Genomic DNA, 70,878 nt, shown 5'->3' with positions numbered 1-70,878 from the left:
ACCTCTGTTCAGGAGAAGACTGTAACTAGTGTCGCGACCACCACACGCAAGTATAAATAGTTACGGCGCTCCCGTGACGTCACATTGTCGCGCTACAGGTTGGGAAACGGCGAGTGTATAAGAGCCTTAACAGTGAGGAGGTGTGGTTGTTGATCCTGCTGGATGCGGGAGATGATCCTCCAAACTGTAGCATGACTACGGCTGAGATAAGGAAACAAAGAGAGAGATCATTATTGAAGTGATTACTTAAACATTTCAAGTAATTCTAAACATTATAATAACATATTTTCTGTAGATGTTTTATTGTGCATACTGCAGTTCACAGCACCAATTGTTTCAGTAAGTTGGACTTAATTGCACTTACCGTGTAGAGCTGCACGAGTGGAGGGAAATGGTGCCAACTTGTCTCCAACCAAAAAAGTGAAATGCGTTTCTTCCGTAATTACATCTAAGCGGAGTTGGGCTAACACCAGAGAGCGTTTTCCAACACTGATGTTATCAACTCTGTGAAATAACTCCAACACTGAACAACATTTACAAGAAAGAAAGTGTTAAAATTACACTTTGGGAGTGAAAATCAACTCAGAAAACTGTCTATGGACACTACTCTGCAGTACAGTGGGTACCGGGGATGCAACTCTTATGGTCCTAACTGGAAGCATATACGCCTACAAATGGTCTAGTCTGTCATTAAATGCCACAGGAAGAAGAACATGTTGAAAACAGCGACAGGTACAGGTGATGTACTCACAAAGCTTTCGTGCACAGTGCTCCGTCATCAACTCTCTCCGCTTGGCTGCCTGTAAGTGAGCTTGCGGTCGGGGCAGAGCTCCTGCTCAATCCATTGCTTTCTTTATGAAGTCTTCATGTACTTACTTGTAGAGGCTTTCTACCACAATCCGAAGAAATGCAGGTCAGTGTGAATACGGCTGTCTGACCAGCCTCTAATGAAAAACCCTGTCAGGTAGAAGCAGTTTGGACGCCTGTATAGCTCACCTGGTAGAGCTGGCCCCCATGTACTCAAACTCAGAGTCCTCGCTGCAGCAGCAGGCCCCACCCCAACTAGCATTAGCCTTTTGCAAGATTTCTTGGTATTACACTGATAATACTGTGGCAAAAAATATATATGTATGGATATTTCCTTACTTTTATCAATGCAAAAATATCTACAATTGTATTTTAAATCTTGAATCATTCCATTAGATTCAATATTTCTGTTTGCCATTATAATACACTGTTTTCTGTATAATTTTATTGTACAATAACCCTAGTACTCTTAATGAAACCGTCCATTACTTATTTTCCATTGCTGAATAGTCAGTTTCTATACTGTCATATCCACCCATGTACAAGATACCTTTAAGTGAAATATTTATTTCAGCATCCTTTGCACTCTGCACCATTGCACTACTGTCTACTGTATACAAATGTTTGTTTATAGATATGTATAACTGTACAAATGAGTCTATGTCTTTTTTGTTGAACTTCTGTTTATTTACACTGTGAGTCTGGGATTGTACATTGAGAGCAACATCCCTTGTATGTGCACACATACCTGGCCAATAAAAGTGATTCTGACTCTGATTCTCACTTTAGTTTAGCGTGGGAAATATGATTTTAATACAATAATAATAATATTATGATGATGGCCCCTTGGCTCTGGCCGCCCCTGTGGCAGGCTCTGCATTTTGTGACTTTAACTTCAAACACTTGGACAGCTAAAATGCTGTGCTACCACTTTAACATTTTCCATTCATCTGTAATGCTCTTTCCTGTGCACAGTTTAAAGTCTAGTCACACAGTGTTAGATGTAAAAGTGAAGGTTAACTCACAGTCCGACTCACCGAAGAGCAGAGCTCACGTCCCGGCCACGTGTGCTCAAATAACCTAACCACACTTAAAAACCCGCGGATAGAAATGAGCAGTTTCTTTTTGAAAGAGCCGGTTCTGCTACGTCGTCGTCACTGGACGTAATCCCGGGTTTCTGCGTCAACACCGCGGCCCCATCAGCTGCACTGTTTTTGGCTCCACCCTCGAGACCTGCGTCAAGTTAGCTAAACGTAGCACGTCATGTACCGGAAGCAAGGTTGTTTTTACTTGTGAAATAAAATGATGACCCATATTCAAAAGAGAGCTGAGGTTAGCGTTTGGGCTAATTACTCAAAAACTATAATTTATTACTCATTACACTTTTCAAAAGTAATATTGTAGTTATTAGTTACTCTACTATTTATATTACTTTTCTGCTACTCCCCACAAATTGTACCCCGTCTCCAGTTTTGCTTGTTAAAATCAAAGTAATGGGAATATTTCCAGCTTCTGAATATAAGTCTTTCCATCTTCCAAGTACCCAATCATGCGTATTATCTAGTTATCATTAATAATTTATAACTTTTGTTATACGACAATATTTAAAAACTCACTGCATTTATGTCGGTCACATACATAGCATATATTTTATTACTATAGGGTACATAGGCTCTTATTATATTTCCATTTTTATTCTTTACTTATATGTATATACCTATATATACATTTCTATTCTCTATATATATATATTGTGTTAGATATTTTAAGTATTATTTCTATTCTTTAACAGCGTGTGAGCCCCTTGATCAATAAAATATTTCTGATTCTGATTCTTATTACAAAAATGTATCCAAGGATGAAATTGGATGGTTGGATTTCAAATTAGTAGGAACCAACTAAAGAAATTACTGAACTAATTGTTTTTTGGGAGGGTAACTGTAATATTATTGCTGAAATTCATTAGTAATTAGTCCCACTACTAGTTACTGGGAAAAGTAATCTTATTACTGTAAGACTATCACTAGTAATGAGTTACTGCCCAACACAGTTACTGATGCTGATGCAGCTCAGGTAAAACAACATGGATTTTGTTAGTTTGTTTCAAATTTTATGTACAATGGTGACGTAATTACAATGCAGGGATTAATAGACACTTATTTAGACTGTTGTCCATTGCAACATGGAGCAAAAAAATAGCAAACTTTTCTCTAAGAGCTCCCTGCACATGCTTTTGTGTGAGTTTTATTAATGTTTACTTTGAAACATGCTATCTGGTACAATCAAGAACTTTAGTACATGCTGTGAAAATGGTGTATTGTTGTTTTTTTTCCTCATCATTTGTTGTATTCAGGGTCACCACTGAGGTCATGTCTCTCTTGTTTTATGATTTGAACCGGGGGATTTTGCACTTACACTTGGTATAAATTAGATTGACTTATTCCAGTATTTTCAGATACAACAATAATATCAAATATATATATCAATTATTGTGTATTTCCCCATCAGATATGTATTCTTGCAGCTTTTAAACAACATTTTGCCTTAATGTTGCGGAATAAAATATACGTACACAATATAACTAAACATAAAATGAATGCAATTAAACAATACTATATGAATTTTTTTGGGGGGGAGTGGGAGGGCGGGTAACTCATGACCCCAGGATTTCCAGCCCATGTCATCATATATGCTAAAACCCCTTATTCTATTCAGCACTAAGTACTGGGCTTTCGAATACAGTTGGTTTCAATCGACTTTTATTTTGAAAACTGTAGCCGGAAACGTTGTTTGCGTTCCGGTTCAGCTTGACGCAACCAGTCTGGAAACAAAACCCGGGGTTTTTTCGCCGCTTCTGCTTTTTCTGTGCAGAGCTACTCGATCAGCTGTTGCAGTCGACCTCGGAGACATTGCCGGTTAGAGTTCAGCGTTTCTCTTCTCTTCCGATTAACCAAAAAATACCACCAACATGGATAACCGAAAACGACCGTTAGAGGCGGTTGAGTCCGATAATGACCGCTTCAAAACACCGGAAAAAAGAGTGTCGGTGGTCCGGCTGCAGGACTCGGACTACATGCGATGGGAAGTGGAGGAAACGTGTCGGTACCTGCGAAGAGAAGGTCTAGGAGAATGGGAAGACACATTTAGAGGTTGGTTTTCAGGTTAAATGTCAAAAGTAGACCCGTTTTCATCTCATTGTTGGTCTAAATACAGTCAGCTGAGAGTTATTATTATTATTATTAGGCTACCGCTAACTTGCTGCCCCCCCACCATGTGTGCGTTGTGACATACAACCCCAGTGGGGTAGTTTTGCCTGAAGAAGAGGTCCAGCAAACATCCTATTCTTGCATATTTAGCCTGAAGTGTTTGCACATTGTCTCTTAACTTCTGCTGCTCTAATCCAGGCAGCAAGGGTCATTATGTAATTCACATTAACCACAGAAGAGGAGCAGATTCATGCAGTCTGTACTGGCTCACAGACAGGTGAAGCAGCTACATGAAATTGTGCATTTTGAGTGAAGTATCTGTTAGTCCTTACTCCATCCACTCATGGAAACTCATGTCATGCCTTCGCCATCCTAGGAAACAGGAAGCTGTCTGTACCCTGCACTACACCACCTATAACCCTGAATCTAATGTTTCCTCTGTTATCCAGCACAGAAAATCACAGGCGTCGGGCTGCGATATCTCAAGGATGCCGATCTGGAGAAGATTGGTGTAAAGTAAGTGTCTCCTCGAAAATGGCCTAGGACACTGTGGGGTAGGAGGAAATGTGACCGAAGCCACTAACGGTAGTGTTAAAGAAGGCAAAGCCCTCATAACCCTGTGCTACTCTAATGTTTCACTTCATTTTTTCCATTTTTATCCTAACCAGGTGCCTTGGTGACCGTCTGCAGATCCTACACAGCCTCAGGAAGCTGTGGCAGATGGAAACAGAGCAAAATAAGGTATCAGTAGTATCACAGTGCTACACTCTCAAGGCTCTATAGAGATATTAAAGACATAATAGAATAAAGCAGAGGAACTTGTTGGATAAACAGGAAGGACGTGGGAAAAGATATGAGGGTGCATGTAACGATTGTTGTCCTTAAGCTTTGTTCTCAGCACTCAGCTGACAAAGCTTACAAGCTTGAAAACCAGTTGTTAAAGGGGAAGACTGCGTGGTATGAACTGAAGAAAGACTAGTTCTTAGAGCCCATGAACTGAAGAAAGACTAGTTCTTAGAGCCCATGAACTGAGTCTGTTTGTGTTTGTTTCCTGTCTTCTGCCAAGGTGTTTAATGACCCCATCCACGGGCATGTGGAGCTACACCCTCTTCTCATCAAAATCATTGACACGCCTCAGTTCCAGAGACTACGAAACCTCAAGCAGCTCGGAGGGACATACTTGGTTTTTCCTGGAGCATCCCACAACCGCTTCGAACACTCCATAGGGTATGTTAGTCTGTATTTAGTATCATGAGGCATCATTGCTTTGCTATTAAACGCACATATATAGCAGTAAAACCATAGTGATGGCACAATAAAACTCAAGTTGTAATATTTTTGCGCTCATAGACCAACATTAATTGGTGAGGCCAGACTCTGAGTCTCCAAAGTTACAACAACCGTTGTACAATAAAAGTTGGCTCACTAACACAATCTCAGTCATCATTTAATTAGATGCTGTATTTTATCATGCTGAAGTGGCAATCTGTTGATAAGAAAGTGATGATAATTGACGTGCACTTTGATCGCAATCCTCCCGTTCCAAAAGATTGATTGATATGATCACACTGTTATTTCCACATACAAAAAAATCTATATTTTGTGGTGTTTTCATTGTATAACTTGTGATGAATTAGTTGTGTTGTTGTGTGCTGGTACAGGGTGGGTTACTTGGCAGGACGACTGGTACAAGCTCTGAACGAGAGGCAGCCAGAACTCCTCATCTCTCGAAGAGACATCCTTTGTGTGCAGATTGCTGGACTGTGCCACGACCTAGGTGAGTGGTACGCGGGTCCTCACACTTGAGGTTTGAACTTCTTATACCGGTTTCCACCAACGCAAAACTAATGCTAGTTCTCTAGCTTGTTCAACTTGGGAACTTTCTAAGAACAGGTTTTGCTTTTCTGCGAACTAGAGAGCCAACTTAAAGCCATGATGTCACTACACGTTACCAAGGTTACGTTAGTTAGGTAGCTGTTGGTCAATTACGTTAGCCAAGCAATCAGCAATCAGTCTGACCCGAAACTTAACATTATAGTTATAAACAAACAAAACACTGATTCTAGACCTGCAGTGTTGGTGCCTCACTGGAACCAGTTTTCCTGGCCAAGAGCAGGTTTTTAGGCTGTCGAAACTGGTTTGAGATTAGGCACAGGCTCCAAACCAGACCTCAAACTGTCTTGGTGGAAAATAGATATTAGGCACTGGGTGTGAGCATGAATGTAGAAGAGAAACTATTTACGATTATTATCCTCTATTTTCCAGATAAGAATAAAGGGTAAAATTCTGACATTATTTATCCATCCCCCCCTCTTTCCAGGACATGGGCCATTCTCCCATATGTTTGATGGGATGTTCATCCCCAAAGCGCGTCCAGGAATTGCCTGGAAGGTAAGAAACTATGTGATTTATATTTATATCTCTTGTCCTTGTACACGGAGAGCCAATGAGTCCAAATAAAACATTAGATGCAGTCTCCTCCAGTCTTCTGACTGACTTCCTCCAGCTAACAGTCTGTGTGTCGCTGGCGAGTTCTGTTGTGCAGATTTTCCAAACGGTTGTTATGATTCATCAAAAAACTATTTGGCCATCGAGGAGATTCAAACAACTACAACACACTAGCCCAGACGTGCACATCAACTGCACTGAGCTACCACAAAGAACAACTGTTTCAAGGGCATCTCAGCTTTGCTCGTATGAACACAACTCTCAAAACTGACTATTTGGTTTGGAAAGAGCGTGACTCCCCCATTCCAGTGCTCTTAAAATAAGTTAGTGGCTGCTTTAACAAACAATTCCCAAAAGAGGAGGCAGAAAAAATGGGAACAACCCGGAAAAGTCAGACTGACCCAAAATAACTACTATCTGAAAAAGTAGTCTTGCGGGAGGGCTGGCTTTTTTTTTTTTTTTTTTTTTTGAGAAGTAACTGAAAAAGGCCTTGAGCTATCACTTACTTACTCACAAACTCCCAGACTGTGCAGACTGTTACATGATCTACTAATAATGAAGTTAACGTAGAGTCCAATAGATTTTAACCTGCAAGTATGCTGGAAAGATCTACCTATCAGACACAAATCCTCTCCTCACATCACTGTAATTCCTTAATAGGTGATGTAGTCTTCAAATACCTACCCACTAAACGCAATGCTTGGCACCAACTATACGGACATTGATTGCCCATCTTTCGTCCTTTCTTTAAATTAGTTTATTTATAGTTATAAAGCTTTGATGACGTGAAGTTACAGCAATAAACAGATTTTTTTTAAGGCAGTTGTAATTACTGATATTCAGGGCTGCTGTATAAAGCCGTTATCGTCACCTGACCTGACTGAGGGATTGCGGCGTTCAGAATGAATCAGTGATAAGAGCTACTAGGCCGACGGTCCTTATGTAAGTTATGACCACAAACCGGCCGTCGGACAAACATGGGAGAGATAAGACGAGTCTTCATGTTTGTGTCCCGTCATGTTGTAACTGAGATAAGCGCTTTCTATTTGAGTAATGCGTCTCTGTGCTTTCATTTTCAGATTGTGGCCATTCGTGTTTTAATATTAATAGAGTGGGTCCGTTTCTTTTGCAGCATGAGACCGCCTCTCTGGCCATGTTTGACTACCTGGTGAAAGACAACGGCCTGAAGCCGGTGATGGAGCAGCACGGCCTGGTGCTGCCCGATGACCTGGACTTCATCAAGGAACAGATTGCTGGACCACTGGTCACTGATGCAGCTGGCCCGAAGGTATCTAGTTCTGACTAAAATTCTCACTATGTCCATCCATTGAAGTGTCCTTGAGCAAGACACTGAATCCAAAGTTGCTCCCTGAGGCGCCCACGGCTCCTAGTGTATAGGATGGGTCAAATTTTGTTTCAATGTATCTAAATGCAGAAAAATAACAACGGCTGAAAGCCTGGAGTCCTAATTCTTCTTCTGTTGTCAGTCATCTCCACAGTGGCCATATAAAGGCCGTCCAGAAGACAAGTCCTTCCTCTATGAAATCGTTGCCAACAAAAGAAATGGCATTGATGTGGACAAGTGGGACTACTTTGCCAGGTAGGACTTGTTGATCTGTTGCATCATAATAATTTTCCAAATCATATATTAAATATTGATATTTTATATTTTATATATAGTTTTTGTTTAATTTCCTATCCTTCCACATATTTCTTCTTCTCTACTCAGGGACTGCTACCACCTGGGCATCCAGAACAACTTTGACTACCGCCGCTTCCTAAAGTTTGCCAGGGTGTGTGAGGTGGACGGGCAGAAGCACATCTGCACTAGAGACAAGGTGCTGACTTTGTTATTTGTGCTTTTTTTTAATCAGCTTTTAAAACCGTAATCCGTTTAGATGATTAGATCTAACTAAAATACTGGTCATTCTTTTAACAGGAGGTGGGCAATTTGTATGACATGTTCCACACAAGGAACTGTCTCCACAGAAGAGCCTACCAGCACAAAGTGGGCAGCATCATAGAGACTATGTGAGTAGCTTATCACTTTAATGTAGCATGTTGTCTTTGCTTCATGATTCAATCTCTAGTCTGGTCTGCAGCAAAATGTATTCAAAAGTGATAGTAATGTTGGGTATGATTATCCAGGATCACAGAGGCCTTTCTAAAAGCAGACAAGCACATCAAGATTGAAGGCACAGGAGGGAAGATGTTCACTCTCTCCACAGCCATCGATGACATGGAGGCCTACACCAAGCTGACAGGTCTGTAGATACCACTGTGTGCTGTGAGGATATAGGCAAGATAGGCAGAATTGCACCATCTGTTAGATCTAATAAAAACAGGCTTTTTTTTTTTTGAACTTGCACTGCCATCGCTTTAGCCCACTTATACTGTCATACAGTTTCTGGGTTTTTTTTTTTTTTCTTCATCCATCAAAATGAAAATGTGGCGCACAACTCTTCTCCAGTACACAATGTTTTATTCACCAAATATTTTCAGCCCTTCTTAAGGGTGTGTTTAGTGGGTATACCAATACAAAACAATAGCTCAGTCATAAATTGTACTTTAATAAAGATTATCATGTTCATTTCACTTGATTGACTGTCAGATAGGTATTAATTAAATTATGTTTATTTGATTTTAGAGGAGAAAAATTACTTTTATGGTGGCCGAATGTTTTGAGAATGAAAAAAGATTTTGCCCCGATATGTCTTTGCGAAGGTACTAAGAAGACTGCTTTCTTAAACAAATGACTTTATTAAAGAATATTTAAGTTAAATAATTTAACATATAGTATTGTCAACCAATTCTAGAAATTAACACTGAGAATATAAACACCAGTACTATAAAAACTACAAGGATTTCTGCATTATAATAATAATAATAATAATAATAATAATAATAATAAATTTTATTTATCTAAATACTCAAAGACACTTTACATAAAAACATAAAAGCAGCAAAACAACATTATATAGCTTACCGGAAAAAACGGTTTCCATATCACTGCATATCAGATAACAGATACGCTGATACCAATATGTCTATGATAGGACAATAATAGGTGATAATATTGGCCCGGCTCTAATGTTTAGTATTGAGGTTGTCTGGTAATTATATTGAGATGTGTTTCTGATGTTTTACCCAGACAAATACTAGAAACACATGTCAGTATATCGTACAACACTACTACTAACTACGGCCTGAATAATAAGTAAACAACCAGAAACGCACTGACAAAGGAGAAATAAGAAGCAACAGCTACAGAGCTATACTAATAAGATAGCCAACGACCTGCTGTCTGTGTGGAAGCCTGAAGGACATCACAAACGACAGGAAACCATCCCCCCATACTGTGGAGAACTGGCTGACAATCTGAATGTGTTATACTGTAGGTTTGATAAGCCCACATTAGCACCGGTCACCCACTCCGACATCAAACAGTCACTTACACACACCCCCACCCCCACCTCAACCTACACTCAGGATCTGTGGAGAGGATCTGTGTCAGCTCTCAGCAGATCAGGAAACACCAGGTCACGACAGCATGTCACCCACTGTTTTTTACCATACTCTCTTTTTATGACATTTCTTTGTATTGAGGTGATTTAAAGTTCTGTTTTATGAGTATCTAGTAATTATTTACACAGTAAATGGTGTTTAAAAAACCAGCAAAGGTTCGCTTTAATTGACCTGTCCCCTACTTATTTTCTATTTGTCCTGCAGATTATGTGTTTGAACAAATACTGAACTCCTCCTCCCCCGAGCTGACTGAGGCAAGGCAGATCCTGCGTAACATCGTCTGTCGACGCCTCTATAAGTGTTTGGGCCAAACCCAGGCAGATCAAACCATCAACGTCACCCAGGTGTGTGTGTTTGGGTCTTTGTATGGTTATATTGTAAGGCTCTCGGCTTGTCACAATATCCATATTCGTATTAGTTGATGAGTTGCTAATAGTTTTTGTTGGGGTTTTTTTATGTATTCAAAGATGCTTTTGAGTTGTCATGTAGTGTAATATTTTATCTTTAATATTTTTTTTAGCAATCAATTAATTGTCAAGTATAAAGACTGTCAGAATATGGGGGAAAAGGCCCTTTTGGTGATGTCTTCAAATTGCTTGTTTTGTCTGATTAACTCAATCATGTTCAGTTCACTTTTATATAAAAAGCATTATATCCTGACTTTTGCAAAGCCGGAACCACCAAATGTTTGGCGGTTTTGCTTGGTAATTTATTTAAACGACAAATGTATTATATCAATAGTCATTATAGATCATTATACAAAAATCCAGGATATTTTGGTAAATAGAAAGATTAGATGCCTGCATGCACATTGTGCCCAGAATTCAATGTAATTATATATATTTGTATTATATGAGGATATGATACCACTCACATCTAATGTCCCTGCTACGATGAAATAAGTTGACTCTTCCACTTCTTGCTCTCTCTCCTCTATAAGGAGAAGATTCGCTCCTGGGAAGAAGATTTGGCCCAAACCATCCCTCAGAGTGGCACCCAGGATGTCAGTCTGCAGCCAGAGGACTTTATAGTTAATGTGAGTTTTTAATCTAATTACTTAAAATGTAATACCTTTGGCTCGTAGCAACAAAATCTTATTTTTGTATTTTTATTACTCCATTTTAAGCGAATGCCTTTCCCTTCTGTGTTTTTTTTTTTACACTGGATCTAAAAATCCTCTCTCTCCTTTTTTAGGTAATTTCTATGGACTATGGGATGAAGGAGAAGAACCCCATCAACAATGTGCGTTTCTATTGCAAGAACAACCCAAACACAGCCATCCAGATTCGCAAGAACCAGGTCAGAACTGAAGACTTTTTAGATTTAAGTAATTTCCCCTGGGATTATTAAAGTATTTCTGAGTCTGATTCTAATGACCACAGAATTTCTTTATCGGTCTTTGCATGAGCTTCTCACAAATTGCTGTTTTTGCCTCACGTGCATTTTCTTCTTAACTTGTAGAAGCTGTTTGTCACTGCCTCAAAATTTACTCTGTGCTGCTGTCATTCTTGTCAGGTGTCTAAACTTCTTCCAGAGCAGTTTGCTGAGCAGCTGATCAGGGTCTACTGCAAGAAGACAGATGAGAGGAGTCTGGACGCAGCAAAGAAGCACTTCGTCCAGTGGTGCATGGACAAGAACTTTTCAAAGCCTCAGGTAATATTTAACTGCTACACTGTAAAGAATTGTACAATCCATCGCAGTAACAGTGTTGACCGTTAAACATGGGGTAGGCACTTTGTCTTCATCCAAAACTGGAGGGACTTTTTAGAACGGAAAAGAAATGGAATAGTAAACGTAGAGCACTGTGTAGCTATGTAAGGCAGTAACAAAATCATAACCTGATTTTAGCATTTCGTTGTTATTCCTCCTCCAGTCCACAAAACATTGTTGGGCCGCAAAGGAAGAATTATGCTACAGAGCCCCAGGATCACTCGCTGAGTTAGGATTGGGAGTTACTGCAATGTTGTGCGTCAGTAATGATACACTCTGATTTCTTTTCACCCAGGATGGAGACATAATAGCACCTGAGTTGACGCCTCTGAAAGCAAGCTGGTCGAACAACAATGAAGGCGAGGATGGTGAAGGTGGCTGCTCCAGAGAAGCAAACTATGCTTGTGTAAACGGACAAAAGAAAGCCAAAATACGGCTTTTTTAAATGAGAGGAAGAGAGCAGACGACCCCTCTGTTACACATTTGGTAGATGAGACAGTGTTGAGTGAAATTTATATTTTTGTATGAGGTGAGTTTGTTGATGAGCACAGCAAAGTTTAAAATCAATATTTGAAATCCAAATTTTTTACACAAAAAGGAAATAATTTAATTGTTTCAATAAGGAGGATTCATGAATGCATATTCAGGGCCTGCACGCAGGGTTTTTACAGACATGGTTCCTCTTCAGTACACATATTTTTGTTTTAGTGTGATCATTTTTAATCTGGTTTTATTTTAGACTCCCCTTTCCATTTGGAGCTGCAAGTGTCACATTTTTAAGTTGATTTATTGTTTAATACCATGTCTATGCAGTAGCTTACTATCATGTATTCACATTATAAACAATAAATCATGGTCAGTCAAAATGTTGTACCCTAAACATGTGCTCACTATATTTCAGGGTGGTTTTTTTTTTACGGCTGATGTGTTTCTTTTATCTGGCTTTTAAAATAAGTATATCATATCTGCAGTCCGTTTGTGACATTTAACATTTGTTTTTAGTTGTGGGATTGTTTAGAAATTTGTTGTGAACTTACTTTGAATGTATTTATTTTTCAGAGGTGTTTGGGGTGACTTTATTTATTGTTCTTACAGTGAGTACCTCAGATTTATCCCTGTTTGTTATAGATATAGATCTGTAACAATTTAAAGGCTATTTTGGATACTATTTAAAGTGTTTTGTGAAACACTACTCTTACCAAAATGTGATGCAGCCTCATCCAGCTTGCCTCATAGCTGTTTTCACTTGATCTGTATAAAAAATATTTTTGAAAGAATGTAAAGTGGGTACTAAAGGGTTTGAGAAGATTGTGTAAATGTTACTCCTCTTGTTAAGGGTTGAAAACTGTCGAAATAAAACACTCTTTCTCAGTAGTGTCCTCCTGTAATTCAACTTGTTGAACACCAGAGGGAAGCATGCAGTCTGTTTAGACCAGAGATGTTTCGGGAAAATATTTTGTCTAGGGGGGAAGTTAGCACTTTTGTGTTGTGACATTCAAGTTTTCAGTTACTGCTCTGTTTGTGGCACATACAAGTTTACAGAGGCATTCAAGTACATACATAATTCCACTAGACACAAAAGATTTGTCCTAATTGAGAATACTTGGATTTCCTTGTGTGGCTTGTTATTGTAATATGAAAATACAAATTGGATCTTAACATGTGGAAATCTTCAAAAACATAACTTAAATAATTTTAGCATGAAGTAGTTGTTGTGTTACAAAAAGTGAATTTTGTACTAAAAAGACAATAACTTTGGAAGATATTCACATGATTTGTCTACTAAATCCTAATGTTAACTTCTGATCAACTCTGGAGTTTATTTTTGCACAAAATGAGGACTGGATTTTGTTCCCTGTCACTTAATGCATCTTAGTGGGGGATATTTTCATCACTAGTATGAACAGGAGAAATGATTACAGCGGGTAAAACCTCCAGGGTGTAACACTGAGGAGGATCTATTGGCAGAAACTGAGTATCATATTATTTGCATCTTCATTAGGGTTAAACTCCAGTTGGCTTGTTGCAGGATGAAGGGAGGGAGCTTCACCACTAGATGCCACTAAATCCTACACACTGGTCCTTTTAATCCTGAAGGGCTTCATCATGCAGCGCCTGATAGTGCCATAATGTTTATATTCAATTCTACATATAATTGCCAGCCTGGCGTTTAGGCAAGTGAATAATGAATTGCAGTGTGCTGGATATAAGGACAAGAATGATGACTGAGGGTTAGATTGTTTTTTCAGCTGTTTGTTGGAGTGGGAAGGTCATGGGTTTAATATGCCATAAAAACTGAGATGTTTTATGCACTTAAAAATAAATTAATAAAATGTAATAAATGTAAGTTATTGTACTGCACACATTTATTGTCACTCTGTTATCTGTAACTTCCTTATTCAAAAACAAGTTATGCAGATTTTTTCCACACTGGCATCAATAAAATAATTTAAACATCCTGGAAAATTTTTAACTAACTACAATAACAGTTATATGCACTGACAGCAGTTCAATAAGATGACTATATACATTTTAAAACATTTCAGCAATCTTTATCTTAAAATCAACAAAACATCACAGCAACTGTACTGGAATATAATTGCACCCATAACATACAAAGATGTTTTATTCAAAATTCATATTTAATAATAAAAAAGAAAAAGAAAATCAACTTAGTCTTAGTGACAGTTTGAAATGTGTTTTCTGATTCATTCCTAACAAAAGTGTAAATAGAAATGACTCCTATGGTAGGAGCTTTGTCCTATCTCTGATTGTATTGCAGTGATATGATGATCATGGCAGCCCCAGAGTCAGCAACACATCATGGCCAGTGACACATTCCAGGTTTACTCCATTTCTTCCATTCTGATAGGGATAAACAAAAATCATCTACAGGTTAAATCATACACATCATCACATTAAATTCTGGCCTGATTGAGTGTTGTTTCTTTCTCTGCATTTTGAGCAATCCTAAAGTCATCATCAGATGTTCACTGTGCAAAGCAGCCATTTAAAAAGGTGGAGGTTTAAAAGGCCATGCAGACTCTTTAGTTTGCATCCTACTTGGTTTTGCAAAATACTACTGAAACTAATATAGACTGACTCAAACCAGCTACTGACCTGAGAGTCTCCAGTTTAAAATGTGGACTCTCTAGGACATCAGACAGCAGATTCACTCTGGATTCCTGCAGGTTGTTTTTACTTAGGTCCAGCTCACGCAGATAGGATGGGTTGGATTGCAGAGCTGACACCAGAAAAGCACAGCCTTCATCTGTGACCCGACAGCTCTTCAACCTGCAGAGATTAGAGGAGTTGTACTATATGATGGTACTTTCCCATTTTTGTGACATTAAGTACAACTACTATGTCAGTGAAGTCTATCAGTCAATATTTCATACCCCCAATATTGTTTTATTACCCCCAGATTAATAAATATATTCATGTAGGACAACAGAGAAGTCAGGAAGACTTTATTTAACACAGACAAGCAGCTAAAATGCAAGTCATCATGTCAAGAAATTGCAGAAGCACTGAGTGCCAGCATCATTCACAAACTACTCTAAATAAAAAAACATTTCTAACTACATAATCCACCACAGCACTTCTCCTTCTTGTTCCCCAAAAAGATAATTCTTGAACAAACATTCTCAGGTTCAATTAGAGGAAAAAGAGATTCCTTACCTCAGAGTATCTAGTCTACAATGCGGACTCTCAAATCCAGCAGACAACATCTTCACTCCTGAATCCTGTAGATCATTTTCACTTAGGTCAAGCTCTCTCAAGCTGGAGGGGATTGACATTAAAGCTGAGGCCAGAGAAGCACAGCAACTCTCTGACAACCAGCATCCCCTCAATCTGAATAAAAGAATAAAGTAGTAATGTATTTAGAGTTTAGAATTTATAAACATTTCATGTTCAAAATTAAACTGAAAAAAAAAAAACAGGAATCCAGGTTCAAAACATTCAGAAACGGCACAAAATGTCCTCGTCTATCATGAAATTACAGGTTCACCTTCACAATACGTGTTGTACAGCCAAGTACTATTATAAATCTCAGAGCCTTATCTGAAAGAAGATACCAAGAGTTCCAAAGATACCAAATACATACAGTGTATCTGGCTAAATTCTCAACATATTTAAATATGAGTTAAAATCTACTCTACTCTGACAAGCTATGGCTTTCAAATTCTGTTGATACATTAATGATTATACTGCAGCCCTATATCATGAGTATGTCCCTAAGGTCCCCTGGTTCCTCACTCCACAAGACATTTGAGGTTGCGGCTCCAAAACATTACAATTTCTAGACACTGCGGACACCTTTAAATTAAAGCAGCTAAAGACTGTTTTGATCTTTTAAGACTTGACTTTGTTATTTAAATTAATTTATATTTCTATTTCATTATATTAATTTGCTTTCTCGTTGAGTTGAACATGACAAGGCTTCTCTGCTAAACCGAGTTTATGGCTGAGGGGTTCCGCTGTTACCTTTACACCGTGCACCATGGTTACATATTTCCATGTCTGTGAGGCACTGAGGTCCCTTCTGATTTTATGTGCATCTAATAGAAATGGCTCTACCATTCAGGTATCTGAACTTAATGAGAAAAGTCGGAATAAAGTACGGAGATTCAGTTGATGCTTTCTCTAACTTACATAGTGCATCGTGTGTACCGCAGTTACAGTATACAGATTTAGAAACAATACAATTACTAAATCCTGTTTGCTGTAAAAGTGGTATGCAGACTACAAGAAACGTCTAAAAGTCTAAAGCCAGTTTTGATCTTTGAATTTATTTATGGACATATGGTTAAATTTAAGAGGAACAATTGTAATCAAGAGTTCAAGAGGTTAATAATAATGACAACATGTTGAAGAATTAGTAACTTGAGAGTGAAATTAATAATTACATTCATCCCTTTAGCACAACAATGCTATGCAGTATTCAATGTGTGTTAAGAATTGTTCATGGCATTAGGTTAGTCAGTCTGGATCACAATACTATTATCATTATACAGATGCATCCAAATTATTGTCAGTGTGATATTGATTTAATATTTATGTTATTGTAAAACTGAAAACACAATGACTGACCTCAGAGCTTCAAGTCTACAATGTGGACTCTCCAATCCTGCACACAGCAGTTTCACTCCTGAATCCTGCAGATCGTTATTACTCACAGCGCAAGTTTTGCATGTGGTCAGGATAGGGTCAACAATTCCCTAGAGTATTGCCTGTCTAAATGGTGGTCTTACCTCAACCTGGCATTCTTAAAGTCATAACTCCTGGTCTGAAAGGTTACTAGAAGTCTGCTCGAGGTATCTATTGTTCTATCTTTCACAGACATAAACCCTTTAACACGTTGACTGCCGACAGTACTGAAAATGGTGAATCAGAGTAATATGAGGACCCACACACACTTTCAGGCAAGCGAAACTTGTAATATGGCAGTGCTCATCTGTGACCACCTGTAGGGAGATAATCACTGGAAAGAAATAGCGCAGTGCTCCATCACTCTCCATGTAGGGGGAGGTGAAGGTGCTAATACCTGAGGTGAGAAACATGTCTAACAGTCTGCAGAACTGATCTGGAGATTGATAACTACTACTTGTACTAACATTTCATTTTACTGCTCAAAAAAACACAGTGTAAAAGCCTATAGAGCCTGTTAGACAAAGTTTATGAGAAATAGAACTTGTCCTTTCTTTTTATTATTACATTATCTTTCAGTCACCAAAAAAAAAAGTTTTCTCATTAAAAGATGTATTATCTATGGGTGTGGACTCACCTCAGAGTTGTCAGTCTACATTGAGGACTCTCCATTGCAGCAGACAGTAGATTTACTCCCAGATCCTTCAGTTTGTTTTTACTGACATCTAGCTCTCTCATATGGGAGGGGTTGGACTTCAGAGCTGAGGCCAGATGTGCACAGCCGCTCTCTGACAGCCGGCAGGAACTTAGTCTAGATAAAGAAGTATAAAGAATGTAGCTATTGAAGGCAACAGTTTTTAATACACTTTCTCTAACCTACTGTTTCATTATCTAATTAGAGATGTTTTAAATATAAAATTCTATAATCTTGCATGCTCAACTCAAAACACCTAAATCCAACAGAGTGCCAGCTTAAAAAAGATACCAGTACTGAAGTTGCCACAGTTTGAAACAACAGTAATAATATATAATTAATCTCTGCACAGAGTCAATAAAATGTCTAACCTCAGAGTCTCCAGTCTACAGTGTGGACTCTTAAGTCCAGTAGACAGTAGCTTCAGCCCTGAATCCTTAAGATAGTTGTTGTTACTTAGGTCCAGCTCTCGCAGACGGGAAGAGGTGGACTTCAGAGCTGATGCCAGATAATCACAACAACTGTCTGACAAACTGCAGCTCTTCAATCTGAAAAATATGATTAAGCACATATATAAAACACATACTTAAATCAGACTGGGTTTGGGTTTAAACCTGTAGCTCAACATTGCTATGCTTTAATCAACAGGTACAGCTACTTATAATAACAGACAAATAGCCGTTCAGTATTTCTGCTGCTACAAGCAGAAAAAAGCATGGGGTTCAAGCTCCATTGAAACAAATCTCGATGCTCTCCTCCTCATAAAGTGAATATGATTACTTGAAGAAAAATAAAGAGTAAAGAGCTTTCTGAAAGTTTTCTGACCTTAGACTCTCCAACCTACAGTTTGGACTCCCCAGTCCAACAGACAGCAGCTTCACTCCTGAATCCATCAGATAGTCATTTTCACTCAGGTCCAACTTTAGTAGATGGGAGGGGTTGGACATCAGAGCTGAAGACAGAACCTCACAATGCCACTCAGAGAGTCCACAACAAGAGAGTCTGCACACAGGATTTAATGCACAGTCGAATTTGTAAGCAAGCAATCTAGACACACAGCTAGAGGTAAACTTTTGGTTATATTTAGCCAATCATAACAGAGTTGCAAATTATTAAATGACCAACATGTGATGAAAATGCAAGGGTCTACTAGCCTTTTCAAATTTGTACCACACAGTTCACCGAAGTCAATATATTAAGCAAATTAAAATTGTATGCTGTATGAGAACATGAATATCTTTACTATAACAAAAATGGCAAAAGGTGTACAGGTAGCTTTACACTACTGATATTCACATCTGGACTTACCGAGCTTCTCTGCAGTTTCTCACAGCTGGGAGCAATCTCCGTCTTCCATCAATTGATGAGTTGTACTTCTTCATGTCCAACACCTCTAGAACCTCTTCTGACATCTGCAGTATGTAGGCAAGGGCTGAGCAATGGGTCTTAGTAAGCTTCTTCTCTGATCTGTTGTCTGACTGCAGGTACTCTTGGATCTCCTGATGCACTGAATGGTCGTTCATCTCCATCAAACAGTGGAAGATGTTGATGCTTCTGTCAGGAGAGATATCATAAGCGTTCATCTTCTTGAGGTTGTTTATTGCTCTCTGGATGCTCTCTGGACTGCTTGCTGTCCAGCCCAACAGATCTCCTAAGAGACGATGGTTGGACTCCAATAACAGGCCATGAAGGAAGCGAACAAAGAGGTCCAGGTGCCCATTTCCACTGCTCAGAGATTTGTCCACAACTTTACTGAGGAAGTTATCCAGACCTGGGTCACTGGTTTGTCCATCCCAGTCTTCTCCCAAGAAAGTTGCCAGAACTTCTATGTTCTTATTCAGGTAACAGTGAATCATGTAGACAGCAGCGAGAAACTCCTGAATACTTAAATGAACAAAGCAGTAAATCATTTTCTGAAAGAGTACACACTCTCTTTTGAAAATCTCTGTGCACAGTCCTGAGAAAACTAAGGCTTCACTGACATCAAGACCACATCGCTCCAAGTCTTCTTTGTAGAACATGATGTTTCCTTTTTCCAGATGTTCGAATGCAAGTCTCCCTAACTTCAGGAAGACTTCCCTGTCAGTCTGCATCAGCTCCTGTGGGATCATGTCATGTCCCTGATCATACTTCTGTGTCTTCCTCTTGGCCTGAACCAGCAGAAAGTGTGAGTACATCTCAGTCAAAGTCTTGGGAAGCTCTTTTTTCTCTGTACTCAACATGCCCTCCAGAACTGTAGCTGTGATCCAACAGAAAACTGGGATGTGACACATAATGTAGAGGCTCCTGGATGCCTTGATGTGTGAGATAATTTGGCCAGGCATCAACTCATCATTGAATCTTCTCCTGAAGTACTCCTCCTTCTGAGTTTCAGTAAATCCACGTACTTCTGTTATCCTGTCAACATATGAAGGAGGGATCTGAGTGGCTGCTGCAGGTCTGGAAGTTATCCAAAGGAGAGCTGAGGGAAGCAGATTCCCCTTGATGAGGTTTGTCAACAACAAGTTCACTGATGATGTCTGTGTGACATCAGACATAACTTCACTGTTTTGGAAATCCAACAAAAGTCTGCTTTCATCCAGGCCGTCAAAGATGAACAAAACTTTACAGAGAGTGAGCCTTTCTGCTGTGACCATGTGCAGTGTTGGATGAAAATCGTGAAGCAGCTTCAGAAGACTGTACTGCTCTTCTTTGATCAAGTTCAGCTCCCGGAACGAAAGCATAATCACCAGGCTGATATCTTGATTTTCCAGGCCCTCAGCCCAGTCAAGAGTAAACTTCTGCACTGAGAAGGTTTTTCCGATGCCAGCAATGCCATTTGTCATAACCACTCTAATTAACTTTGTTTGGCCTGGTAAGACCTTAAAGATGTCATGGCATTTGATTGGAGTGTCACGCACAGTCTCCATTTTGGATATTGTCTCAAGTTGCCACACTTCGTGTTGGATATTAACTCCTTCACACGGTCCTTCAGTGATGTAAAGCTCAGTGTAGATCCTATTCAGGCGAGTTTGAGGTCCGGTTTCAGCAGTTCCTTCTATTGCAAATTCACATCTTTTTCTGAGACAAATCTTATGTCTGTCTAAGACTTCTTGCAGACTGTCAGTAACTGAAAGAATGTAAGCAGAAAAATAATTTAAAAATCATGTAAATACATACACTTAACCTCCTAAAAAGAATCAGAAGTTCAGTCTTTGAGTAACCTTGAGGGTAAAGTCGATGTCACAATGTCTCCTCCAGTGCCTCAGTTGTGTTTATTCCTGCCTGTTGTCCCTCTCTATCCCTACTTTCAGCCACATTCCTACTTCCCCAGACCCTTTACTTGCCTCTACCTGTACACCAGATGCCTTCAGACTTTTCCACCTGTCCAGTCACAAGACTCTACAGGTGATCCATCAACTTCCTCTTGCCCTTTCACCTGCCTGACATCATTTTATGCAAAAAAAATGACTAGCTGCAACACAGTTTTTTTTTAGTTTGAAGACACAACACACTTTTGTTTTGTTTGTTTTAGAAACAGAATACACTTACTTGGTTCAGTGCTGTCGTGTCTGGGTGTCGGCAGACTTCTTCTGGTTCTTTTTCCACACTGAGGACATGATAAATCTCTTGATTTACATTCTTCCCAGTATGCGTCACTGCATTGCCTGCAGAAGCGGTGTCCACAGCTGGTAGACCCTAGATCCCACAGGACGCCATGGCACAAATCACAGCATGACAGCTGGTCCTTGATAACATCACTAGTCCTTTTCCTCTCTCTGTGAAGATAGTTATTTTATAGTTATTAACAAAAATATTTTGCCAGTGCTAGGTAGAATAATAAACACTTCACCATATCGATCATCATGAATAAATATAAATGCCAGTGCTCAGTAAAAGCAGCACATGGTATAACCTGAGTGGATTTAGTTCTTAATATATCCACTTACTAGTATCAGATTATCACAGCAATTAAAATACAAATAAGATGCAGCGGAGCAGTTAAAGTAATCTTTATATTCAGTTATGCCTGTGAAGGGTTTCCCTTAATCCTCTTGATCTAGTCTGACGCTGACGGGAGAAACTGAAGGCGCAATTATACACTTTGTCTTGTATGTCTCAGACATAATGGATTATTGATACAGTAATTAGTTCTGACAAAATTGGTGGTGCAGGGCACCCGGTTAGCTCAGTCGGTAGAGCTGGCGACCCATATGTTGCTGCAGCGGCCCAGGTTTGAATCTGACCTGCGGCCCTTTGCTGCGTGTCATCCCCTCCCTCTCCACCCACCTTTCCTGTCAATCTACAGCTGTCTCTATAAAAATAAAGCCAACAAAAGGCCAAAAAAATAACTTAAAAAAAAAAAAAGATTGGTGGTGCATTCATTTTTTGCTTAAAATTATATTATTCATGCCATATCTTTGACAATGATGCCTACCTCCATGATACAACAGTTCATTACAGTTCTTCTTGATTGTTTACACACATTTTCTGAAAGCATACCTCACACTCTCAGAACTCTACACACAAATCAAAAAACACACACACAATGGGCCTCAATTCTCCTGCAAAATGAAACTTTACATTCAACAATGTTATTTCTTCTCAAAATGGTATTTTGTTTTCAAATGAAACACACAAACCATCATATGAATAGACATTTATAAGAGCCAGTTGAACACTGATATGCTTAATGTAAAACACTATGATGAATGGAAACACTTCTTCTCCATTCATCATAATGACTTAGGCCTTTTTTTTGTTCAGTGTTACACTTACTACAGACAGTACATACATAAGTGTGTTGTAAAATATTTGAGAATATTGTTTTTATACTCAGAACACACAAATACACGGTAACAAATATATTTTAGTTTTCCCACAAAAACAATGTACACAGTCTACATCCCAACCAACATAAATTTGCACATACAGTGGTCTACATACAAAACAACAGAAGAATTTACTGTATACAGTTACAGTAAAAAAAAATATTTAAAAATTCTATGCTGCATCCTCTCTTCTGTTTCGGTCTGGCCATAGCACCTCATCCACATCACAAGCAATGTTTTCCCTGGACAAGCAGCGGGGGAAATATCGCCTAGCATTGCGAATCCAGTCATGAAAAGCATCAACTGCTATATCTAACCCTAACCTGTTGCCCTTTTATGCTAAAGCTCTGATTGCTAATTGTAAAACTGTGTGACAGGTGTTTGCCCATGTGATGAGACAGTGTGCATAGTAGGGCAATTAACTTTAGAATTTTGAATGACAGTGTGTTCCTTGTGAAAACAAGATATTTCCTTCATGGAAATTGTGTCAAATGCAGAGAATTGTATGTAGTGTTTTGAAAAAAGTGTGTTTTAGAACTGCAATTTGAGCAGGAATTGTGCATGTAGTTTAGCAGAATTGGTTCAGGGGGTTGGTGCATGAGTTACATGTTGTGGTCACTGTGTCTCAAGTATCAGTATTTGTGTGTAAACAATTGAGAAAAACTGTAATAATGATGTAAATTGAAGTTGTCAGCACCACTGCTGTAAATGCACAGTTTCTCTCTTCCTGTCCTTTCTAAGACACACTTCCATTGCCAATGAGTTAGCATTGGGGAATTGTGGACAGAGGCAGACAGAGTTTGAAGAGAGAGAGAATGCATGTCACTTTGATCTTTAATTTGTGTGTGTGTGTGTGTGTGTGTGTGTGTGTGTGTGTGTGTGTGTGTGTGTTTTCATGTATGTCACACTAAACAAACTTTGACTTTTTATATGTGAATACGAGTCTATACTCTATTGTAATGTGATGTGATGTGACAGTAGCCAGTTGAAAGGAATGAAGCATAAAGCACTGCTTGATTCCACAAGGTTATGAGAAAAAGAAGAACTCTTAACTTTGTGTCAAGCAGTCCAGGTTCATTACTGAAGATAAGAGGACTCTCTTTGGACTGGTCACTCTTCAGAGAGAGACAACTGGATGCAGCAAACTCTGCTCTGCCCTCGTTGTTTTTTCAATAAAAAATAACATGCAGTTTGGATTGTGTTGTTACAAATGTCCTCAATATTATGAAATGTGATGACATGAAAAGGTGTTTCTCACAAAAGGTTGGCATGACAGAAAAAGTTTTAGAGCCAGTATTAACTGTACAACTGTCTTTGGTCTAACAGGAAAGTCAGAAACACACAATGAGGACCAACTAGAACAGTGTTTTAACATACACTGAGGACTGTTTGTACAACAGCATCCATGGTAGGGTGAAGAGAAACATGCAGAACATGTTCCTCGAAGGTTTTTAGCTCCTTCCAGCAGCTCTACCGGTTAGTCAGTCCACTAAAAAATTTTCCCACCTTTTAGCGTCCACAGTTTTTGCCCAAGGAGCCTGAAAATTGGCATGAATGTATGTGTGTGCTTGCGTTCATGCCAATTGGCTAAAGGCAGCGTGGCAATGGGAGTGGCCTGTCACAAAAGGGCTTGTAACTTCAAAGCGGATTCACAGACAGCTAATTAACTGGTCGTGCCAATTGATTCATCAGTTCATTGATTCGCATTGCTGTGCCCACCCTAGCAACTACAACTTTCTATCTATGAGGCTGAGCATTTGAGAAATTATGTGTGTGTGAATGCATGAACACATGCATGTACATATGTGGTCACAGCTGTTGTGAATTGGCACTTTCAATAAAAATAACACTGAGTTTGGCTCATTTAGTTACTCAATTCAATTCAATTCAATTCAATTTTATTTGTATAGCGCCAATTCATAACAGAAGTTATCTCAGGACACTTTTCAAATGGAGCAGGTCTAGACCGAACTCTTTAACATTAACTCAATATTATTGCTTATGTCAAAAATTGGTTTGCAGGTGGGTGGGGCATGAAAGGTTTTTTTTCCAAAGGGGGACATTACAGGAAATGTTTGAGAGTAGTTGAAAGGAAACATACAGTACATGAAGAGTTGCTGGATTCATTCAAGAAGATTAAGAGAGATTATTAAGAGAATAAGAAGAACTCTTACTTTGTGTCAAGTAATCCAGGTTCATTACTGAAGGCAAGAGGACTCTCTTTGGACTGATCACTCTTCAGAGAGAGACAGCTGGATACTGCAAACTCTGCTCTGCCCTCATCGTCCTTCCCAGAAACGCTCATCTTTGGTCTAACAGGAAAGTCAGAAGCACACAAATGAGGAATGTTTGCACTACAGCATCCATGTGGAAAGAAAACATCCAACACACAAGTTCATCAGTGAACGCAAGAAGAATCTCTTTAGACTGTCCACTCTTCAGGGAAACTGGAGACTCTGCTCTGCCCTCGTCCTTCGCACAAACACTCCTCTTTGGTCTAACAGTAAAGTCTCAATAGTTTCAGTTGCACTGGGTGTGGTGACGTCATCGCTCGTTACTGTAAACTGGGAAATTCCTACAATACAAATAACAACAGTGGCAACAGCAATAACATCCTAATATTACAATCATTATTGTTATTTAGAAACATATTACATTACTGTTTTTTTTTCTTATAGTCTTAAAGAGGCGAATGTTATAAAAGAAAACCTATAAACCTATATATCCTATAAACAGCAGGGCCTCGTCCATCCTTATGTACCTTCAATCAACAGTTTTACCTACCTGTCATAGGCCAAAGACTTTTAGTCCATTCATACACGTCTGCCTCCAAACATAATGAACTTTCATCACAAGAAACGTTAGGTTTATCTCATTTCCTTACAGTCTGTGGCTCAGAGACACGAGGCTACAGTGGAAAAAGAAAGCGATGTTGCAATCGTCACAAGGAGTTTCGTCTTGTTTTCTTTTAGATGACAGATAAACTACAGTCCGCTGCCAGCTCCCGTATTGAGATCTTTATGAATCAAGCGTGTCCTGTCACCTTTATACACCCATACCCAGAAGTAGGCTCCACTAACAGGGCTTTTCTATTACCGGTTTAAAAGCGCCGAGTTGTGCCGAGACTGACCATCCGACCCGCCTCCACTTGAGTTGCGGTGACATCCCGCCGTCACTTAACTATTTGCAGTCTGACAGAAAGTTTAGTTGTGTTTTGCAGCAGGTGAAAAGGACAAATGAAGCCACTTTGTTACAATATACACAAATGTCACAGAGAGAAGTCCAGGCTATGTCGTTTTCCGAAGCCTATAGACTGGACTATTAGGCAGGTGATGAACTTCAAATGTCTGCTTGTTTATTTCTATTGTGAGAATAAAGGGCAGGTTCTAATTTTAGTGGAGGATGCGGGAATGAGGTCGATAATGTGGCAGTGCATCACAAAGTCACACCGGTTTAACCTTTAGGTTTGACCTTATAAAATGAGGCACCGAGATCTAATTATCCTTTACAACTGACTAGTGATGGAGGGATTATTTGGGTTGAGAGGGGTTGAAAGTGTCTACACTTTGAAAATGGTCAGTTGCGTCCTCATGTAATTACACCTGTTTGACCCCAGAGGGCGTCATACACTCATGTGTCCCAAGCTGCTGCATGTCCTGTTGCTGTGGACCAAGAACTGACACACTGCTCATTTCAAGATAACTGATCATTTTATGATACAATACAAATATCCATTACCAAAACCACATTTTATAAGAATGTTTTTGTCATAACATAAAATACTTTACATGAGAATACAGTAAACATTTGCTCAGTGGCTCTCTGGGAGAACTTGTTCTACTGGGGAAATTAATCTTCATTCATTATAGTATCACAAATGTCAATTTATTACTAGATATTAAAACAAAACAACTACTAACAATGCCATAGGTTAGCTATATATTTCACTTCAGAATTATATTCTTTAACAATAAAAACTACAAATATGGAGACATTCTTTCGTTTTCTGCCCAATTGATTGATAAAAACAAGGGATGAGCCTTTGTTATTCAACCAGGAAGGTTTATCTCACAGGATGTATGCAGAAACACACTGCCCTGATGCACTGTGGGCACACACATGCACACACACACACACACACACACACACACACACACACACACACACACACACACACTCTCTTCCACATCCTGTGGCACTGTGGCAGACAAGCAATATCCACCACACACACTCGCAGTGTGCGCCGGCAGGACCAAGGCCAACCGCCTGCTAGTATTTTTATAATCTTCATCCTCCCTGACCTGTTGCTCCCCTCCTGGCGCCAGTGGTCTCAGCCCTCCCCCTGTGATGCCTCAACCTTACACACACACATACACACACACTTGCAAACACACATGCTCCTGTACACTCAGCAGCCCCTCCACGGATAATTGAGACCAGCTGTTGCAAGGTGCCTCTTCCCTCGACCCTGCACCCCTCCTTCCCCCTGTTGCTGCTGCTGCACTTGCCTTTCTGGTGGAAAGCTATTCCAAAGACACCCCCCCCCCCCCCTCCCTCCCTTTCCTTTCTCCCTCCTGACTCACACCCACTCACATGCCTCTGAGTGCTCTTCCCATCAGTTGTGTTGATTGACAGATAGGTGTGTGTTTTGTTTTCATTCTCTTTATCCGTCTGTCATTAATGATACTTCACAAAAGCTTAAATTAATCCCATTTAGTCACTAGAATTTCTGCTTCTTATTTGGCATCACTAGGTGGCTTAAAATCCTAATGAACTGTAAAAGCACATTTATTCATTTTTAGTAGTATAACATTTGTTTTTTCAAGCTACAGTATCGAACATTTCTTTAATTCCAGGGTCTCATTGTGCGGATTAGAAGCCTTTTTGCATCCTATGTCATAGTTAATTGATTCCCGGTTGGACTAAACAAGAATTTAAAGACTTAACTTAGGCTTTAGGAAATTGAAACAAGCATTTCATTGATCATTTTATAGACCTAGGAAGGTCATATTTGGTAGATAGATGAAAAATTTAATAATCATTATTTGCAGACCAACATTAAATCATTTAGTGTGCTCCTGACTTTAAGCATGTCTCTCTTTCTCCATCTTCCTCTCCCTTCCCCTGGTTCCCCCTCTGGATTTAGGTATATTTGGGAGATGAGACATGACCCGGCTAGTGGTGACTGTGAGCCGCTGCGCTGGGGCTGGAATTTGTGGAGTTTGGGAGAGGAATGGAGGAGGCGACAGGGGGAGGTGGGATGGGACAGGCATGTCAGACTCTCTTTTCCAGCTGGTCCTCTGGGGTCAAACAGTGTGTGGATGTGTGCATGTCATGGCCTCTCATTAGGGGGTGAGACGCTGCGGCTCCAGACCCCCATGGTAGGATTGCTGCGGAGTCTGCAGTGATCCTGCCACTTTGATGCCCCTGACCCCCCACCCCCCCACCGGGAGGTTAATGAGCCACAGTGAGCTCTGTAGGCATGCTGTTTGTGAGTGTGTGTGTGTGTGTGTGTGTGTGTGTGTGTGTGTGTGTGTGTGTGTGTGTGTGTGTGTGTGTGTGTGTGTGTTCATATTTGAGGTGGGGGCATTGAGGAACCTTCAGACTCCTGATATGCTTTTTACTGTGGTCTCTTGTGGTGGTCAGAGCAGGCTGTGTATGTTTGAGTGTAGAGAATAATGTTAATGCTCATTGGTGGATTTGTCAATTCATTCACAGTGAATAAACAAAAAAAACATAAAACATGAATAAAAAAGGACTTTGAAGTAACTAAAATACTGAACACTGAAAATACTGTTTTGAGGGTAGAGCATAATAGCTTTTGTGACATTTAGTAGTGTTGATCATCCCCATGTATACTGTTTGTCTGGTTCCTTAACCAACATGTTGATGGAGGAGAATTGTTATAAACACAATCTTGGTGGAAATTATGATTTTAGCATAGATGGCAAAAGTACACACATTCTTTACTCAAGTATAAATACAGATACCTAAATAAGGTTGAGTCTCCCTCTCATCTGTTTCGTCTTGTTCTTTTACGTCCTTTTGAATAAGTAAGGATCAGAAAGTACTGATATTTCAGTAAAAATGTAGGGGTAAAAGTAAAAAGTTGTCTGAAAATTACTACGGTAAAGTAAAGTAAAGATACTTGAAAAACTACTTAAGTACAGTAACAAAGTATTTGTACTTTCTGTAAACCATCATCAGACCTAAGTGAGTAATCTTTTCATTTTCATTTGGTTTTGTAAATGTATTCAAAAGTGTCTGTGGTCGATAAATGAATTATGCATGCTTCAAATATTTTTTCCTCCAATCAATTTTTACATAAGGTAAAAAAGTTTTTATGTCCTTGCTAAAATAGTACCATACCATGAAAGTGCACAATAGTAACCATCAGAATTTTGAAAAATAATTTTCAAATCTCATTTTCAGAGCTTCCAAATGTGCACTGAAGCTCAAATGACCCACCTCTGTAGCAGTGTTTGTGTTTAAGTTTATCTACACATCTCTCCTTCTTGCATGCATATTCCACTGTAAAGCAAAATTAAACCCTTTGTTGACCTACAGTTGAGTTTGATTCACTGCCTTAGCCATCAGTAATTACTGACCGTAATTACTAGTCTGTTTTGACTTTTTTTTCTCCAATTCTGTTTATCTCTAACATCTGCAAATTGACCCAGCACTACTTCGCATAGCTGAACAGGCAGTGAGACATGAATGTGTTGTTTTGGGCGGGGTAGTGCAAGCCCTGACCCGCTAAAAGGAAGGCATGGCTGTGCAAAACAGGTGCTCAGACTCTCTTTTTTTCTCATTTCTTTTCATCATTCACTCCCTTTCCCCCTTTCTTCTCCCCACACCTGTTGAGGTGTGAGAACTCATGCTGGTTCAGCCGGGCAGCTTAGCCAAGCCCGAGCTATGGGTGATTAGTTAACTAGTATATACTTTATCTCCTTTGCCACCCCCCTCCTTTCCCTTGATGTAAGGTGTTACTTTGGGGTTGATTAGTTGTGTGTCTTTTAGCACTCCAGCTCAGGCCAAAAAGGGGACAGGGTAGAGTGGCAGAAGTGGGAGTTGTTTATTTAGTAAATGTAAAAAACCTGTAATTACCTCAAGGAAGGGAAAAAAATGCTACAGATGGGTAAAAAATAAAAATGTTACATTACATCTGTGCCATCTGCTCAGTGTTGAATGCCTTAGTGGCAACAGAGACCTCCATTGATTTGATTCTGGACTGACTGATGGCTTCAAGGGGTGTTGGGTGGTCCACGCCCCCTGGTGGAGCACCTTACTGGGCCCGCACTAAGCCCTCAGCCTCCTGTCTGTTGTCACCATAGCAGGGATCAAGATTTACCCAGCTGTTATGGGATCTGTCAGCATGTGTGCATGAGTGGCCAGAGAAAGTTTAGATAATAAAAGAGGAGTGTTACTGTACAAAGTTGGTGAGTCTGATTTTTTCAGATAAATTAAAGGATAACATTTTCCTTTATGCATTGAGAAAATTGTACATACTTCTTAAGCAAAATAAGTAATTCAAAATCCCATTCAATTATTAAAGTAGAGAATTAACAAAGACAAAAGCACTTGATTGAAATGTTTTAGAAATAGATACAAAGACACAAATAGATATGAAGTGTACTTTCTACAATCACACCTGTTCTTTCCTGTTGCTTTGTTCGGTTTTTGCAAAGTGAACTGTGCATGAAAACTACAAATAATGCATCACAAGTTGTGTAAAGAGGTCAGGTACAAGAGGATGAGGATGGATGGAGGAAAAGTAGAGTTTCCCCTGCATCCTCAAGACACAGTTTAAGTAAAAAATAAGGCTACAAATCTTCAGCCAAGCACACAACTACAGGTGGAGATATAAATGTGACAAGGAATCACTATAACATCACTGTATTTGTCATAATAATCACTTACTGTTTCATTTTATGCTTTTCTACATCCATTCCACCTGCCTACACCATCTCTTGAGCCTCAACAAGGCAGTGAGAAAGAAAAAGAGAATAAAGACAGAAAGAAATCAAATAGGAGGAAAGGCTGTATTTTCATGCTGAGAGTGTAAACAAACATTTGTACTGATTCCAATACACAGATGGGGATTTTACTGACATATTAGCATCACTAAAAACCATATATATCCATTCTTTAACTACGTTTTTACATGATCTGTAATTTCCCAGTAACACATGATATCGCCGTGTAATTCCATTACACATTGCTACTCCACCTCCTGAATGAATGTGCCGTAAGCACTGCTTGTTGGCAGACATTGTAATTTCATTAAAGCCACCTATTATTTGATTACAAAACCAACTTTTCCAACCAAGATAGATATTTTGTGTTGTAATGGCGTTTAGAAAATGTTATAATTTTTCAAAAATCTCCTCTGTTTTGTTTTCCTCCATTGCCTTTCCATGTAATGCTCTGTTGTTAGGTAGAAACAGAAATGAGTTGTAGGCTCTGTAGTTGGTACTATCTAAAGTTATATGAAGAACATGCTACTAACATCTCTCTTCTGTTAGCTGAAATATAGAAGTGAAATAGATACAGGTAAATCAAACATATTACGCATACATTAAGACCCATTTAATTTCTTAAATTTAAGATGTGGTATTTGGTATAAAATGCCACTTCAGCTACAACTAGAAGTACATTGTAAAACAGTTCTTATTTTCCTCTTCTCATTCACTGTATAAACACAATGATGTGTTATAATTTGAAATAATTTTGTATGAAATTGACTCTCTGCCTTCTTCTGCATTCTCACATTTAATACTATGGCAACACCACTTTGCTTACTTTGCAAATGAGGGAATTAACACCTCCAGGTTCTGTATTTGTTTTACCGATTGACTAATGTGATCAAATCTAACAGCGAATCTCTGTGGAGTTGTATCATTCCAGTGAAACTGATTTGGTCACATCTGGAAAGGCTTCATGGGAAGATTCTAGTTTCACAGACTGTGTTTTGTGTGTTCGTGTGTGTGTGTCTTTAGGTGGCTGTCATGTGGGAATCCACTCAGTATTCTCCACAGGGTGTTGTTTTCTTTGGGTTTCAAAAAACAAGCTCCCAGGTAATGACTTCAGTGTGTTGGTGTGTTTTTATTTCATTTGTGTAATGCCAAATCTACCTTCAGTCAGTACAGACATAAAAGGTGGAACTGATGTCTTCCATTAATGCACTGTAGCATCCAGTAAACACAGCAGTGTTTTTCGATAGATGGCGGCACGTCTGTGAAGCTGGTGTACGTGTGTGTGTGTTTGTGCTTGTTTGGGCACATGTGCGTGCATGCATGCCACCCTGCACTCCTCTCATCTGGTCAGGCCCTCTAGCTGGTAATCTGAGCATAGAGATTAGAAAGAAAAACAGCAGAGAAGAATGTCTTTGGTTGAGCCAGTGAGGAATTTACAATGGCCTTCAGGCTGCTTTGACCTCTCCCTCCCTTTCTCTCTCTCTCTCACACACACACACACGGCTAAAGGAAAATTCATTAGTTTATAACCCAGGTCTTATTTCATAGTTCTGGCCATCATTTTTTATCAGTTATGATAACATTTTACTCACCAACTTCAGTTAAGATCTGAGGATGCAGTGACATCACCAGAAAGGAGTCCAACAGGCTGAGCAGCACAGTCAGTCATGTGATCACACAGGTTATAAACAAACCCTCAGTTAAGACATATTGTCTCATTTTTTGGAGCTAAATCAAAAGTGGCACACCTGCCATGTTGTAATTTTCATGTTAGAGTTCTTTACATATTAAAACTGTATAAACTCCTTCTCTGTGGTGGAACTTTCAAATTATTAGATGGCTGATGAGTCTTATTATAACATTAAAGGGAAGGGAATTTTACAACATGTCATTTTCATATGAATTTAGATTTAGATACATTATGAAATATTTAAAAAAGAAACAACATGATCTGATATATACATTTATAGTGATAAGTATTATCATTCCTTGTATTGCCCATTTATGTTTTTCAGTCTTCATTAACATTGTACAACAATCAGGCATCACAGCTGGAACAAAGGAAGAGGAGTTACATATCTTAATGAATTCTAAAATAGATACAATAAATACATTAAAAACACTACATAAACATCATTAAGCTTATATGATTAAATAAGATAAGAATAATAAATAATGTGTAAATAAGTCAATTAAACTAAAGTTCAAGCACAAGTTCCATGCCTTGTCAGACACTCTTGACCTCTTAACAACTTAGATAAACAAGACAGATAATTCAAACCAAAAAGTTCTGAGATTTGTTGATTTTGAACACTGACTGTAGAATGTCTCTAACAATATTATCCAGTTAATTCAATTTATTTTCAGGTGGCAGTGAAACTATCATGAAGTAAATTCTTTAGTCTATACAGCAATAAACATGCCAATCCCAAGATGTATTTTGTTTAGCACTGGTCTACAGGACTGATGTGCTTGCATCCTCCACATCTTAGCAGTGAAATTGGTGAATACAATCCACATTCTTTTCCATAAAAGTTATGAAATCTTCAGAAATAATAAAAGTAAACTTGGTGTTGTTGGACATAGAGAGAAGATATGTTTTGATACCTCCCCATCTGTCCCACAGGGATGTACTGATCTGATGAGGCTCTCCAACAGCTTGCAGCGATGTCACCATGTGGACAGAGATGACACCATGTTGTAGGACAGACAGGGAGTTTGAGGCAGGAAGCTTCAATGGAGTTCTAGTTTCAGGGGGACAGCTGTGTGGATACTCAAGACAAACTGGCTACCAGACCACCTGATCCGATCTCCCTTGCTCCGTCACAGCCCAGCAACCTGCCTTCCTCCCAGACAAACCTTAGCCAGTGTGTGTTTGTGTGTGTGTGTGTGTGTGTGTGTGTGTGTGTGTGTGTGTGTGTGTGTGTGTGTGTGTGTGTGTGTGTGTGTGTGTGTGTGACAGAGAGAGAGGAGGGGTATACAGGTCCTTGCACAGACGAAAGGGACAGGTGTTAGGGACAGGAGGTGCCGTGTGGCCCGGGGGTGTGGTCAGGTGGTGACACACCTGTCCCTACTTGCACAAGAGGGTCTAGTTACACGCACACAAGCATGCACATCAGCCCAACCATGTGTTCTGACATGCAACATTAAACCAACTCGCCTCTCATGCAATGTGAATCTGCTCACCATGACAAACCAAGGCCGATTCTTGTTATGCCAAAGACAACATGGCAAGCACAACTCTGTAGCACAGTAATGTGATCGTTATGTGAGAGGTGAGGGGGCACATGGATTGAGCAGCAGAGCCTCTATGTGGAGATCTTGTTACCATGAAAAAGTGTGTGTGACAGAAAGTGTCTCTGGATGTGATTAATTATTGTTTCCATGCACGGTGGCTTAAGTGTCTCCATGATCTCCGTGGATCATGTGGTTTGTTGTTCTGCTTAAAAAGGGAAAAAATAGTTCAACAGCAAGTCAACTGATTAAGTTAGAAAGGATCTAATAAGACTACAAAGGACACAGCTGCATTTGTGTAAATGTCTTTTTTTCCCCTTTAAAGTCCCCCTCTACTCAAAAAAGTGTTTATCTTCTCGTTCCTACTGTTGGATGTTTGAGCTTCACTGTGCAGAATGATGTATGTGCAGAGTTTGACACTAGAAGGACGTTTTCACATTCATCTGCTGAAAGTGGAAAGTTTCCCTGTGCTCATTGAAAATCAGATTTTTAAGGGGCGGGGCCTACGAGCAGGATTTGTGACATCAAGTAGTTTGGAAGTCAATCCAGTATACAACTTATACAAATGTGATGTAGAAACCAGTGCACATAGGCTGAGAAAGGAGAAGACATCTTGTGTCCAGCGGGAAACTAAAAACATTAACACAATTAGCATATTCTGGAATTTTTTATGAGGTTATTTGTGGAAGAAAATCACACATTGTTGTTCCAAGCAGACTATTGCATATATGTCTTAACACATATCTAGAGGGGATCTTTAAGGTAACTGACAGCTCCATTAATACTCTCTGGAGATTCAGTCTTTTAAGGTTATTCTAAATTCAAATGTCTGATTTCTAAGATATAGAGTACAATACAACTTGATGTCCCTCTGTGCTCCCCTTTTAAGTGTGTAAGTGGACACCAGTGTGTGTGGCACATGCAGTGCTTCTATAAAACCTTGGAGATGGGGGAGATAGGCGTCTGGCCCTGGGGTTTGGATTTCAGGCAGGTGCATTCGCCTGCCCTGTGGCTCCTCGAGGGACAGGATAGGACGGGACAAGGCAGGAGGAGGAGGAGAGGGTAGGCAATCTGTGCAGTCACACATACACAAACTCTAGATCCCCAACTCAAAGACTGATCTCCACCCATCTTGGCCCCTCTACACAACACCCTCCCTACCATATCCTTCACTGACAGGAATGCGTCGGGACAATAGAACTGTCCTGGTCCTTCGGCTGGCGCCCCCCTGGGCCCACACAGGCCCTGACAGGAGGACAAAAGTGCACCTTGCACCTCTCAGCACCGCCAGAAGCACCCTGGGGCCAAATACCTGAATACCTGTGGTAAATAAGAAGGAGAGAGGGAGCAAAAGAATGAGACAACATGAGGCTATAGACAGAGAAGAGAGGGATGAATGAAAGAAAAAGAAGAAAAATAGCCAGCACAGGCGATTTTCTGCTCTCAGCTGCCAAGCGTAACACAGACTCATCCAGAGGTCCAAGCAAAACACAACAGCAGTCTTCCTATTTTGATACCCTCTCCCCTCTTATTATTATAATTCACCATGTCACTCATTCTTTCACATCTATTCTGACACCTGCTTTCTTAGCACCATCCCCCAGTATGTACTCCATGTATCCTAGCCTCTGTCAGTACTCTCTTACTCTCTCATGTCATGACTTGCTGGCCACTGCCTAGCTTACTCTGTGTGTGGTTTGTGCACACTGTGCCCAGACACTCATTTTCTTGCACCACATTTAAGCCTGATTGGCTCGCAGCTGAAATACATCACAGTAGGTGCCACTGACATTTCTGTGTTACAACTGAATGTGCAGGAGATCTCAGCGATTCCCTAATAGCCAACAGCTTTCAGTAAATCAAAGGCCAATGGGTTTTCCTCCTTGTATTTCACTGACTCGTCCTCCCCTCGCTGGGTGAATGTGTGCTAATCGGTGAAATGAAGTGTGTTAATCCACGGTCACATTACCACTGATGCAACCACGATCACTTTTCTCCGCGCAACAAATGGGGGCCTAGGGAGACTGTGAGGTCATGCTACTGGAACAAGTGCCCTGGAAACTTTTAATGAAACTTTACTTCATCGGTGCTTATATTATTGAGTAGAGAGCAATAATGGAAAGCACTGGATGTCAGGGAAACTATCTTTATGCTTAATGTAATTGATGTACACTGTGCTGAATATTTTTACTTTAGAAGCTGAATGCTGTTTAGCTTTAACATCCTACTACTGAAACAACATGTGAAACACCCAACAGCTAGGAACTTTAGCTGCTATGTTCCTTGTGTTAAAATATTGATAAAAGAACAACTTCATGGAGTATAAACCAGTCCTCTAGGATACCACCTCGGAGTAAACCATGCTGTCTCCCTTTTCATTTGCGTTACATAACATTAATCAGATAAAGTGTAATTGTACCAGATGGCAGGAGCCTGAAAGATCAGAGATTTGTGATATTCAAGCCTGAGGTCACTGCGATGAGCACCTATATTTGTCAACCTTGTGTATGGTTAGGTGTGGTTGTAAAATAAGTATTTAGATATTTTTAATTCAGTAGAAGTAGTATTATACTACAGTGTAAAAATACTGCATTCAAACTTTATGAGACAGTTTTTCATATGTCAAATATTCATCTTTAGAGTAGATAAAAGTACAATAAAAGTACTGTATTTTATTTAAAATGTAGTGGAGTAGAAGTATAAAGTAGAGTTACATGTTACATTGAACTGAAGTAGAATCCAAGTATCTTAAAACTGAACTACAGTACTCATATAGTATCATTTAGTTTAATATATATTATTATGTGTTAAACCAATTCATTTCCAGAAACAACAAATGTCAACACTTATTGCCCAGATCCACTTTGTTTGAAACAATCCAAGGTCTGAGTCTGATTCCAATCAAGTTGCAGTAGAGAACCATACCCATACCCCCCAAAACATTTTTTAATTTTCCTTCTTGTTAAAATGACATTTCATTTGGTGAAGAGGGCATTATGACTTGTTTAGGACTCAAATTTAGGAATTTAGTGTCTGTCTTGACTCAGGACTTGAGTGCAGACACTTAGACTTGAGACTTACTGATGTCTTGCAAAACAATGACTTGGTCCTACCTCAGCCTGTGTATTAATTCTTCAGAAGACTCTTAGGTTAGGTTAGGGTTACTATATCTTGAATAGATATTAGTTTTCATAAATCCTCAGCAAATTTGGTTTATGGGAATATTGGATTTGCTGTTGCATCAGTTTAAATACCTTAATTTTGGGGGGTATTTAATTAAATGGATAAGCTGAAAGTAGACCCATCTTCTTATCTACTCTATAAACTCTCATTTGAATTCCATCTATTAATATCAATACCTGATTTCATCCACATTGCCATACTCTTGCTCTCATTCTTACATAAGTGAACAGAGCTCAACAGCGTAGTTCAACTGTCCCATAACGATTTGGGTGCAATGGAAACCTGCATTTACGCAGCTCTGGATGGCACAAGGTAGGAAACCTCTGTTACACTCAACATATCTCATCTGTTTACCCTCCTGTCCCTTTATGGCTCATCCTCTACCCTCTGACCCTGTGGGACAGAGAGGGTCTGTGTTTAGGAAGAAACACAGCACCAGCCACATAACACACACACACACCATTGAAGGGGGACAGCAGGAGTGCGGAGGTGGGCAGGAAATGGCGTGTACCCCCTCCTAAAGGCCATATCCTGTCCTTGGGAAAACTGGTTTATTTGTCCAGAGATCTGAGCTCTTTGTGTGCATGTGTGCATCCATGTCGGTGTGCATGTTAAGACTTAATGAAATCCTGAAACTATCCAGAATTGTACAAAACCCTCACAAGAAAAGCATCCACAGAGAGCGTATCTCTCTGCCCTCACAGCACATGTCATTGATCAAGTCTGCATTGCAACATGTGGCATTCCTCAGCAAATTCTACTCCCTACTGATTTGATAAACAGCCCGCGAACAGAAACAGTCATTCTTCACCAGACACCCACCAATCCACCCATCTCCCTCCTCCCCCAGTCAAATCTCTTTCCCTCAATCTCTTCTCCCTCATTACTTTTTTTTACTTTTTTTTCTCCTCCCATTATCATCTTCTTATCCCCAGGTCACCCTCTCCTTCAAACCTTGTGTTATTAGTTTCTCCATCCTACATGCCCGTGATTTTATACAGGCTGGAGGAAATGTAAAAATAAAGAAGATTTTTTTTTTCAATGGCTTTAAAAGGACAAAGGTAGATGAGAGAGTCCAGCTCCAGCAGAGGAGGTTGAAATATTGGGCTGTGACATTGTGTAGGAGCACTGCAGCTTGTAAGAGGGGTTTGAAACTTTAACCCAGTGACTTAACCTTCTTGGCTTGAATCTGATCCTCCAGTGATTCAGCTCTGAAACCCCTGCCAGCTCTGATTTCTGCAATATACTGTTAGCTGTCTCTTACTTGATATGGCGGACTACAAACCCCTGACAGAGAGACATCTACACTTCACAGAGACCCACAAACACTCTCATACATCCGTGTACACACAAACAGCTGTAGCCGCACCCAGATGCTTTATATCAGCACTTTTTAGAAGAGCTGTGTTTATACAAGACTGACAGGCCGCTTCCTGTGTCCTAAACATTACCACAAACACATACACTGAGACTAGCATAGTAGAGGAGAAAAAACGGCAATTTCAGCTGTCAGAAATGTTAGTTCTACGTGTTGGAAAAGGTTTGTTTCATCGTTGACATGCAGTGCTGCTTCCCATGGCTGAAATCAAGAGAGTTGAGTTTATATAGACCTGTAATCTGCACACATGTGAAGCCCCACTTATGACTCTACACAGGATGATTGTTTGGAGAGGCATATATTTTCTGTTTCCAAGATGACGGCACTCCGGCTGTAAACTGTCAAACATCAGCTTTTGTGTACACAAAAACTCAGTTGAATTCATGAAGCAACATCCAGGCTTCCAATTCACTTGGGTTTTTGCAAAAAAAAGGGCAATTCAATTTTTATTGTTTTGTTTATTAGGACGAGGCAATAATGCTTAGACGTTCTTTCCATGGGAATAACACATGTGAGAAATTAAAATGAATGGCAATCCCCCATTCTCTTAGTAATTAGGTCAGCATAACATTATTTCCTGTTACAGGAAAATCAAATTATTACTCTGACTCAAGAGCAGACTGCAAGGACAGCAGACAGAGCAGCCCCTCTCTTCTGTTCGATGGCGGTATTGTATGTCTGTCACTAATGGCTCAGGAATGTCACATTAGTCAGGGGCCGCATGCATGACGCTGCGAACATTAAAACACTTTGAGGAGGCCAATATGATATCATACACACTCACAACCACACACTAAAAAAGAAAGGTGACAGGTCCAGTGATCTCATTGCCTCAAAGCTACAGAGTGATAGAGTGCCTCCTACACACTGCAAAACAGAAAAAATGTCCCCCTGGCAAGATGTCAGACTTAAATTTCAAAACGGCCGAAACATATCAGAAATGACAGTCTGTTTGGTGACATGTTTTTGTATAAGTTTGTTAAGATAGTGACATCCCAAGAAGAAAATGGAATATCATCTTACACTAAAGCATTATTTTTTTTATTTGTAATGTGTTTTCTCCATCTTCGAACACTGCTGCCACTTCTCCCTGCCCACCAAATCTAACATTGTCGGTAGTTCAATCTAAGTTCAGTCTCCTGTGGCCTGTCTGCCTCTCTGACTCACTGACTGCGTAGGTGTGCAGCAGCTAAATGACTCTCACCTCTCGCTTCAAAACAGCCCCAGAGAGGTACAGGGAGACAAATGAAAAATCCCCCTAATCAAAAGTAACGCTCTTCATTCATGCATGTGAGTGTGCATGTGCATGCAGCCTTTCAGGTGCTGTTTACATTGGGCAAGCTAAGTCATGCAATCTGATCCTAAGCTTTTTGAGAACCTCCTCAAGCACCCCCCCCTCACATCCAGCTCTCAATACTGAGAGCTATTGGAGGAAACGCGTTGTTACCTCACTAAGACATGCTGGCGTCAGTGTGTTTGGGTCAGAAGGGCAGTCGGGATTGTAGACACATTGCTGCCATATGTGCACCCTGGATGTTCAGCCTCAGCTGGGCTCATAAGCACAGACTTCCTCCAAAAGTTCCTACAAGGTAACTGGAGTTTAACCATTCCTGAGCAGATGGCCGCACAGACTGAGGGATCTGTGTCAGTCCCGAGGTTCTGCCGTTGTTGTCCGGAGCCTGACTCTCTGGGGTGTATATGTTGGTCTTGAGCCTAAGTTTTCTGCTTCCATCTGTGGCCGTTCCTGCAGCAGGAAGTAGGTCAGTGGGATTCCCACACTCAGCTAATTTCACACTGATTTTCTTCTGCAGGACTAGTCCACTCCAGCCCCTGGGAAGATCTGTCTTGCACAGCATCTTCTTAATACTACAATTTTTTTGCCAACCTCCCTGTCTCCCACCTGCGGTCGCTCTGTGTGCCCCCTGTCACCTCTTTAGCATGTGTTCTCCATGTGTGCCTTTATGTATGTGTGTGTGTGTCTCTGTGTGTGTGTGTGTGTGTGTGTGTTGGTGCTGACAGCCTGGCAGGTGTGTGCAGGTGTTCCCTTTATCACTCAACATTACACAAACCTTCCCCTGCTCACACACTCTGTCTTCCCATTCAGAAACTGTCATGTCTGTCCTGATGAACTCATTTAGAGATGAGACTTAATACAATGCCTGTTGAAATACTAATTAATGGTTGAGCACATAAGTAGGTCCACAACAGTTTTTTTTAAAACAAAGCTTTTATTTACATGTGGCAGAAAAAGGCACAATGTTCCCATTTGAAAGTCATGTTCAACAAAATGGTTCATAAAAACTGTAGGTCAAAACTCGTGCCATCAGACTGTAAAATGACAATATGAAGGAAGGAAAGAGTTTTTTGGTCAAGTTTAAGTGGTCCTTTCATGTCACACAGTGTGGCATGAGGAGGGCAAGCCGAGGGTCACCTGTCGTCGAGGTCAGAGCTAACACATCTCTCAGCGCCCTGCCTCCACACTACTACCATACACAGGCAGCTGTCTCAACACACAGACACACTTGCTCATAACACACACGCCATGTATGTATAGTATGGTGAGGAATGACATCCTCACACTCACACACACACACACACACACACAAGCAGCTGCAACATGGCCAGAGTCCCGGACCGGCCGGCACCGATGGAGTTTCCTGGGAATTAACTGCATGTCCAGCTGCCCTCAAATCACACACACAGTTGACAGGACGCAACAAAAATGTGCAGATACCAATGGGGAAAATCTGATAAACCTACAGAGTCCTGGAAAATTAAAAGGCACTTAATAAGTCATTTTATAAAAAGCAACAGAAGTCCAGTTTTCTGTCCCATCATGGCTCTGTGGGTGAGCTGGCACTAATCTGTCCAGTGTCCCAAGGGGTGACAACCTAACCAGCAAGCAGCTTCAACTGGCTCATGAGAGCAGTTAGAGGGAATGTGAGTCTATGAGGAAGGGCAGCAGCCAGAGGCGTTGTGTTTGTGCAGCAGGGACATGCGGCTGAAGGTCCGTGCGCAGGAGCCACACTGGTACTTCTTCACTTCAGAGTGGGTTTGCAGGTGGGCGCGCAGGTTGGAGCGATCAGCAAAGGCCCGGTTACAGTGTTGACAAGCAAATGGGCGCTCACCTGGTTACAAGAAGAAAAAACTGTTAGCATCAGGAAAACGCTTCATTAACAGGCCAAAGGGTCTGTCCTCTGGTCATTGTTTTTCAAATGATCAGATAACTAACAAAAGAGCAGGAACACTACCCTAACTTACTAAATGCAGATTGGCCTTTTTCATGCGTAACCATTGTGAGGCTGAGATTAGATTGTGCTGAGCAATAACATTTGCTCACACGTCAGGAGACATCAATGAATATCAATGAGCACAAGGTGCAACCAGCTGTTACATTTACAAGCAAACAGAGCTTGTAAGAAATACTAATGCGAAAAGCTGCTTTTTGATGCATACCTGTGTGTGTGCGGATGTGTCCCCGGAGCAGCCACGGTCGGGAGAAGGCCTTGCCGCAGGTGGGGCACACACAGGGCAGTGTGTGTGAGCGAATGTGCATCTTTAGGGCCCCCAGGCTGGTGTACTCCTTGGGGCAGTGCTTGCAGTGGAAGGCTGGGCGTGCAGAGACTTCAGTGGGGAGAGAGGGTGTCTGCTGCAGCGGAGCACGATGGGAGAGCTGGTGGTGGGACAGTGCTGAGAGACTGGTGTAACTGTTACTGCAGTGCGTGCAGTGGTAGATGTGCTGGATGATGTCCGGGCTGGGAGGATCTGAGGTACGTCCGCTGTCCTCTTCTTCCTCACCGCTGCTACTGGAGGGAGAGCTGCTGAGGTCCAGAGGGCCCAGTGGTGAAGGGGACAAGGACACAGGGGTGATCGGGGAGAGGGGTGCGGGCAGGGTGTCAATGCTGCTGAAGAATGGGCTGGTGGGGTAGCAGGTCAGGGCAGAGCTGTTGTTCTGCGTTGGAAGTTCAGCCCGTGGAAAGCTTTCTGGGACAAAAGCTGGAAACATAGAGGAAAGGAAAGTCAGGTGGATTGCCACTTCAATGGACAGATAATCTAATAAAGTACTAAACTTGTTTTCATTCTTGGTGTCTTGTTACATCCTGTATTGAACATAACCCTGATCCATCTAGCTTTTCCATTAGCAAATTTGCCATGTGAGGCACCCAGGAAGCTAAATGAAAGATAAATGACCATCTTATCTGCCACATGGGTCTGTTCTGCAGGGGGTAACTTGATAAAGCACCCTTTTCATGACTGACTGACTGTGATTCACTCAACATGTCATATAAATATACTCACAGATGCATCAAATTCAGTCAATTGGTGATGAAAAAAACTTACCAGTTTGGCTCTCCAGCTGACTCTCCTTGTAGTATGGCTTCTTGTTGGAAAAATACTTCTTGACAAGGAATGACCGAGGCATGGTGAGGTCTGGCTTCTCCGGTAAATTAGAAAAAAGATATTCCCACGGCGGAGTGCGCTCAGGTCCAAGGATCTCTTTTCAGAGAGCTGCAGATTCCAGTCGGAGCAAGAGGAAACGCTAGGCGAGATCAACAAGACCACTACCGAAGTTGAATGTATCTTGTTGACGGATCGCAAAGTTCCCTCCTCATATAGTAACCAGAGGGGAGAAGCAGCGGGGTGGGTGGGCAGATCTCCGCCCAAAGACACACCCCGTGTGTCAGGGCGCCACCAGCTCCACTCACCACAGGTGCCCAATGTGCCAAAAGCTGCAGCAAAGCGCAAATCTAATTGTGCATTTCACGCCTCTAATCGCTCACTCTTAACACACAGGCATTGAATGTGAATAGATGACGGTACTCAAAGTAAATCTTCCCCCAAAATGATTTTTTTTTTTTTTTTTGTATTTGAATGATGTTAAATGTGCACAAGAATATGGAAAGAGCGATGATAAAACACATATAGTAACAATTCTTAGGATTTTTTTACACCTTGTACATGACTCCACATTCCTTTGCAATATGTGTCATGGCAACCTGAAACTAGAGCGTCCTCTGTCGGCTTATAAATTGCTTATCTGTATGAGGTAATGGGTTGTATGGTAACCTAATGTACCGCACACTTCTACACACACATTTATAGAATATAGAATAATGCTGAAATGTGCATAAAATAATGATTTTAAAAATGAGATTTGTTTAAGCTTACTACTTTTAAAAACGGCCATTTAAAAAAAGGGGAAGTGAGTAATTTCCCAATTAACTAAACAGCTGTGTTGGTTTGAGTTGAGACACTATAATTCAATTCGTCTGCTTTCTAATTGTATTAAGCTTATCTCTCATTTCTCTCTCATCTAACACATTGGTGCATTTGGCAACTTAAAAACATTTAGACCGATTCTCCCCCAAATAAGTGGCATTTTATGATGGCGCTTTTGTGTGCCTGTGCCTCGGGGCTTTTACGCACCCTGGTGAGGTGGAGACATTTTGAGAAGGTACAGGAGACAAACGCTCTGTTCTCTTTGCTCCCCTCAACACAAAACATAAGGCACTCAGTTCATCCTGACCGCATATCTCTTTCTCTGTGTCTCTGCGGGGAGTAAGTCCGTTTAAATAAAAGAGCCACTGTTCCCCCAGCTTGCTCACAGCACGATCTGAGGTAAAATTAACGGAGTTGACAGGAACAGTTTGATGATGTAAACCCATACAGGCCCCTATTAAAGCTTGTGCCTTCGGGTGGCATGAAATGCAGCCAACCAGGATAATGCCCCCGAGAGGAAATGGGTTTAACATGTTTTGTCCTTCTTTTTTTCTTCTTCGCAATGCGTAAACCTGCGTCAACATGTGTGCGTAATTCAATTACGCAGGTCCAGTCTCCGACATCAAACTTGTAACGTTGTCATCTTTACCAAGGTTAGCCTGATAGAATCTATTAGAAAGTCTTAATAGGAAAACATAGAGGAAAAATTGTGATTATTGTGGATGTTCATCTCATGTTTTAACATTGTTAACATTACCCCAATTCTTTATTATCTTATTTTATCACTATTTTATTTTACTATTTATGCTTTTATCATTGTTTTATTGTAAATTGTGCATTTGATCAGTTTTTGCATAAATTCCGCTCCAAAAATAAAAGTGTATTATTACTGAATGAAGAAGAAACTCCTTACACTGACGGACTAAATGTATTTTAACAAATATTGATTCTTCTGTTACGTGATGTAAGGATAGGAACCCTTTTCATTTGTTTTTTGTTTGTTCTGTTAGTGCACACACCCCGTGAGTCTGAAAATCAGGTGCCGCGCATTATACAGGAATGTCACAGTCTTCAGCGGTCCTGTTTAGCATTGCAAAGAGTCTAAAAACTCCACGGTGGCAGGGTGATGGGGGTATATGCACCTGTCTAAAGGCGCCATTGTCGCGGCATGCCCAAAAGTTCACACGTCGTTAGAGCGCTTGTTGACGCCGACGCCACGTAGACTGGAGGTCACGAGGGCATGACAGCAGTAAAAACAAAAAGCAAATAGCAAAGACACACGTGAAAGTAATCTGAGTTGTGGCTCTGCTCCTGAGGATGACTCTGAGAATGCAAATGGTGTTTGAGAGCTTAAACTTAACATTATATAGGGCTTACACTAACTTACTGTCTATATTCCTCACTCACACAGACAGAAGAAATATGACATGAAATATCCACCTGACCTGACACACACAGTGTAGGAGGCTCTAAGAGTGAAAACAGCTGATTACACACTGTTGAATTTGCTCTTCCAAGGAGAGCAGTTTGTCTGACTGCAGACAATTTGTGTTACAACAGGGTTAGAGTGACCCCATGACACACGGAGGACATGAAGACATGAAAAGTTTGCTGCTCAGAACAGATGTTCTTCTCTCCTCTCTGGCCTCAGGGATGAACCAGACGGTGTTCCTACACAGGCTCAAACTAAAAATGACACAGAAGACAAATCTTCATTCTGTCTAATCTTGGGGAGGTTTTGCCAACTAATGCCAAAAAATACAGCAACAGGGTGAATGTCGGATAATACCAAACCGAAAGGAATGTGGCTCTCTGAATGCCGTTGAAAAGAGGAAACTGTCTGAGAAACATTACATACAACAAATGATGGCAACAGTTTGATAATCTCAGTTACACTTGTTCAGCCTCTTTTATTTTTCATGCTGAAATGCAAACATGTCACCATGAAGCTCTAGGAATCTTTTGCTTATCATGTGTTTTTCTCATATTGAATATAAACACTAAAATGAGGTTGGTTGATGTTAGAATACACTTGTTGGCTTTAAAATGTCCCCTTTTTAAAAAAAACAGGCACATACAAAAAAATCATGTCCCATACTTTAGGGTTAAACTAGAGCAGGTTACCAAAACTAAACTCTTTGGGTATTAATCTTGATAAGAAAATGTCTTAACTAGACTCGTCTTGATTAAGTTCTGCTGTTGCAACTCACAAGAGAATTAAAGTAAGTTGTACAGTGTTTGGTTTTGACAAATCTGGACTGATACGTTCCAGTACAACAAAAAGGATCTGCAGAAGCTCCTGGCTGAAGGTGAAGTCTGATGTGTTTGTCTTTAACCCTTCTTCTGGGGAACATATGCTCTAAAACAGTCAAATATTCTGAAGGATAACCTTACAGCACAGAACTAAATAAGATGTGGATGGATGTGTTGCTCTTTCAAAAACAGCTACTAAGTGAAATCATTGCATATATTCCAAATCAGAATATCCCTGAATTGGACAAATTAAAATAAAAAAGTCACAAATGGATTTAAGGCGATTGTTACAGATAAATGATTTATACAGTTTAATGTGACAATAATAGGGAAACATATTGCTCTATGTTGCATTTGATTGTAATGTACAGTGTGTTGCAATAATATATTTTTTTTATCATAGCTGTTGCACTGGTGACTACATGTAATGTTGCAACAGGATTACAAAATAGAAAATTTCCATCAGGGAAATTCCACCAATAATATTTTGTGGCTTCAGAGGGAGCTGCACAAAGTCTGGTTTCCTCAAGTGATGTCACTTGAGTCAGTGTCTCAGTTGGGGCTTCAGACTACACATTTGAAGAAGAAACGTCTGGCGGTGTGGAGTTAGAAAGAAGAGAGCTTACAAGACCTCTGTAGCCCGGTCCTCTTTCCTGTTTAGCAGCGCAAAGGCTAGATTAGCTGCTACTAGCATAACACACTCCAATCTCCAACCAAACAGTCAAGTTGAATTGGGGGTAATGTAGCAACTGGATAACTGAACCTCACAGGTGTGCCTTTACACATAATCTTAACCAGTTTGTTCATTCAGTAGCAGTCAGGGCCATAGCCAGGATTTTAGAAAAACTGCGGTCATGAGTCCGAGCCCTACTAGGTGGGTTTCGGGGATACAGTATAAATCCAACACGCAGATGAAAATTGTACAGTTGCCTTCTGCCCAGTTTGCCTCTTTTTGTTTTTTACTCTGGAGTGTTGGGTTGCCAGAGGCAGGGATGTAAATAGTTAATTTCACAGTTTCAAAAATGATGTCTTCAGTACGAGGGAAGGCAGTTCATTTATAAGATCTCATTTAAGGATGAAAGAGAGGAAGAAGACGATCAAAGTACAGATGTGGAGGGAGATGGGAACACGCTCGTAGCCACAATGCAAACATCTTTTTTTAACAATTTACTAATATTTCAACCTGACTGACTTCCTCTAAGCATGTACATAGTGCTGGAACCGCTGCATCACTGTGATGTGTCATGTCAATTTCCCTTTTTTGTGGAACTGATGGTGAAGTTTATTTTCTTACTTGACTATATTTCATATCATCCTTGAGCTGATGGGTGACCTCCATATTGTACTCCAGGGTCCTTTCATGTGTTTGAAAAGAAGCCAACTCCCAAACACCTATTGTTTTTGCCAAGTACACAAGTGCCGCTTAAAGCCATGTTTTACATTTAAAAACCCAGAGCTGATAGCCTTTGAATAATCAGGTGCATTGTTGCCATTCAGCAGATTCAGACAAAAGGTAACGATCACTTGAGCACATTTACATTGGATGTTTTCCAGACTGACCCTGATGCGCAACAACAGCACATAAATCAAGTCCAGTCTAGTTTTCTTTGTTCATGTGATGATTCAAAGGATACAGGAGATCTCCCAACATGTCAGTCAGTGGTTGGATTGGACGATACAGTGATGCTCTGGTTGAATCTAAAAGAAAATAGATTAGTCTGTGATTATAATCTGGGCCACTATCAAGGCCATTGTGCCACGTTGCTTCATCAAGTAGAACCAGTTTACTCTTTGGGTAACACAAATGTCCACTTTGGTTTGAAGACTCCCCGTTTAAGTTATGTCCTCTCCCTGTCTGTACATTATTCACTACATTAAAGATTGTCCCATTGGATGTGTTACCTGTATTTCATCTTCAACTCAACCACAAAACAAGTTTATATAAATACCAGTCAGACTATTTCTAATGTGCATGCTCTGTTTTCCACTTCATGTTTTTTTTTTTGTTTACATGTGTGAAATGGAGTGTGTGTGTATGTGTGTGTGTGTTGCCCTACAGGTTCAGAGGTCCATAAGCCCAGCAGGAGGGAGATAAGATTATCCCACTGGAATGCAGAGCTGGTCATATGGACACACACTCCCACACACATGCTCAGTAGTCTTTACAGATTCTCTGGTGAAGTCTCTCTATTAGACACAAACACTCAAATGTTTTGGTCAAAATCCATCTTGCTTCACTTCTCTTCGACAGGGAAGAGTAAGCAGCCAACGTGTCCTGCAGACTGAAGTGTTTGTTTGTTCTTCATATGTTTTTTGCTGTACACAATTTCTGTGCAATTTAATATTCAGCCCAGTAATGGTAACTACTTAATTTAATGGTAAAACTAACATCACTGACATAGCGGGAAGGTTGTTGTAAGAATATTTTCTGATTGTGTTTATTCCTGTTTAACCCTGAAGCCCCCTGCACGGGTCACTGTAGATATCTTACAAAATGATATGCTGTTTATAACTTGCTCCTTCCAACAGTCACTGGTTACAATATCTAAAAAATGTTAATCAAGGCAATTAAACATTGTCTGACATTATCTGTCCTCAAAAGTCAAAGAGTGAAACATGAATTTATGTTTATATTGATAATTCTCTGGTTAACTTTGTTTGAAAAAATTCACCTTTGTTGTACCCAGTGGACTTTACTTAAAGGATCAGTGAGTAGGATTTAGTGGCATCTATTGGTGAAGTTGCAGATTGCAACTAACTGAACATCGCTTGCGTCTGTATTTGACTGCAAGGGAAAGAGAACGCCTATCACAAAATATACTGTGAACATTTGCACCTTCCTTGATCAATATTGTGCACATTTCAGCCATTTGATTCCATATTTTTTATTGTATATTTCTATTCTATATTTATGATTCTATGAATTTTGCAGCACTTGTTTTGTCTTTTCTGTTACTATGTTTATTGTGACCGTCACGCACCAAAATACCAAGTCAAAGTCCTTGTATGTGAAGACATAGTTGGCCATAAATCAGTTACCTTGCAATCAACACACAAATTTAATAAACTGCTATATTATTTAATATTAACACAAAAAAATGGCTTTGTAGCATTTTCCAAAAGATTGTCTATCATTATATGTGTACATTATTCTACACAGATCAAGTGATCACAAACGAATATGAGGATAAATATTAAAACAGAATATTTTAATACATTTTCAAGTAAGAGAGTTAAATTAAAAAAGTAAAAGATAATTCAAATAAATTGTATTAGTTGTTCTTTGTTTTGTATGGAAGTAAGCATTGGTTTCTTTTCAAACAGCCACTGAGGCTGTGACATTTATTATCCATTCTGTACTTTGGAACAAAAGACGTTCACATTTCAGCCGGAAAATGCTGTTCATATTTTCTTTTCTTCTTACTGTGTCGCTCCCACTCAGTGCTGCGTCTGCGATCTGATATACCTGTGGTTTTAAATCACCTATCACCACCAGATAATTAATAACACATCATTATATTAAGCCAGAGCTCTAACTGTTGCACGATGGCCTAAACAATCATTTGACAAGACAACTGATACATATGAGCAAACACACGCTCATAGCTCGCTCAGATGGAAACTTTTCCTATTTTTATATGAGGTGGTGAAAGCTCAGAATACAGTTTCCAAACTTGACATGCAGAGTGTATGTTTGTTACATAAAACACACAATTATAAAGTATGTTTGTGTCCTTGTTGCCTCCATCACTGACAGACTAATGTCCAGAACATTCAATAGATGCTAACAGAGGTGGAATTTGCCCAGATGTGAGTGCCTGCGTGTGTGTGTGTGTGTGTGTGTGTGTGTGTGTGTGTGTGTGTGTGTGTGTGTGTGTGTGTGTGTGTGTGTGTGTGTGTGTGTGTGTGTGCGTCCTCTAACCTTATCTGGACAGCAGACAGACACTGCAGTCCAACCATATAGGCATCCTTTGATGTAATATATGGCACCATTAAAGGTCATCTAATGGTCAGTTGTTTATGTTTCTGAGAACACACGAAGAGTCAGAAAACGTCCCACCGTTATAAAATTACTGCTGGTCTTTAAAAGGGAAAATATTCCCTTGTGTTAGTTTATGTAAACCACTTAAGCTTATTTTTAAAAGGTGCTGCTCTTTCCTGAGCACATTTGCATAAAACATTTTAAAATTACTTTTGTCTCTTAAATCGTTTACTAATACATGTTGGTTTGCTTGATATTATCTGTATTTTCTATAACCACCATCTTTTATTTATATATATAGCAGCTGTAAAAATGTAGGTTATTAACCCCCTGGGATATTTTTTTGAGGAGTACCTGTTTTTAAGATTAAGATTTTAAGTATAGCCAAACATTTCCTGTGACTGTGACATGTTTTCTTTCATTTCATCCAGATCCCTCATTTCTCTATGTGCTGTTTTTTTAGTTATATTACTCATTTTTTATCTTGGACAACGTGTCTTGCAAGAATGTCCACTCCTGTAACCCTGAACTGATATGAAGGTTTCTTGCTGTCATATATAATAACCCTTTATTTAATCCTATTTTAAATGCAATGGAAATTTAAATGCAAAAAGTAAAGTTACAAACTGCTTTATCTTTAGTTTTGAACCTTTATATAAAATATTAAGACCTTTGGATATAAACATTGTAACAAATCGGAATACTACCAATAATGAAATACAAACTGATAGCTAATAAATGTAATATAAGGAATAATAATACTGTTCAAGTGAAATGGTAATGGTGAAGAAAAGATGGCTAGAAATGTAAAATATATATATCATTGCACCCTTTTAAATTCTGTGATTTTGTTCTGTTCTCCAGACAGAATCCAAAATTTCAAAGACCAACAAGCATTTTTTAAAATCATTCCTAAACCTTTCATCTCTGATCTGCTTTTAGGAACTCCTGATCACTTTGCTGCTTTCAAGATCACTTTGGGCCAAGAAAGGGACAAACTGTGAAGTTGCACCACCTACTGTTCATGTGGCGACCTGATCAACAGAGGGACTGTTCTGAGAATCACCACAAGGGGGCAGTGAAAGACCAATAATGATCCTGTCGTTGTGGTTTTCAGGTCAGTGGTTAAATCAGATATACAGTAGTATCATCTTGATTGCATAAAATATACAGCATCTATATAACGTTAGGTGTGAGGGTGCAAAAAACCCCAGTCCTTAAGAGAATCCTTAATATCACTCTGCAGGTAATACACAGTTATAGTAGTGACATTAGGTGTGTGCTCACACAGACACAGACAGACATACAGTAATGGACAACAACAAAGACACTAGACACTGAGGAATGTGTGTGTGCCAAGCCCAGAATCTGGAAGGTCAGCAATGTTTGTTGTAGTCAAGCTCGAGGTGACAGATTTACATCATCCTGTTGTGTCTGATGATTCAACACCAAAAACTTCAGGTTGGACAATAAAACAGGTACACTAATGACTCACAATTGAAGGATCCTATCTGTCCCAGCAGCAGGAGAAGTACACCAGACCTGTTTTATTTACATTTCTTTATACTTCCATAGAGAACTCTCTCTTGGTTAACCCTTATGTATGCAAATGTGCCAATTTAATGCATTTAATTCCAACTTTTACCTCTGATATTTAAACTTTTACCTCTGAAGTTTAAACTTTTACCTCTAATATTTGAACTTTGACCTCTGATATTTAAACTTTGAGACCTTCCCAACCGAGTTCAACCTGTTGCTGGCATGAATGTGGTTTTCAGAACAGGCTTGTTTTTGACTCTGGTTAACCATTCACTGCTTGATTTGTGGCTTTATGATTTGTAAAAATGTTGCACAGAAACTGTATGTATTGCGTGCATTCTGCAATGTGACCTGCAGATAAAGTACAGTCGGCTGTTGGAGCTTCAGACTGGAGTGACTGATGTTTCTCCTCCTTCAATGCTGTCGGGAATGTTAGACTGACACCTGGGGAGTGTATATGTGACAATTATGTAACGGGAGTTCTTTAGGTCATAATGTGCAAACATATAGTATGTGGGTTAAGCAGTTATGGGCAACATGAATTATAGTAGACCTACATGTGGGGGTTTGACCCTCAGAGTGGTCTTGTTTCATGGTAGATAGTGTGACAACCGGCCTTGACTAACTTGGTAAAAGCAGATGACATTTATCTATGTCAGCCATATTATTTTTCTAGGTTAGGCGTCTATCTGAGCGTGTGTGTGCTGCTCTTTATAACTTTTTACCAAATTCCAAACTGAGCGTTGCCTCCAGGGTTTCTGTCGGTCTTCTCATTCCTTCTTGAGACAGTAGGCTGAGACAGCAAACCTCTGATTTAAACATCTTCACTGCAGACTGGGTTTCTGTGGCAGTGGCTGACAAAATGTGAATGTAGAGATTAAGTTTATGTTTAGGAATGCAGGTTTAAAATGAATTCAGTTAAAATTTTAACTATTGGCGCACAGTAATGTAAAAAAAAAAAAAAAACATAACACAATCACACATCAAATCAAAAATATACATTTAGCAACCATATGTCTTCCTTACCTCCAAAACCTTACAATGTACTTCCATCTTGTGTAGCCGTGTGTAAAGTAACAGTTTATCCAAGTATGCTGATCCATCGGGATAACTTCTCAGGTATGTAAGAGGCTCCTGAGCTTGGATTCCCAAAAGAATTGAACTGGACTTGATCAAATTTGTAAGCACAAGTTTATTTTGTGTTTTCACATTTTAAATATGTGTCCCATGTCCTTATATCACATGTGAAAGTATCACATGTCAAATGTCCAAACATCACATGTACCTGTTTGTAAGGGATTACATTAGAATAGCTCACACATATGTCTTTCTCTTATATCATGAAGATCATTGGCTATTAGAAGTTTCAAAGGGGTTGTGTCTAAATCAGAATAGATATATGCCATGTAAAGAATTTAATTTGGTCCTATTCATGCTCAAGGCCTGAAATATATAAATAATTAGGTTTCAGAATTACTTTTTGCAGGTCTGCTACTGACATGTATAACAGAGCTCTTTAACACTGTGCCTTCACTTCACAGCCCTTGGGCCCCCTGGGCCTGTGCCATATGCACCCATAGTGAAACTGATTAAAGACACCATTAAAACAAACAGAATAGCATTAGGTAAAAAAGACACCGATTGCAACTCACTTAGCATCGCTCGTGTCTGTATTTGACAACCTGGGAATGAGAACGGTCTGTCAAGTGTGCAGAAGAAACTACAGGGGTCACAGAATTCACAAAAAAATGCAAAAAGGCCCTACAGCCAGTGTTTGGTTTGTCCTTTCTGGGCTACTGTAGAAACATGGCATACTCCATGGAAGGCAACCAGCTGCATCTGTAGATATAAACAGCTTATTCTAAGGTAACAGAAATTTTCCCACATTCAGTTGATTATACACTAATGAAAACATACCTATGAATATTACATTCCATTTCTGACAATAGGTAAATAAATAAATGTTACACGTTGAACTTTAAATTTGAACAAAGTAAAATGTAACTATTGCCATCACCTGATATGAGGAGTATTAAAACTCTGTAGCCATCTGTATAAACCTCTGTATAGCTATAAATACCTGTACATGAATCATAGCACACTATATATAAATATTTGGGCATGGTGGTTTATTGATATAAACCTTTCAAGTTGAGCTTTGAGTTTATATTTAGTTCTGTACTAATACAAGTACATTTATTGAACTGTATATAGTACACTGTTACATCTGTATACCCTAAACTTTAATATACTAAGTACTGATAGTAATAATAACATTAAAAGTATAATTGCTTTTATAATAATTGCAGAATATGGAGATTAATAAATGTAAATTCCTTTTTTTATTATATCGAAAACAAAGGTAAACAAAGTTTCACCAATAAAAACTTTTTTTACATACTTCTGAACATAATAGTCATTTTTCTGTATAGTTTTTACTATATGGAGCAATGAAAAGACCTTGTAGAGACGTGGCAAACGGTCTGATCTGGTTAATTTCTACCATTAATAACAACCTAAAGTACGACACCAGATTGTTTAAATCCGGTATGCTCGGATTTACTACTACTACCACTCATCACAACAACTGAAAAAAAAATTGGGAAAAAAATTAAAAAGGAGTGGAGATGCCGGGGATTGAACCCGGGGCCTCATACATGCAAAGCATGCGCTCTACCACTGAGCTACATCCCCTACTGGTAAGTAGCGGTATGATACACTAAATATAAAGAGAACTAATGAGGCAATGTGGCACACATTTAATCCTGTAATAGGAGACGACAGTTGAGTGAGATATTTTTGTTCTGTGGGGGCCAAGTTATGTAACATCAGGTTAAAACTTTGCCCTTGTTTCAACCCTTGACCCAGCCACATGTATGGTATTTTTCTGTGTGTGTAAGTTTCCTGGGTTCAATGGGGACATTTTTTAAATGGGTTAAAAAAAGCTCCAAAGTGCTCCAAACTCTCTGAGCTGTTTATAGTAGTGGTTTGTAAACACAAGAACTGAATTGACGTCAGTGTGGATGAATGGAAAAGAAGCTGCTGTATTTGTAGCTCAGTTTTCTTTGATTTAATCCTTGCTCGGTGCTATTTTTAGCCTGCAGGTCATGTTTTGGTTTTAGTAAGGGGACACATCTGAGCAAGGGGCTCCTCTTCTTCCCATGCTGGCTTGGAGAGAAGGGACACAGTGGTGAAGATGAGGTCAAATGTCATGAAAGACAGATGGAGAAATGAACCTACAACCCAATATTTCCTAAATTCAGCTTTCTCATCACCCAATCTTTTGGGGAATTTAAAATAGCTCCCTTGTTATGTTTCATCCTCCAGGGGAGCGTGAATGAGGGGCTGTCATCCCCCTCTGGACAGCACAGCCTGTCCTCACTCGTGCTGTGTTTATCAGCACACCATTGCCAAGGACATCACTTCCAGGCCCTGTTTGCTTAAGCCTTGTAGGGACAAACCCATGGGATGCACGCATGGCATGAGGGCTTTAGGTGTGCTGAAGAAAGAAATAGGGAGGAAGGAAGGAACGAGAGAAAGGGTGAGAGACTAACACATCCCGCCTCTGTCTGCAGAATTAAATTCACTGGCCTGCAGAGGGGTCTCCCAGGAAGAGGGAAGGACACTGGTTGATATCAGCTCTGTTGTTGTTGTGTAAATTTGGATGGGTGACAGGAAACCACCATGTTGAGCCCGTGCTGAGTAAGGAATAGTAGACAAGTGTTATGTGTGCGGAGCAGGGTTATCTTGGGACTGTTGAGGGCTGTTGAGGGCAGCATGTACAGACAGGCTGCATGCAATATGAGATGCAGGAAGAAATTCTTTATCTAAGGTCCCAGACCGCAGACGTTACAGTGGACAGTACCAAAAGGGGATGGCTTTTTAATGTGAAAGTACCCATGCAGAAAAATGACCCCTGCGATAAATAATTTTATATTACATTTATAAAAAGTAAACACTTGTGTATTTTACTAGCTGACTGGGATGAAGGTAGTTTTAACTACCGTGTATACCTTTCGGCAGCTTACGTTGATGATTATTTTCTCAAGTCATTAATTAACAATTTGGTCGAGAGAGTACCACAAAAAGACGAAAAGCTGCCTATAGTCACATTTGAGAAGTTTGGTAACTTTAGTTTGAATTACGTGTTTAAGTGATTAATCAGCTGTACAAATATTTGCAAATTTATTTGTTGTCAATTGACTAATTGATTAATCAACTAATCGTTGTTATATTTATGTTAATCTGAAAAGGAAGTAGTAACCATAGCCGTCTAATAATTAAGTTAATTAAAATATGCAACATTTCCCCCTAAAATGTTGACTAACGGGAACCAAATAGAAACGCAAAGTACCTAAAAATTGTGCTTAACTTTCCACCACTGTCTCTCACACACGTACACAAAATACACATAAACACACTTGGACCAAACATCAAAGTCTGCAGCATGAAAGGCTCATATTTGACAACAGCTGCATGAATCAACGACTGAACTTTTTTTATAGATTTCTTCCATTTTTCCCCATGAGATTTATAAATCTGGATATTATGGTTTGTCAGTTTCTGTGGCATAAGACCAGTCAAAATGTAGATTTGGAGATGTAGGTGCAGACAGAGGTTTTAAAGGAACGGTTTGACATTTAGGGAAATACTCTTATTTGCTATCTTGCTTGACTGATAGCATGGAGTCAGTGCTGGAAGTCCATTATCTCAGCTTAGCATAAAGGGGGTCAACCCTATGTTCCCTCAGCCCAATGTGGTTAGGGTTAGGGTTAGGGGGAGAAAGGGGGAGAAAATCTGATACAAATTTATGAAAAAGGAAATGTGGGAACATAGGGCCAAATTTTGAAAAAAATCTTAGAAATGTGGGAACGTAGGGCTGTGGGAACATAGGCACGCTCCAGCGCAAAGAACAACTACCCTTACTCACTCCAAAGTTAGAAAATACACCCACCAACTCTCTTATTTGCATATTATGGCTTGGTTGTAAAAACCCAAATTTAAAAAACAACATGTAGCTACACTAGGAAGTTATATGGTAACTAATTGTTTGGCAACCAGCAGCCAAGTGCAATGACTACCCTGAATCTCCACTTGTCGCCTGGCAACCTTACATTGGATGACAAGATTCCTAGAAGTCACTGACCCAGAGAGAAATGTCAGTCCAACACTTTGGTCCTCCTCAACAACTATTGGATGGACAGCCATTACATTTTTTTTTGTGCAGAAATTTGTGGTTCCCAGAGACTGAATCCTGATGACTTTGGTGAGCCCTTCTGATGGAACACCGCCTGCAGGTTGGCATTTTTGTTTTTTAGTGAAATGTCTAGTGGGACATGGTACAGACATCCAACTGTAATCATGCTGATGATCAGTTAACGTCATCTAGTGCCACCGTCAGGTCAACAATTCAGTTTCAGTACTTTGGTTTATGACCAAATACCCGACATTCCTGTCCACCATACTTTGTGTTTAGTGCAAATTAAGAAATGCTAGCATGCTAACACGCCAAACCATGATGGTCGATAACACAGTAACATTACACCTGTTAAACACTGGAAGTATTGTCATTGTGAGCATGTTAGCATGATGTCTTTAGCATTTAGCTGGAAGCACCACTGTGCCTAATTGCAGCATCACAGAGCCTCAAACGTCATCAATACATTTTGGTTTGTGTACAGTTTAAACAAACAAGACACGTGTTAGTTAGCAAACTGGTGGAAGCTTCGAATTGTACCAGGCTCATCGTCTCCCGTTTCTAGTCCGTATGCTAAGCTAAACTAGTCACCTCCCTGGTCTAGCTCCATAGAGCTAGTAACTGTATCGACTGATCTACAACCTGAATATGCAGGTAATACAGTATATGCCGCTGGCACTGTAAGGTAGTGGTGACGCCAGAGTAAGGTCTGGCCTAGTATCTACTGTGGCTGCCGTCTTATCATCTTCCAGCAGCCAGCAATGCGGGGGCAGAGAGGCCTGAGAGAAGAGAGGAGAGACAGCACCAAAAATAAAGGCTACAGAGCACATAAAAAGGAGGTCAATACGGGTCATATAGGAAGTAATAAAAAAAGTTCTTGAAAAAGTTCAAGTTTATTTATACTTTAATGTCAACCCCAAAAAAGAGAAGAGTGAACACGCCTTTAGTATTTTATTCTCATTTCCATGTTTTCACATTTTCTCTTCTTCAAATGAAATGTTTAAATACAGATATTCTGGTCTGACTGTCTGTACACTGTTAGCACTGAGAGTGAGTTATTTATTCACGTTCCCTTAGCATCTGTTTTGTCCCCACTCAAGGAAGGGATGAGTTATCAAATAGCTTTTTTATTTTTTCACAAAGAAGTTACCTTACTGCCTGTTTCAAGCGGCAACACACACAACAAGCCGGACTTCTGATTCACCTTCTCCATCGCCACACCTCGGCCTTTAACCACAAACAAAATAGAAGCCCTCTGCATTTAACATGCCTTAGTTAGCCGTGTCAGCTGGCGCAAGGACAGGCATGCTGTTAAACAAGAGCTGCATGTCACGTTCATGAACATGAACACACGCAGGGAGAGAGAGAGAGAGAGGGAGAGGGGGAGACATTGCTGTGACCTTTCACCTATTTACTAACCGGCTTTGGAAACTGTGGGAATCCTGTGAAGCCAGGCAACTTCAGTGAAAGCTCTGGCATGGATTAAGAAGAAAACAGAGGCAGACAATGGAAAGCCATGACCTCTTCTCTTGCCGTGTCCTTGAGCAGTGTATTCAAGCCCCCAAGTATTTGTAAATGATGTGGTTGTAATCACACCCATGAAAGGATAATTACTACAAATATAATGTTCCATTCATCCTGTATCATAGCTACTGACATGGCAGTACATGTTATAAGAACATGATATAACAAGTTCCACCAGGCCTATGACTTCTTCTGATTAGTTTTGTGAACACAAACATTAACACAAGCACAGATGCACAAACTGTTCTTGCTAAATGTTTGTGTTCACTGTGTTACCAGGGTTTGGATATCATCATCTCTGCAGGATGAATATGTGTACTGTGTGTGTGTGTGTGTGTGTGTGTGTGTGTGTGTGTGTGTGTGTGTGTGTGTGTGTGTGTGTGTGTGTGTGTGTGTGTGTGTGTGTGTGTGTGTGTGTGTGTGTGTGTGTGTGTGTGTGTGTGTGTGTGTGAGAGAGAGAGTTGCCTAGCACCTGGTAACTGTATAGGCTGAAACCTTATCATCTTTCCTTTAGAAAGCTCATGCTGTGCTGGACTCTTGCTATCGTGTCTCACCGCTGTGACAAAGTCTATGTAGAAACATTACTTAAGAAAGGAGCCCGTATGAGACGCAGGCATCTGGAGACACAGCCCTTTTAGGTGTGGTTCATTTGTTTTCAATTTGCGTTCGAGATGTCCAGTCATAGAGCCAGGCCTGGTTACTCATATGTACATTCCTGTGTATTATAAAGCAAAACATGACATACTGTAAACTGAGTACAGTGCATTGCCGTGATAAAAAATACAAAATGACTTTACTACTAGTATAGTTATTCAACCATCTGTATACAGTAACTACAATATCACATAAAAAACATCACAAAGTCTTATCTGTGTACATACATATTAAATAATCAGGAAGAGCTTTTCAGATTGCAGTTACTACATTTCAGATCAGTCATTAATCGGGTAAAATTATAGGATTATGCTCAAATTTGACAAAATGACCGTTCTAATATGACTGATATCTACTACTGAACTAAGTTTCAGCTGGCAGGGAGGACATAGGAATCCAAAACTCTCATACAGGCATTTGCTCAGGCTGCCTGACCTATCCAGTTTTGTGCAGACTAGTGTAGATCCTCAGAGATCTTGAAAACTAGTCATCCAGACTTTGGAGATAATTAGGCTATAACTAGTATGGTGTGTTTCCTGTGAATTCCCCCTTCCACATCAAGCCCCATCCACATGCTGGTGCATACTGGCATGCATATGTGGACATATAAACATGCACACAGCCACACACACTCATTCATACATTTATGCATGAACACAAGCAAGGTGTGAGAACAGGTTTAAAACAAACAATAATGTACACAAGACTTAAGATTCCTTCTTTGTTACAGCAAACAACAATTAAAAAAAAGCAATATTGAACTGAGGATTATGCGTAATACTCTAAAGAACCTCATTCAAACACAACACAGGATGATCTCTCACCTAGTGAAACACACACACACACACACACACACACACACACACACACACACACACACACACACACACACAAGAGTTACATCAACAGTCACCAGTTTGCACAATCTGCAGTAATAAAAGGCAGTGGGTATTCTCAGAGCTTTACAGACTGCAGAGAGTAAAAGTGACCAGCAGGGGGTTTTCAAACCCTCTCCCCAGCTCATTGGTTACTCAAATGCTGCATTCAGAAAGAGCACCTCTAACTGGCTGGTGTAGATGAGTGGCATGTGGTGGTCCTCCCCACAGAGGAGGAGTGAAAAGATGGATGTTGAGGGGGAGGGGAAAGAAGTCTATTTACAAATGAAATTTAAAGTAACATCCCCAGCATCCCTGGACAAGGAAAGCTAATAGTTTGTCAACTGGGGATATTTAAAAAAAATAATAATATTCAAGGTTGGCATGAGCGTTTGTTTCAATAAATGATTAATTGTATAAGTCACAAGAGAAGAATATGGAAAGAAGATTACCTTGTCCCATTCATGTCAGACAATATTCAGCACCAGATGAAAAAAGTATAATAAAATGATGCAGTGTAACATTTACAACACAAAGATATGGATAAGAAATAATATGCTGTCAGTTGCCCAAAGTCTGTTCAGGAGTTGATATAAAGGGATATCTGCAACAGCTTCAGCTCTGTGCTCTTCTTCTGTATTTAATTAAGCAGCAAGTTGACAATTTAATCACTTTGGCTGTCAACAGATCTTCATATTTTTCTTGTCATAGAAAAAGCTTGCATTTGGAGCTATGTGCACACAGACCCTGAATCAGTTTACCATCCCCCAGCCGTGGCTCCAAACAGCAGGGATGGTGAATGTAGAAGCAGACCAGGGATCAGTCTCTGGGTGAAGTCACCGTTTCCATCTGGGTGCAGGTTGACAGCTCCTCTCTCGCCCAGCCCCCCACCCTGGCTGTTACCTAGAGGCCCGGCTTGTGGCTTGTGTAATATTCTGATTGGCTGGCTGGCTCGGTGTGGGCGGGGAAAGGGGGCGTGGCCGAGCGTATTGTGATCTCACAATCAGCTGTTTTGTACGTTCTACATTCTGATCCGAGGATCAGCTGGAGGCAGCAATAAACAGAAAGAAAATCTGCAGCGGAAAAAATAGAGGAGGAAGAAAAAAAAATAGCTGCAGATGTTATGATCTGAAAACATCAGTGTAACATTTTTACACAAAGCCCTTCTTCTAAGAAGAAAGCCTTTTATTTTTGTATAATGGTGTTTTAACTACCTCACTTAAAGACTATCTAAAGCTATGCTTTAAATAATTGTTGTCGTTTCTACTGTGTGTGAGATCTCGTTTACAACTTGAATAATACTGCAAAGGCAGGTAAGCTATTCTTTATTTTATTTTATTTTTTATTTTTTTGCTTTATATCTGATACTTTGTGGGTTTTGTGTCAGACTGTGTGCTCCCAAGAGGTATCAAGCTACATTTGTCTCTGCCAGTGAAGCGGCTACATACCATACACAGAAAACATCAGATATCAGCCATCATAAAATCATAGAACATGTAGAATTACAGAGCTTTGTCTGTCACTGACTCATGACAATTTCTCTATCTATCTTTGACTGCTTTGTAACGACCTATTATTAGGTCAGGAATAGATCTGAAAGCAGCATAGCAGCCCAAACCAAACGGCTTAATTAGGTCGATTCGACGTCCTATGTCCCAAAAAAAAAAAAAAAAAAGACTCCAGCCTGCATACGTGTAATCTTCCAGGACGCCAGCAGCAGCCCGTTGTTTTGTAAATTGCACCAAATGCTGATGTGGAGTCAAGTCGATGGCGGATGTTGATGTTTTTCTTTAAGGCGGACCTCGTAAGGGAAGGGTTGTTGTTTTTTTTCTGCAAATGTAGTCACTTGGGTTATTATGTGAATAACAGTCTCATTGTGCTGTCAGTAGCCTCTCCAGTCTTTCGTGCAGTGTCGCTGAGCCACAACTGTCATTGCTTTGACCCTTCAGCTGTGCAGCTTATACGGATAATTCATGTTTAACCTGGATACCCTTACACAAAGTCCTGCCTCCTCTCGGCCGCTCTGCTCTGGACAAATTTGAGGCCGAGGTCAATGTATTATTCCGCTGCTTTAGGCCTCGTTTAAGGAAATCTTTGTGTATTTAAAATATAAACATTGTTGCTGTGAGCGTTTATTCCCCCTCCTCCTCCCCACCACCATAAGGGCAGTGGGTTTTCAACCCTCGACAATAGCAACCATTCACATACTACGGGTTGTTGGCGGCGCAGTGTTGTAAAGTGCAGATCGGACATATCAACCCACACAGGTTGCATATACACGGTCGTAACATCTTACATGTTCGCTATGTTTGCTGCTCATCTCTCTCTCTCTCTCTCTCTCTCTCTCTCTCTCTCTCTCTTTTTTTTTTCCTCCTGTCGCCAAATAGGCTCGAGCTTCTCAGTCAGCGTCAGTGACGTGTTCGCGACGTCACGGCCGTCTTGTTTTTATTTCGTGAGTCCCCTCCCATCCGGCTTCACTCCTCCTACTTAAAAAAAAAAAAAAAAAATAGACCAATGTCAAAAGGAAGATCCATAATTCAAGGCCCTTTTTATATATATATATTTAAGGATGTGCAGTTGTGCCTGTAAAATCTTATTTATAATGTGACATTTAAATAAAAACACCAAATAAGGACCTGTCAGTGCTCCTAGCGACCATATAAAAATACTCTCTCCTGTGTGTGCCATATCTTCATGTATTTCAGGTTTAGTCATTATAGATTTCCTATATTTGTCTTGAACACTCCTTATTTGACAGGAACAATGCTCCCTGATCAACAGAAACAAAGAACAAGCCTGGAGGGCTCACCTGTTGTCCCTGACCAGATGTCAAAAAAGCACCCTAAAAACAGAATAAAACGTCCGTTTTAACCCACCAAATTAGTATTTACAACTTAATAAATATGCACATGATAGCTCCAAACACATCCACCATTAATTAATGCCACAGTATAGTTACTGTGCTGTACTGTAATACATATTCATAAAGAAAAAAAAGGACTGTTTAAAGAGAAACAGGTTATATGACTGACCAAGAGAGAGTGGACACAGCAAGGCAGCCAGACTTGCATATTATCATGTTAACATTGTCTTCACTACACGTTTTCAAACTAATGCTGCACATTTGTCCCTCTGCTTTCTCACATGTAATAGATTTCACTTTAGAGGACATTTATCAGTGTTAATGGGTGGTAGTTGTTAGATAATGCTTCTACACAATATATGCCATGTATTCAGGATCTGTGTCCTCCAGGATATAATCCATATCAGTAGTGGTTGTTTGTGTGCTATTAGTAGTATCAACAGCTATATTTACACCAGTCAGATAGCCATGAATTAGCTGCCACAGCACCAAACTGATAAGTGTTTTATCAGGGAAGTGCTGCATGTAGTCAGTGTTGAATGTGTGTTTTTTTGTTGGTGTGTTCTGAACCTTATGCAAAGCAGCATTCAGGCTGTGTCACCAGAATTTTGTTTATCTGGATTTATTCGTCATGGTCTCATGACTTAAGTTTCTATTAGTCCAGGAATGCATTAAAACAATTTCAGTGTTGAGGATGGATCAGTTCAGCCTCAGTTCATAGTATCGTTTTGGATTTCCTTTGCAAAATCCCTGAAATACAACCATGGGCCTTTTTATTTAATTCACTGGATAGGATTTTTAACACATGACCTAAAAATTGAGTCAAAGTGAACTCATACAACCCTGAGTATTAAAAAATATAGCAGGGAGCTTTCTATCCAGTAGTGTCATAATATTTATTTTGGAAATAGGCCTCCACTTGCAGCTTTTGCCCCATTTTCTTCTCTCTTTATTTTGTTATTTCAAGCATACAGTCTCCCTGACAGAGACTATATGTGTTAAAATGATTAATATTACATCTGACATAAGAACTCTCAGGAGTATGTACTGCATGGTTGCAATTAGGATGGATGTCTCCTCCCTTAATGTTCCTGAATGCCATGGAGATTCTCCAAATAGGGACAGAAACAATTATCCATCCATGCATATCTCCTTCCATTTCTCCTTGCTCTGTATGTACATACCACACTTTGTTTCATCTTTTAATCTGTGCTCTATTAACATCTGTCATTTCTTGATCTACTCATTTAGTTGGTGAAATAGTTTCATGTCAGCAGCACATGTTGGATTTCCATGGGAATTTAAAGACAGATCAAGCAATGGGTCAAACTGATGGTCTCAAATAACTTATTATCTAGAATTTAAAGCTCTACAAAAATAGTATACAAAAAATAAATATAGTTTTTTTTAAAAAAGCATACAGGAAGAAACCAATTTAACTCAAGATATACCTTTAAGTGAGTCAGCAAGCTGCAGAAGTATTGGCAAAGGTTTGCACTCTGTGATCTAGTCTCTCCTTTGTCGGCCCTCAGACAGTTTAAGTAAATAAAACTCGGCCTTTGAACATGTAAGGGTTTGTCTTGTAAGTGATGGCTGTTCAAACATCTGTTCAACATTACATCATCATGTAGGTCATGCACTTGTCCTTTGCCTCAGTACCTTCTGTCCTTTGCATTTTAACATTGTGCACACACACTTTGTTTTACTTTGTGAGACTCTTTGTATCACCTCCTTTCACCTTCTCCTCTTCTTCTCTGGTCTGTCCATCTGTTCTGAGGCTGTGCTGATTGGTTATCTAAATTTGACAGGGGAGGGGGATTGCAGCCATCATCAACCAACTTCTTGCTTGCTGATTTGACTTATTTCTTCGTAAAACACATTCTTATCTAATACCACCTACTGTAGCTCAGTGTTCCTCTGCCAATGTATCACTGTGTCACTGTTTAAATGGATATAACCTTTTATATACAGGCTACGTATGAGTGCTGCCGTGTTGAAATCTCATTACTCTCTTTTCTCTTCAGTTGAGGATCTACAGTATATACTCCAATTTTGGTTGTCAGGGTCTTACTTGTAGTCCTCGACCTTTGAGTAAACTCATAAATCTTCATCAAGAAGCTGCTATATATATTTTTATATTAACAATGGCCAACTCCTATGGCCAATGGCCAAGTGGACAACTTCAGAGCTATTTAATTATTTCGGTTAGAAATAACAGAAATAAAATGTGTTGCTTCATCCAAGATGATTTTTAGATTCCCAGTTAATCTAATGTGCAGGCAATATCCAGCAATCTTAAAGCAGCAACAAAGAACTAAGGACAAAAGCAGTAGTGGCAGGCATTAAGAATAACTATAGAAATAGCTTCTTGCTGATGGTCTGTTGTGCTTATGTAGGTCATATAGAGGTATCAATATGACACTGAGTGTTTCATAACCGGTTAAAAACTCCTTGTAGTACGTTTAAAGTGGGAACTTGATGGCATAAAACTACTGTTTTTAATGACACACTGTTTGTGTCATCCTGGCATTACATCACAAGTCAAATTGCTTTGAGGTTTTAGTCCAAAACACAGTTCCAACTTGTTGTAATGTGTCTCGAAATAACCCTGAGAAAGTTCTTACCCCACACATTGCTCACTTATTGTGCTTATCTAATCTACCCTGATTTAGCAGTGGGAAAATAAACCAATAAGTGACTATAAGTCTTTTTTTAAATGTCTTTTTTAAGAAAATGTGTTGACAGTGAAACAATTCATCTACTTATTACCACTAACCACCCCTTCTTTCTTTCTCTTTCTCTCTCTCTCTCTCCAGGCCTTTGCTCCAACCAAGTGAAACCTTACATTTGCACTACAGAAGCCTGTCTACTCTGAGATCCAGCAAAGGGCTTCAATTGAAAAAAAGAGACTAAATAAATTAGAATCGCATAAAAAAACAGCAACAAGTGATACGTAAACACAAATAAGAAAATTCAAAAAGGCAGCTACAGCTTTTTCTTTGTGGACAACAAAAAGCACCTGAGTCATCAATACTTGATAATACAGCAGTCATGTTTCAGCGTCTGAGCAACCTGTTGTTTGGGGAGGTGGAAGAGGTGGCCGCTGAGCTGAAGGGACCCAACCCCTGTGTGACGGAGGCCGATGAGGAAGGATGGATGCTTGTCAACCTGCCTGGTGAGTCTCAACAGAGGAAGTGCAGTGGTGGCCTCGGATAGGACGGTGTGGCATTTTAGAGCCACACCAAACTAGAAAAAAAAAGTCAAATTGTGTTTTGTGTTCAAAGATTTAGGTAGCTGAGAAATACTTTCTGTTCTCTCTTTGCATGTCTACTAAGGTTTGAAGTGTAGAAGTGATGATGGGAATGATGAGGATGATGGGGCGAGGTGAAGAATCAGTTAGGGCGTGGCGCAAATACACTGATGCTCACCCATGTGGCTGCCACACCAACAGTGTTGTCTGTCAGACGATGGAAACACATTATTCTCTGTGAACATACATCTCCTTCCTCTTTGTTTATGATCTCAATCATGACAAAGGCAATTATTGAGTATGGAAATTTGCTTTGGTGCCTGTTCAGAAGCCAACCAAACATCAAAAGCAACATAAAAGTACCTCTCAGCAGAGTCAAGACAAACATTATGTCACTGACATAATCAAAACCTCAGAGGGTCAACACAACTAATGATGTGACTCTTTTATGTTTTGTGTTTCCTTACCCCTTCTTCTTCCCCTCCTCCAATTTTTTTAAACACCCTTACATTCCCCACACTGGTATGTGTGCGCGTGCGTATGTGATCCCTTTAAAACTGCCCCTTCACCCCGCATGGCTTTTTGAAAATCTACCACATTTACTTCATTTTTGACCTCCCACCTTAAACATCTGTCTTTATTGGCCGTCCCATTCCCGATCTCATCGCTGGCATGCGCTCAGATGAATCTGATTGCATGATGCAGGCGGGGGATGCACAATCATTTCCAAACAGTAACCAATCAAATCATCAAGACACACATACAAGGACTGAATGTCCGACCCCCATTCCCCACGCACCTCACAAGCGCCGTAGGACACATAAAGGTCGGGCACGAGGTGCTGTAGCATCATCAGACCCCCTGTCTTGTCCAAGCGCTAGCCCGTCAGACTTGGGTGCCACTACACCCGTGACCCTGCCGAGACGGGCCAGACTGTCTACGCCCTCCTCCACCCCGTCAATGTCCCCTGGCTCTGGAAGTGAGTGTGGGGGCAGTGGGGGTAGCAGTAGGGCAGGCGCAGAGAGAGGCTGCATGGATGAGAGCTGGTTTGTCACCCCTCCCCCCTGTTTCACTGCAGAGGGAGCCACAGCGGAGGCCAGCCCGATGGAGGACCTGCTCATCGAGCACCCTAGCATGTCGGTGTACGTCTCCTCGAACAACTTCTCCATGGTCTCCAACAGCAACCTGTCTGTAGTGGGAGAGGAAAGCATTGTGAGCTTGGCAAGCAGCGTGAGGTGAGAAATAGCACTCTTTATGCTAGCTACACTTGACCTTCACCTGCTTTTTCAGCATCAGCACGACTATCACAACAATCACACTCATTGTCACTTTGTGTTCTTTGTCCATGCAGCAGAGTGGCTGAACCAGCTGCTGTCCCCGCCACCCGCAGCACTATGCCCACCAGGGTGACCCGTGGAGCAGCTGCCCAGGCTGGAGCTCTGGCCAAGGTCACCCAAGTGGCCAGGGTCCAGCGTAGCAAAGCCCGCATCGAGCGGCGCCATCTGGGCCGCAACCGCATCCAACGCCAAAACCTCACCAGGGAGCAGGTCCCCCGCCACGCAGCCCACGCCAGAAACACCTTCCTTCACCAGCCTAGCAAGCGTAACATCTGCCACTAATCTCCCCAGCAACCAGGGGGCATCGTTTACTCTGAGGGCATTAGTAGTGCATAGTCAACTCCAAGACACACATGATTAAATGTATTCACCCAGAGCACATTTGCTATCATTTCTGCACATCATATCACATTACACTCAAATACCAGTAGACTAGTAGCTTTTTTGTTTTGGTTTAGTTACAAACTGACTCCACCTGGTAGTTTTATGCCCCATTCTGCTCTTATGAACCCAGCCCTCTGAGTACATCTGTCTAGACATTTATTATAATTATTGTCCATTGCAGTATCCAAACTACAAAAAAAAATTCAAAATATTTATACAGGTTATACTTAGTATTATTAATGTCTGAAAAACAACAAAAAGTTTAGCTCTGATTTTCTTCTCCTATCTTAGTAAAATATTCTCCTTCTTTCACCCTTTCTCAAGGCATGTTATTTTTGAAAACAATGAAATCTCTAAAATACTTTGTATGTTCAATTTGGAGATTATCTGAAATTTAAACAACCAAGTGTACTTTAAGATTCTTTTGGTGGAACAATGCAAGGCAGAGACAAGTTAAGCCCCAGTATCTTTGCAGAGAAAACAACTCATCATGTCTTCGAAGCTTTATATTACAGGTGATTATATTTTTAGAAAAAAGGTGGAAGGATATACCGTGTGACAAGTGTGAGGGGAAAATCACCAGACATTTGTTTCTCTCCTGTTTGGTCTTTCAACATGCAAAGTAACAGACAAGAGCGAGGAAACATGGCGCAACCTGTTTCATCATAGGTAACAAATGTTGTGATATTTCTCTCTTCTCACTTTGTGAAGGATAAGAGCAAGTAGAAGATGGTGAGAGTATGAGCAAAACAGACTAAAGAGTAAAAATAAATTTTTATGATGAATTAGAACTAGATAGCAATAAAAGAAATGTGGTTTACATAAAGTGGCCATAAGGAAGTGTTATGTAACCCTCTGAGCAGCCCTAGTTTTGCATATTTCATCTGTGTTGCTCTGGATAATGAATAAGGTATTTTGTTTTTGTGGACATGGACATTGGTCTATATAATAAATATATAGAAGAACTATTGCTAAGGAGTATAACTGGAGATGAGGTGAAACGATACAGGGCTTGCCTTTGGGTTACAGGGTATGGCAGGTTATAGTAAGTGCAAAGCGGTATTGATGGCAACTCTTTATTTTGTTTTGTTAGATTGTTTTTCCGCCCATTTTCTCTCGTAAATTGTAATATTATTTTACAGTCTCGCTCTCTGCATGCTTCCACCAAAGACAGAAAAGAAAGTTTGTTACTTGTCAGACAAAGAGAAAGTACACGTTTGGCTAATAAAGACATAAAAAAAAAAAAAAAAAAATCACTCCCTGTAGATCAATACACAGCATAATGATCATTAAATGTGTGGTCTGTAAACTAAAGTAATGTGCCCGGCACACATCATCCATTTTCATCCACGGTGTGTGCTGTGATCTTACGTTATCCATGTGAACACCAAAAAGAAAGTAAGATCTATTAACATATAAGCTCCTTCCATTGTCACTGACTGCCCAGGAGGCAACTGGAGAAAGGGGGAAGAAACGTCTCCTTAAATCTCCTTAATCTTTTCTTGCAACACATTCAGAGCTATCATCTTGCTTATGGATGTGCAACCCATTGCGCTCTAACATCGTCCCTGTCTCGTTAGCACATCCAGCATTAGCAGTGTCCACTTAAAGATCTAGCTTACTGATATGTATTCAACAACAATAGTAAACAATGGTGCTGAAGTGTATACTAATGTTTGTAAATTATTTGAGACATGGATGTAAGTTTGCACTGTCATACATTTTGTGAAAGTTTTAGCGGTGTGCTGTGTGCTTGTTTTAATTTTGTGATCTTTTTTTTCTTTTGTTTTTTGTTTTGATTCAAATTGTGTGTGAGAAGATGTACTGACACGTATAATGCTAGAAACTCTTTAAAAAGACATGGATAATGGTCATTTATTTGTCTTGTAAATATTACAAAACAATTGATACGCTCCGTTAGATGTCAAAGCCTCTCAGGACTTGAGTCCACAATGTTGTGTCCAATGGGACTAATGAGAATCCTCTCTCTGCCTCACCTCTGTGCTCATTATCAAATCAAGAGGGCATTTCAGTGGCCAAAAGTGGTGTTTTTGCCCCAGCTTCAGTCTCATCTCTTTGAGATAAAAACTCAGAGTTGATGTGCCATAGGCAAACACTGCCCTCCAGAGGGTCCACATAGCACAGCACTGGCTGTATGGATGCTGGTGAAGATACAGTACAATGACATGGTTTTATTACAGTCTGTACTGGTGTGTTCAAAGGTCAGATTGAGAGTCTGGGGATTCATTTCTGATTGTTTGGTAAATGGAAATGTCTCTTTAAGATCATCTAGATGAAAGAGATACTATTTTCCCTTGAATCACCTACCACTCATTTTTTCATTTCTGCCAGTAATCCTATAAATTACTCTGTTTTATTAGAAATCTGTTAATATCTGTTAATTTATGATATAATTATGAATATTATCTTTTTTTCTGTTTAAAGATTACTATTATGTATCCTGTTGATTCCTCTGAATGGTGCAGGAGATGGATCTGAGGTGATGAGGCTAACATGTGCACACACACACACATATTATGATCTCTCAATGTAAGCTTCCCACTTACGGACTTACTATTCAAACTGATTGTGTTTCCGATGTGGAATTTTGTTTACCTGTTGTAAAATAGTACATACCGACTGAAAACAGGGTAATAATGAGAGATCACATGTATGAAGTGTGTGTGCATGCAAAATGTAAAGATCACCACAGATACCATCTACCTCTGCAAACCTGTCCTGTTTTCCTTATTTTTATTTCTTCCTTTCTCACCAGTGTCATGTTCTCGGTATGTTGTGTGTGATTATTGAAAGGTGTGGTTTAAGACTTAAAGTCATCCAACAATGGGGAGAGGGAGTGGCCACCAGGTGTGTCGAGCCTATACGATGTGGACAGGGAAAGGATGAGGCAGGAGACAGATAGTTTATATATATATTTAAAAAAAATAAAATTAAATGTATCATAAAAATACAATAGAATATGCTTGTATTTTCCCATATAGTTATTAGAACAGTTGTTCACTAGGATGTTTTAAATGAAAGGCGCTGAATGTCTGGGGAGTTTCATATGTTTTATGTTGTGCCCTGAAATGATGGCAGCTTAAAAACACTTGGGGTTTTGCCCATGTTACATCTCAATTAGTACACCCCTCCCCCCATAAAAAAGAAATATATAGACATATAAAATTTGGTGTATCTGATATCTACAGTATGGTGATTGTGCCTTTCACTATTTCTGCATGGTTTTTGTGATGTTCTGATTTTTCCATCCCCAAAGTGGACGGTTGTCCACCGACAGGCAAGACCTATGCAAAAATCAACCGATGGGTTTTCCAGCATCAATTCAGAAAAACACAGGTACCCGCCAAAAAAACCAACAACAATAAATACTCAGGTTAACACCTGAATCCTGTGTCATTATTTTCATGTGGGAGAGCAGGAGGGAGCAGAGCAGAACTAGAGAAATATGTATGGGGAGGAAAGAGGAGAGGCAGGGGGGCGGCACAGCGAATCGCAAATAATCACAAATAGATATAAAGATATAGAAGACATTTGAACTGTCAAACATCACATTTTTGTGGTACATTAGTAAAGTATTGAAGCATCTAAAGGTGACATAAGAAATCAATAAAAAAAATTATTTCGAAATCTTCAAACATTTTTTCAAATACATGTCT

General features: G+C 40.0%; 4 protein-coding genes, 1 long non-coding RNA gene and 1 other non-coding gene across 17 annotated transcripts in view; 2 read left to right on the top strand and 4 right to left on the bottom strand.

The window, feature by feature from the left end:
* The window catches only part of LOC127377627 (uncharacterized), a 3,012-nt gene extending 1,008 nt beyond the window's left edge, over nt 1–2,004 (bottom strand). Inside the window, exons 1-3 of one of the 2 annotated variants that reach the window (XR_007887726.1) lie at nt 752–1,970; nt 365–523; nt 1–201 (exon numbers count right to left, since the gene is read on the bottom strand). The exon at nt 1–201 is cut by the window's left edge and continues 1,008 nt beyond it. This is a non-coding gene — a long non-coding RNA (uncharacterized LOC127377627). Of the gene's footprint in view, nt 202–364 lie in introns of both variants that reach the window. The other variant, XR_007887725.1, reaches the window with a different exon arrangement.
* LOC127377620 (deoxynucleoside triphosphate triphosphohydrolase SAMHD1) overlaps nt 1–13,070 on the top strand; it is a 71,335-nt gene extending 58,265 nt beyond the window's left edge. For 6 of the 7 annotated variants that reach the window (XM_051425693.1, XM_051425696.1, XM_051425697.1 and 3 more), the window contains 13 exons: nt 5,152–5,240; nt 5,675–5,790; nt 6,334–6,404; nt 7,594–7,749; nt 7,949–8,061; nt 8,191–8,299; nt 8,401–8,492; nt 8,610–8,725; nt 10,191–10,330; nt 10,927–11,022; nt 11,181–11,285; nt 11,502–11,639; nt 11,992–13,070. In XM_051425693.1, coding sequence (XP_051281653.1) covers nt 5,152–5,240; nt 5,675–5,790; nt 6,334–6,404; nt 7,594–7,749; nt 7,949–8,061; nt 8,191–8,299; nt 8,401–8,492; nt 8,610–8,725; nt 10,191–10,330; nt 10,927–11,022; nt 11,181–11,285; nt 11,502–11,639; nt 11,992–12,141 — 1,491 coding nt within the window. In that variant the 3' untranslated portion in view covers nt 12,142–13,070. Of the gene's footprint in view, nt 1–3,626; nt 3,957–4,462; nt 4,530–4,681; nt 4,755–5,079; nt 5,241–5,674; nt 5,791–6,333; nt 6,405–7,593; nt 7,750–7,948; nt 8,062–8,190; nt 8,300–8,400; nt 8,493–8,609; nt 8,726–10,190; nt 10,331–10,926; nt 11,023–11,180; nt 11,286–11,501; nt 11,640–11,991 lie in introns of those variants that run through there. The other variant, XM_051425691.1, reaches the window with a different exon arrangement.
* Nucleotides 13,071–14,044: 974 nt separating this feature from the next.
* On the bottom strand, nt 14,045–25,680 carry LOC127377616 (NACHT, LRR and PYD domains-containing protein 12). Of its 3 annotated transcripts, none has more exons than XM_051425686.1 (10): nt 25,449–25,680; nt 24,527–24,664; nt 21,073–21,299; nt 18,850–20,650; nt 18,367–18,543; nt 17,913–18,089; nt 17,485–17,658; nt 15,378–15,551; nt 14,817–14,990; nt 14,045–14,561 (listed from the first exon to the last, which is right to left on the bottom strand). In XM_051425686.1, exons 2-10 carry the CDS (start codon nt 24,655–24,657, stop codon nt 14,543–14,545), a joined length of 3,054 nt encoding a protein of 1,017 aa, XP_051281646.1. In that variant the 5' UTR covers nt 24,658–24,664; nt 25,449–25,680; the 3' UTR covers nt 14,045–14,542. The 3 variants fall into 3 exon arrangements, with proteins under 3 accessions (XP_051281646.1, XP_051281644.1, XP_051281645.1); XM_051425684.1 differs by having other exon boundaries at nt 25,137–25,679; XM_051425685.1 differs by lacking the exon at nt 25,449–25,680 and having other exon boundaries at nt 24,527–25,109.
* A 14,651-nt stretch (nt 25,681–40,331) lies between these two features.
* snai1b (snail family zinc finger 1b) lies at nt 40,332–42,826 on the bottom strand. The gene is made up of 3 exons (XM_051425704.1): nt 42,465–42,826; nt 41,580–42,119; nt 40,332–41,251 (listed from the first exon to the last, which is right to left on the bottom strand). Exons 1-3 carry the CDS (start codon nt 42,544–42,546, stop codon nt 41,070–41,072), a joined length of 804 nt encoding a protein of 267 aa, XP_051281664.1. The 5' UTR covers nt 42,547–42,826; the 3' UTR covers nt 40,332–41,069.
* A 10,913-nt stretch (nt 42,827–53,739) lies between these two features.
* On the bottom strand, nt 53,740–53,811 carry trnaa-ugc (transfer RNA alanine (anticodon UGC)). The gene has a single exon. It is a non-coding gene; the product is annotated as a tRNA-Ala (tRNA).
* Nucleotides 53,812–60,382: 6,571 nt separating this feature from the next.
* On the top strand, nt 60,383–70,600 carry LOC127377885 (tumor protein p53-inducible nuclear protein 2). Of its 3 annotated transcripts, none has more exons than XM_051426168.1 (4): nt 60,383–60,680; nt 65,047–65,405; nt 65,566–66,715; nt 66,832–70,600. In XM_051426168.1, the coding sequence occupies exons 3-4, from the start codon at nt 66,153–66,155 to the stop codon at nt 67,097–67,099; spliced, it is 831 nt and encodes a 276-aa protein (XP_051282128.1). In that variant the 5' UTR covers nt 60,383–60,680; nt 65,047–65,405; nt 65,566–66,152; the 3' UTR covers nt 67,100–70,600. The 3 variants fall into 3 exon arrangements, with proteins under 3 accessions (XP_051282128.1, XP_051282129.1, XP_051282127.1); XM_051426169.1 differs by having other exon boundaries at nt 60,384–60,680; nt 66,559–66,715; XM_051426167.1 differs by having other exon boundaries at nt 60,384–60,680; nt 66,163–66,715.
* Nucleotides 70,601–70,878: the final 278 nt, after the last annotated feature.

Source organism: Dicentrarchus labrax, unplaced genomic scaffold (assembly GCF_905237075.1).
Source record: "Dicentrarchus labrax unplaced genomic scaffold, dlabrax2021, whole genome shotgun sequence".
Taxonomy (NCBI): Eukaryota; Metazoa; Chordata; class Actinopteri; family Moronidae; genus Dicentrarchus; species Dicentrarchus labrax.
This window is presented reverse-complemented; position numbering and strand designations above follow the sequence as displayed.

Coding starts and splice junctions, on each gene's coding strand:
- LOC127377616 (XM_051425686.1), bottom strand. CDS start 24,657: ATGAGCGTTTCTGGGAAGGACGATGAGGGCAGAGCAGAGTTTGCAGTA. Junction 18,090..18,366: donor TGTAGGTTGGAGAGTCTAAG/GTCAGAAAACTT, acceptor CATATTTTTCAG/ATTGAAGAGCTGCAGTTTGT. Junction 17,659..17,912: donor TGTAGACTGGAGACTCTGAG/GTTAGACATTTT, acceptor TTCTTTATCTAG/ACTAAGTTCCTGCCGGCTGT.
- snai1b (XM_051425704.1), bottom strand. CDS start 42,546: ATGCCTCGGTCATTCCTTGTCAAGAAGTATTTTTCCAACAAGAAGCCA. Junction 42,120..42,464: donor TCAGCTGGAGAGCCAAACTG/GTAAGTTTTTTT, acceptor CTATGTTTCCAG/CTTTTGTCCCAGAAAGCTTT. Junction 41,252..41,579: donor ACACATCCGCACACACACAG/GTATGCATCAAA, acceptor TCTTGTAACCAG/GTGAGCGCCCATTTGCTTGT.
- LOC127377885 (XM_051426167.1), top strand. CDS start 65,282: ATGTTTCAGCGTCTGAGCAACCTGTTGTTTGGGGAGGTGGAAGAGGTG. Junction 65,406..66,162: donor GATGCTTGTCAACCTGCCTG/GTGAGTCTCAAC, acceptor GCATGCGCTCAG/ATGAATCTGATTGCATGATG. Junction 66,716..66,831: donor AGCTTGGCAAGCAGCGTGAG/GTGAGAAATAGC, acceptor TTGTCCATGCAG/CAGAGTGGCTGAACCAGCTG.